At 43.1% G+C, this 72,089-nt stretch overlaps 1 protein-coding gene across 2 annotated transcripts; it reads right to left on the reverse strand.

Annotated features, from left to right (window-relative positions):
• Positions 1 to 1,004: 1,004 nt before the first annotated feature.
• LOC138827292 (toll-like receptor 5) lies at positions 1,005 to 28,768 on the reverse strand. Of its 2 annotated transcripts, none has more exons than XM_070022795.1 (3): positions 28,713 to 28,768; positions 8,527 to 8,696; positions 1,005 to 7,571 (listed from the first exon to the last, which is right to left on the reverse strand). In XM_070022795.1, exons 2-3 carry the CDS (start codon positions 8,550 to 8,552, stop codon positions 4,991 to 4,993), a joined length of 2,607 nt encoding a protein of 868 aa, XP_069878896.1. In that variant the 5' UTR covers positions 8,553 to 8,696; positions 28,713 to 28,768; the 3' UTR covers positions 1,005 to 4,990. The 2 variants fall into 2 exon arrangements, with proteins under 2 accessions (XP_069878896.1, XP_069878897.1); XM_070022796.1 differs by lacking the exon at positions 28,713 to 28,768 and adding an exon at positions 27,958 to 28,030.
• Between the last annotated feature and the right edge of the window lie 43,321 nt (positions 28,769 to 72,089).

Consider the following 72,089-nt stretch of genomic DNA (forward strand, 5'->3'; position numbering starts at 1 on the left):
GCATAATCACAAAGTGTGCATGCCAGGCACCATTGCCCAGGTCAAGAAATACGACAGGGCCAGTGTTCAAGTCCCCTCCACACTCCCCAAAGGTAACCATGATCATTGCTATCACCATGATGAGCTTCACCTTTTGAAAATGTCCAGAAATGGAACTCCTCCATATGATTTGCCTCTTGAACTTCAGGTTTATGTGAGATTCATGCATGTTGTTGGGTGCAGTTGTAATTGGTTCTGATTTCTGTATTCTTTTTTCATTTATAACAGTGCGTCCATTTTATGGCTAATGGACATGTGGGTTGTTTCTAGTGTTGATTACTGCACATAATGCAGCAAAAATATTCTGCAGCATCCTGGAGAGTATGTTAATGGATTTCTGGTGTGGATAAACTTGTGAGTGAAGCTGTAGAATCATGGGGCACATGTAGATTCAATTTTAGGGGATACTGCTTTAAATAAAAGGTATCAATTTACATATTGACCAATGACAAAGCAGAGTTTCAATTGTTCTGTGTCTTTGCTGCTAGCTGACTCTGTCCCTCACCTTAATTTTAGTCGTTCTGGAAGGTGTGCTGTGGTATCACAATGTGGCTCTGGTTTGCATTTCTCTGATGACTAAAGGAGATAGGACATCCTTTCATTTTATTGCTGGGCATTGGATATCTCTCTGGGAGATTCTTCAGTTTCCTCCCAGTTTTACTTGATTGTCTTTTTCTTGTTGAATTATAGACATGCTTTTTTATGAGTCCATTTCAGATGCACCTATTATAAATTCCTTTTTCCACAGTTTTATTTTTCCATTTCTTGATTATCTTTATTGATCTTAATTTCAATGTAATCATCTCTCTTGATTTCTTTTTTTTTTATTGTGAAAATACCATACAGAGGGGTTACAATTACATGGGCAAGGTAATGAGTACGTTTCTTATCAAGCATTGTTGCCTCCTCCTTTGTTTCCCCTTCCCATCCCTTCCCATCTCCCCCCCCCACCCCACTCCCCCTGCCAAAGTTGTAAAGTTCGTTTTTCGACGTAACGTCTTGTACATCTCATTGTTGCAATGGGTCCACCTGTATCCCTATTTAAACATTTTGTTTTTTCCTCTCCCCTCCACAAATTATACCTACATCAAATACAGTGAAAACAAGGGTTATACTGTGGGGGAGTCTTGATTTCTTTCTCTTAGATCATGGCCCTATTAAACTGCTCTGAAGTTTTCCAGTGTCTTTAAGTCCAGTCTAAAAACACTGATTTCAACTGCTTTTCCTATGGAGAAATGAGCAGAATTCTCTTAAGCAATTAGTGTTAATTTGTCAAGTTTTTTTCTTCTTCTGGCATTTCCATACATCTAAATATATATGCAAAATGTTATTTCCCATTTAATATTACCAATAGCTTCTGTTGGTATTTTTTGTTGTGGTAGATGAACATTTAGCTACCATATACCTCTATTCCATAACCTCTTTATCTTCCCAATATAGTTATTATGTGATTTAATTCTTTAAGCCACATTCATTTTAATACGATATCAAGACTACCTAAAATATTATTCATGGCAAATGTGTGTGGCTGGCAAGTAATTTTCAGTCAGTTGTGTTTGGGGTGAAGAGGAGGATTCTTTTTGAAGTTTTCACAGCCCTGATAAATATTCTAAGATTGCCAGATAGTTTCCATTTCAAACACAGCAAGCTCTAGGCATTCTTAGATGGAATTGCAGTGGTTCCTATTTTGGCATGGACCCCAAAGACCATGCTCTATGGATACCATACTTTGGATCTGGGAAGTGTCCCCTCCAGAGGCATTTATATTAAAGGCTGGGTCCCCAGAATGGCACTATTGGGAGATGGAGGGAATTTTGAGAGATGGAGCCTAGTGAGAGGTCTTTAGGTCATTGGGAACATGCCCTCTAAAATGTGGGACACACACACTCTCTCTGAGATGACTGTCTATGCTCTACCAGGTACACTCACCACAGTGACCTTTCTCTTCCTAAAAGAGCATTTGCTATAGTGATGGAATGCTGACTTTCCTCTCTGCTTCTTGAGGTCTGACTTTGAACGGCTGTGAAGTGAGTGCTGGAAAGACTTCTCAGCACACAAGGTCACAGCTGACTGCCCCGTAATTCACTCCTATCACAGCTCTGCTTGCTGTCTTTCTTCTTAGTTATATGTGTAACAACTCGTATAAAGTGATAAGGATTTGGGAAATGGCCTCAAAAAAAATTCCAGCTGTTGGATCTGGTGATGGAAAGATCCATGGGGAAAAAATTAAATAAATTAAGAAGATGTTGGATCTTTACTAGAAAAGAGAATTTGTGGAATAGCTTAGAGTGGTGTGTTGAATTTAATAGTGGTCAGAATGTATGATGTGGTGTGAAGAAGTTTCCTACAAACTCAGCATACAAATCACACAAGGTGTTTTTCAGTGTGGGTCTGATGTTGTGATTTTAAGTGTGGGGCTAGAGAAAAGCTATGAGATGACCTCTTTCACAGGGGAAGGGTACATCCACATTTGCCATTTCAATGTCCCAGGGAGGGATTGGGAAAATGACATGGTCATGGTCTCTAAGGCCTCTGCTGCAGCAGGCTTCCACCCTAGTCCCACACACCTATCCCCAACTGGCGACTCTTGCCCACAGAAGTTCTGTCCTTGTGTTCCGATAGGGAGACCTACTTGGCATCATGCCTGCCCTTGCAGCATGGTAGAGGTGTGGGTAGGTGATTGTCTTCCATAGTCTTCTTGAGCTGTAGTGGTAACTGTCACTGGCAGGAAGCAGTGCTTTGGTCTTGTTCTACTATATCTCCAAGAGGACTGGGCTCCCTGCAGATTCATCAGGACTGATTCCCTGCATCCCTCATCCTTCAACTCTAGTCCAACTCCTGGCTGCTGGTCTAGACTGTGACTGTCCCAGGAGCCTTAATCCATGAAATGCAGCTTGATGGGCTTTTTAGAACTCACGGGATCTTTCCCTTTCATTTGCCACTCAGCGTTTGCACAGCCCGGCCCTCCCTACCTCCACTCCCACCTCCAGAGATCTAAGAGTCACAGGCACTGATATAAGGAAGGCCAAGCCTCATAATGCACTTTGGGTATTTATTAAGCAAGCACCATGGGCCAGGTCCCATTCTGAGCCATAAATACACAGACCAACAGCACAAGGCCCTGCCCTCAGGGAGTTCAGATAGGGTTGTCTTCATCCATACTAAACACAGTGGCACAAGGTCACATCTCAGTAGCAGAGATCTGAAGTCAGTGCGAAGATAGGAAATTCACCAAAAGACCAGGGATAGGGAAAGGGAGAAGAGATTCAGTAGAGGAAGAAGCACAGACAAAATATGCAGGTGTGTGGTCCTGAAACCAAGTGTGACCTGTTATGCCAGCAAGGTTTGGATGTGGCAGATGATGTTTGCTCATGGAATTTATAGCTGAGGAGGGGGCCAGTCAGCCAGACCCACAACCCTCAAGTCAGGCAGGAAGTCTTAAGTGCTAGTTTTAAAAGAGTTGTTACAAAAGGTAGAGAGAGCTTTGGAGGGATCTCCGGGAACTTCATGAGCTGTATTTTGAAGACATGTAGAATAGATGGAAACACATGGGGGAATGTTCTAGAATAAAGCAGTAGAGTGGGGTTCGTTTCTATAAGAATAATTCCATTGCTAAGTCTAGACTCACCAGTCAGAAGTGGCTCCAAGAAACTGGGCTGAGACTACACTCTCTTTCTCTCTCTCTGTGCTAGCAAGGGGCAGGGAATAACATTTTGGAACACTGAGTTCCAGGCCTTTGGAATAATTCCATTGCTAAGTCTAGACTCACCAGTCAGAAGTGGCTCCAAGAAGCTGGACTGAGACTACACTCTCTTTCTCTCTCTCTGTGCTAGCAAGGGGCAGGGAATAACATTTTGGAACACTGAGTTCCAGGCCTTTGGCTACTTCTCAAGCTTCAGTAGCTTGAGTTGTTGTGTTGGTTGTGGACTAAATGTAAAGCAAGGGGTATGTATGACATATTTTGTTTGGTTTAAAATTTTTTTAATGCTTTGACAACAAAACATTTCTATTTCAATAAAAAAGAAGGATTGGGGTACAAGTATGTTTAGACTCTTTTTAGGATTAACAAAAGTACAAAGCCAAAGAAATTGTGATTGTTTCTAGAGGCCCTTTAGTGTGGATACTATGGTGTGGCCATGAAGTCAACCGAGGGGAAGACTCCAGAGGCCCTGACATTCTTGGCCAGTATCATTTCCACAGCAGCTTTGTGAGGTAGAGACTGTTATGCCTACGGGTGAGAAAGCTGGGCCTCAGTAACATCCTTGATGTTACAGAGCTAATCGGCTGCAGAAGCAGAATTCAACCCAGGATCCCTGTGTGTCAGGCCTATATTCTAATATCAAGTGTCAGGCTGAAAGAAAGGTTACACAAAACAGAGCAATCATGACCTGCCTATAAGGAGTCAACCTGAAGGAGCAGAGAGTCAGGACAAGAAATACATCCTGGCCACAGAGATACATCGTCAAGGATATATTGTCATTCTCATTCAGCTTCTTTGAAGCCACCTCTTATCCCTAAGATGGAGTGTGACAAGCACCCAGCCCTGGATTTGTTCCCGTATCCAAAGGAAGAAGTGCATCTCTTCGATTTATTTCCTATGTATCACTGTTTTGCAGGACCCAGACAGCTAAGATTCATAGGATAGCCCATTCTCCCAAGATGCTCCTCCACAGTTCCCTTGCTATGACTAGGAGACATCTGTACTCGCTCCAGCAGGAGAGGACAGTATTGGTGGGTCTGAAAGGAAATCAATACTGAGGACCTCTAGAGACAGTTTCAATTTTCTAGATCTCTTATTTTCTGTTTGACACTCAGTGAGACAAAAACACCGTGTTGACATTAAGATCAAGTGACCGATGTTTCATAGCAGGAAAGGGAGCCCAATATAGAGTAACTTGAGGCACATAGAAAGTGAAGGATTATTCGGGCAACCAATGAAACGGCTCGTTTGCTAGGAGATGGTGGTTATCGTTTGTAATGGAATGTGACCATCTTCTTTCTGTCCTCTTTCTTTCTTTAGGATGTGTTGGGAGAGTTTATCAAGAAACCAGCCAACATCCTGAAGATCCTCTGGCCACCTCAAATACTGCTGCTTCTGGACGAACCCTCTGATACTCTTATGTTTCATCAGTTGGTACTGTGACAGGGACCCGACAACCACCATGATGAGGACACTATTGAGATCAGATAAACACTTGCTCTGGGCATAACTGAAGGCTTCTAGGCACCACCCGTCCCTAAGGAAGTGTCTACTCACAAGGCACACAGTCTTCCTGCTGCTCCAGACCGCCGCCTGGATATTGGTTATGTGGTTTTCTCCAGGGACAAAATCTCTTTCTTCAAAACACAGGTTGAATCTGTTTTGGTCACAGTACTGAGTGTCCAAATGTTTAAGCAAAGCATTCTGTACCCATTCAAAATCTTTGCTACTGAAGCAAAAATAGGCATCATATTTGTACATATCAGACTCTGTTCCCTGGGCCTGGTCTTTGAATACCAGTCTCCAGACTGTATTGTAACAGCTGAAACAAACCCCCCGGAACTTTGTGAGTATGAGGATGGTCATGAGGAACAGAATCAGTGTGACCGTGAACAAGAGGAAAAGAGAAAACCTTAGGTTCTTTAAGACCTCTTCTATATCACAGCCGACTGTGGAAACATTGTACAGAGAAACCCCTACAAATGAGTCTGGGTACATGCAGTATATCTCGGTGGGAGAGCCATGTATGGTGACATTGGTTTGGTTGAGCCAATGTACAAAAGCACTAAGTTCACATTCACAAATGAACTTGTTATGAGTTATGTCCAAGAACCTAAGTGATGTAAATAAACCAGGATCTGGAGATAGAAGCTGGTTCCTGGATATATCCAGGACCTCTAGATTAGCAGGTAAACTGTTAGGTGAAAGAATGGTCAGCCTGTTGGAGTGGAGGCTAAGCCCCCTTAAGGCGATCAGGTCACTAAATACTCCAGGTGGAAGGAAGTTAAGGTAGTTATTATTCAGATATAGAACTTGGAGATTGAAAAGACCCTTAAAAATATCCCAGCAGGATCCAGTTTCCCAGGCAAGTTGCAGCATATTTTCTCCAAGGTAGAGTTGTTGTAGGCTGAGATTTCTTGAAGGAAGATTTTGTGGCTTACAAGAGGAAAGACGATTCTGATTTAAAATGAGAATCTGGAGATCAGGTATCTGGAGGAGGAAATAGAGCTCTGCCAGATTTTCTAGCTTGTTCTCAGCCAACTGGATAAAGTTGGCTGTAAAGCCGATGTTTGCCAAAGTCACCAGTTTATTTCCACCCAGGAAGATAGTAGGTATGCTTGGAATAAAATCAATGCTATTAAGAGCATTGTCCCGGAGATCCAAGGTCTGTAATTTCTCAAGGAATGTGAACGTTTCTCTTTGAATGATCCCAATGTGATTCATTCGAAGGTCAATGTAAACTACTCTTGGTAGCCCATAGAAGTTGGAATTATAAAGTTCCCCTAAAAGGTTATAAGATACATTGAGAATCTGGAGGCTGTCGAGCCCATAAAATGCATTTACTGCAATTGTGTTTATCTTGTTGTAGGACAGATCCAGAACTTTCAAGTTCTTGAGCTTCTGAAAGACTAGGGATTTCAAGGAGAAGATAAAACCATGTGAAAGATCCAAGTGTGCTACGGAACTTTGGGCCAGGCCAGCAAATGTGTTCTCATCAGGATCTTTGATGTTTTGGAATCCAAAGCCAGAACCCATAGTATGGTGGTCCAGAATCAAAGAAGAGACCTTGCTTCCCCAGATGGCATTGCAAAAGTTTTCCGTGATGATGGCTGTCCAGCCATTGCCGGAAACATCAAGCGTGTCCAGCTGCATGCTTCTGAATGGATTCATGCACTTCTCCCAATCCACCAAGACTCTGATGTACAGGTTATTAGCTTTGAGGCTGAACCAAGAGAACACTTTTCCTTGGAGGGGTTTGAGCTCATCCTCACATACAGTGAGTATTTGATTGAAAGAAAAGTCTATAGACTTTAAGGAATTCAATTCCTGAAAGGAAGAATGTAGGGAAAGGCTACTGATCTTGTTCATGGAGAGGTCCAGGCGAGTTAAAGCACTTAAATTTCTGAAATAGCCATCTCGTAAGACAACATCAGAGAGGCCACAGGCAAACAGTCTAAGTTCAAACAGTCGGGATAATCCCTGAAAAGCATCTGGATGCAAGAAGTCCACATGACTTTTGCCCAGGTCCAAGATCCTAAGATTGGGCAGGTTTCTGAAGGCCTCTTTGCCAATTGTCAAGGGAGTGTACTGGGTTCCAAGCTCTAGCAGCTGGAGCTGCTGCAGGAAGGGGAATGATGTGGCAGTGACTGTCCTAATGTAGTTGAAGCTTAGAAGGAGGGTCTCTGTGCTGTTGGGGATCGGGGGAATCTGGGTGAAGTTGCAGAAACGAAATAAGGCTATCACACCATCAAAGGAGCAAGGAGAAGTTCCAAACACAGGACCAGCCACGAGCACCACTCCTAGGAGAAGGTCAAGGTGATCTGCCATGATCCTATGGAGAAGGAATAGGAAAACATATCGTTTAAGCTTGAAGCACTGTTCCTGGGTCTGTTGTGCTTGCTCCTTAAACCCCTTTGCCTAACTCATAGATTGGGAAATATTTTGATAGAGTACATATTACCCACTGTAGAAGAGGTTTTTCTCACTGTCTTTCTATCAAATCCATAATAATGCATTTTCTGCTCCCTAAACATTATTCTATGTTTTTTTCTTTTCTTCTTTTTTGTCAGTTGTGGGACTCAAACTCAGGGCATTGTCCCTGAGCTTTTCTGCTCAAGGCTAGCACTCTAACACTCTGAGCCACAGTTCCACTTATAGTTTCCTAGTGGTTAATTGGAAGCAAGAGTCTCATGGACTTTCCTGCCTGGGCTGGCTTTGAACTGAGATCCTCAGATCTTAACTTCTTGAGTAGCTAGGATTACAGGTGTGACCCACCAGCACCTGTCCCTAAACATGATTCTAGGTTGCTTTAAAATTACTTCACCTGGGCTGAGGATGTAATTCAGCAATAAAGAGCTTACCTAGTAGGCACAAAGTCCTTGGTTAAATACCCAGTACCAAAAACCAAAAAGCAACTACAAAATCCTTTATCTATTCTTTATGATAAGTATCTTGTTTAGGCATTCAGGATTTACTAAGGGAAATTCAAGAAAAGCACCAAAAGAAACACATTTTTGCTTTACTTCAACCAGGGAGCCCATTCCCAACATAGAAGACCCAACTGATGAGTGGTCAATAAACACATTGATTTTTCTACTCCCATCTTTCCAGGCCTCGAGTCTATCTCCACTGACCTGTGTGTCTTGCCATACAGACATTAGGTACTTTATATCTTAAAATACACAAAGAGTCAGAGTTGATCAATTTAATAAAATATATTGAGCACTTGCTTCATGCCTGATATTTATGTGACTGGGTGAGTTTACAATAAACAAAACCACACTTACTTGCTTGAGTCCACTAGGGAGATCATCCATCTATCCAACTTGGCATGTAGCAACAAGAGGTGCCCAAGAGGCCAGGTGCGGTGGACACCCTTGTAATCTCAGCTAATTGGGAGGTGGAGGGAGGAGGATCACTGTCAGAGGTCAGCCAGAGAAAAAGTGTGAGCTCCTACCTGAAACACAAAGGCAAAAAAGGGCTAGGAGCCTGGCTCAAGTGGTAGAGGGCCTGCCTAGCAGGCATAAAGCCTTCAATTCAATTTCCAATACTGCCCTTCCCCTGCCAAAAAAGAAGTCCTCAAGAAATATTCCAAGAATTGTGCTATGTCCGATGAGGAGCAATACAGAGAAAACCCCACGTTTCCTTGACAAAAGCCCTCTTCTGCTCCTCACGTAACTGAATTTTCATAGCACTCATTCCCCAGAGAGCATTCCCTGCGGGCACTCAAATAACTTCACTGTCCCGTTCTACCACTCTCTCACAAGCCACCCTGGTTATTTCTGTCAAAGCAATTCTATCCTTCATTTTTGTGTCTACTTGTTTACTTTTATTTATTGTTGGTCTCCTCTGAGGGGACTTTCCCCATCAATGCAGCAAGTTATATTGAATTGCATTTTTATCAACATAACTTCTGGTAAAGAGGTGGCTCTTGATGGGGACATAGTCATTTCAGGGAGCATATTCATTTTTGCAAATGGATACACGTGGCAGGGTTGTCACGGTGACAGGAAGCGTGCCCACAGGAGGTGGAGATGAGGAGGTCCATGAAGACCTGTACCACGCTGAGTCATGGCATCCACATCAGCATCTCTAGCGACGGAAACTGATTCCAAATGACCTCATCTGTACTGTGGCATTCTAGGAATGCCACTTCCCTGTCCATCTGGGGAAGACTGTACTGCGTTCCATCTGGACTACTGTTGCCCATTTCTGAAGATCACATCACCATGGTCAATGCTGCTGTGTGGAGGTTCAGACTACACAATTCACAGTGCCCTTCTACGTTCACAGGGAAGCACATTTACTTGGCCTTCATTTTAAAATGTCAAGTGCTATAAAAGTTTAAGAAGTGTCACTTCAATATGATCTTACTTCCCTTAAATCCAAATGTATTCTTTAGAATACATGAATGCCCACCCAGATAACTCACTGTTTTCTAGCATAGTTGTGTCCCAGCTTTCACGTAGGGAAAGACTGCACAAAGCATTATAAATTACTTTTCTTTTTAATTTCTTTTTTCCCCAATAACCCAGTGAGGGAAGTAAATTGATTTCTTTCCATTTGTATGTGAAAGAAGATGTTATGATTATGAATTTCATTTCAAAATACTTAAGGGGTTATTATAAAAAGGGGTCTAGATCTGACAGTATTATAGCCCAGGGATATAAAGTTTCCAGTTCTTTCTTTCCACATTCCTCACAGGCACCCTGATGATGATGATGATGATGATGATGATGACTAAAACCAGGATTTTTTTGGTCTCCTACTTATTCTTTCTCTCTATGTATTTTGTAATTGTGTCTTTTGTGGGTGACCAGATTGGGTGATGGAAATGGAATAGCCATTTTCTTTCTTTAATGAATTTCTTATGATCTTGTTTAATGATCTTGTATTTATAGATTATACATACAGGTGGAAGAAAGGCATATTTTGGAAAATGGGACAAAGGTTCAAAGTGATCTCAATAGATAACTGGAGAAATTATTGAGAGGAAATTGAAACAAATCAGAGCAGATGATTACAGTTCAGGAAGCCCTCCCCTCCCCCCCCTCCCCCACATAATACCTCTAGAGCAAACTGCTGCGACAAGTCCTAAAACCAAGGTCTGTGTTTCCTGGTATGCAGTCATGAAGCTATGATTCTAGCAGCTAATTCTAGAGTCCTGGAAGGCACTGTGAGAGGAAGTTTAAGCCCTTCTACAGTAGAACCCACCCAGGGTGAAGATGTGCTTCAGACTAGACATGGCGACACAAGGAGGAAAGGAAGAGTAGTGGAAAGATCACACCTATACTGAGCTTTAATGCATCTTTCTCATATCTTAGAGTGTAAAATGGATTCTAATTTGACCTCCAAGGCATGAAAGAACATTAGCCTTACACCAGCAGATGCCGTGGTGCACACCTGTGCTCACACTTACATACTGCTTGGCAGCAGGCAGCATACCGAAGTACTTCACATGTGCTATGAGGTCATGGGTGTCTTAGAAAATCTGCCAACAGATTCAAGTCCTTGCATATTGTATCACTAACCAAATTTTGCACCTGGGTACAGAAAGATCCCCGGTTTCCAGAAGCTTTCCCACTTCAGTGTGCTATGGAGAGCAATATATACATACAACCATCGTGGTTTATGTTCCAGAACAGGAGTTGGAAAACATTTTCTGTAAAGAGCCAAATGGTAAATATTTTAGGTTTTGCAATCCAAACATAGACTGAACTCTGCTGACCGCTGTCCTAGAAGAAAAGAGAAACTTTGACTTTACAAATGAGGATTTTAAGTGACCATAAGATAAACACGTGCTGATGTTGAACAACCAGTGTTTGCAGAAATAACCAGTGTGACCCCGAATTGCTGACCATTTTTCAGTTACTCTTTTATCCACACATAGGAATGATTGCTCATCTTACAATTGCATCCCCATAGACACAGGACTGAGAATGCCAGCTCAGAATATAGAGTTCAATTTCTTGGCTGAAGTGCTATCTTGTTATGAAAGATTCAGTGTCAGACTCCAACTGTCTACTGACATAGGTGGTGTGACCTTGAATTTGTGGTAACAATGAGTGAAAGACAGACCCAAACAACCCATATCCCAAGGTAACTGAATTTCCAAACCTGCAATAGAGAAGCTAGAATTAAAGTAAGCAAGTGGATAAAAACAGCTGAATAAGTAGGACTTAGAGAATTGTTGGGGCTTATCGTCTTATTATAGAGATACCATGCAGACCTCTTTTATGAGGTCCAAAAGGCAGGAAATAACTGCATTTTTAAACCTCTCAAGAACCTCCTTGAGGGTCAAATGGCAGGACAGGTGAACAGAGGACCAGGTGAGGTAACTGGAGAGCCAACCTGTGCTGACAGCAAGGGAGAAAGGAGTAGAGAGAGAAAAGGGAGAGATAGAAGACTAAACTTCGTGGGGGGGGGGAAGGAATATGTTCCTAAATAAACATTATAAGACTAAGTTTTAAAAAACAATCCAGACAATTATTTCTATAGGTAGTTATATCAGATTACACACACACACACACACACACACACACACACACACACACACACACACACACACACACACACACACCTACACACACACTGCTTTCTATGACCCAGGGCCTTGTACATGTTAGATAAGTGCTAACCCAACCCCCCACCCCCAACCCATATATTCCTTCTTAGAAGCCACCACACTGGAGCAGGATGTGGTGTGCACACCTGTAACCCCAACTTGGGAGCAGAAGCCAGAGGATCTCAAGTTTGAGTTTTACCTGGGCTAGATAGCAAGACTATCTACAAAAACAAAAAAGTCATGGAAGTGGCGCTGTGGTTCAAGTGGTAGAGCGTTAGCCTTGAGCTGAAGAGCTCAGAGACAGTGCCCAGGCCCAGAGTTCAAGACCCATGATTGACACACAAAAAAAGTCACTGCACTATTCAAAAACCAAAAAATAAAAGTATAAGGGTTTATGGAGAAATGAGAGTAAAATACATTAAAAAATTCATCAAGGTAAATTGATGTTAGGTGAAATGAATCCCAAGATAAGTATTCAAATATTTTTGCTTTCATGCAATTGTTTCTAAAATATTTATAAGATTATTTCTTTGTTGCTTTGTATGTCCCTCCCCCACGGTATAACCCCTGCTTCCACTGTATGTAATATTGGTATAATTTGTGGAGGGGAAGGGAAAAAAACAAATCATTTAAATAGGGATCCAGGTGGACCCATTGCAACAATGAGATGTACAAATCGTTATGTCAAAAAACGAACTTTACAACTTTGGCGGGGTGGGGGGGATAGGGGGGCAGAGGGAGGGGGGAGATGGGAATGGATGGGAAGGGGAAACAAAGGAGGAGGCAACAATGCTTGATAAGAAATGTACTCATTATCTTGCCCTTGTAATTGTAACCCCTCTGTGTGGTGTTTTCACAATAAAAAACAAACACACAAACAAAACAAAATAAATTCATCAGGGACACATAAAGGAAAGACTGGGATCCAAATAAAAATGGCAGCACCCTATTAGCCAATCTAAGTGGTTAAAAAATACATCAGTACTAAATAGATATGGCACTTGGCTTTTAAAAAAACCTGAAAAGTTGCAGGTTGTGAACTGTATGAAGTGGTGGAAAGAGGAGGTCATTTGGTATCAGAGGGAAAAATTCAGTGCCAACTGTAGATGCCTGAGGCTCCAAACACACGTACGTAAGGGACACAGATGACAGACACTGGGAGTGTATTTTGTATTTGTAGTGACTTTGCTTGGCTTAATGTAGTTATCTATTATTACATGTAAAAATACACATTAGCAAATATGGTATGCATGTTCTCTTAAGACAGGGTCTTGTTTGTATTTTCATTTTGTCGGTTGTCGCTGGTGATGGAACTCAGGGCCTTGTGCATGCTCTGCAGGCATTCTACCACTTAGCCACATCCCCAGCCCCGTTTCCTAATGTCCTTCTCCAACACAGCAGCATTATTGTCTAATATCCATTACATTAGGAACAAATTCACATTTGCATTATATCAGAACCAATGAACTCTAAAGTCAGATTCTCTAAATGATTCTATGCCCTGCACTTGCATGGTGGAGTCTGCACTAACCATAGGGCTGGCCTTGGAATGACCCCGGGAGTCAGGGCAGACTCAGCACTTCAGCACTCAGAGTCATGAGCAGTACATGTCCTTTGCCTCTGTGTTCTTCACGTAGGAATCAGACCGGGAGTTAGGAACTCCCTGGCTGAGAATGATGGCTTCCATGTTGATAAAGAATCTCCTCCCAGACTGCTGACATTAATGGAATCACTTGGGACATGCTGCAGAGTCTTGCTGGCCTACAACTCCACCAACTGTGGAATGACAGCCCATGCCTGACCATTGAAGGCCAAGAACTCCCCCACCTGACATGTGGGAAGAGTTGATAACTGTACCCCAGTCTCTGTGGGTTAATAACACACACACACTAGCCAAGCTTTCCACGACTGACCATTCCTATGACCACAACAGAAGCTGGCGTTGCTTTGCAGTACTAAATGTTCCACTATTGAAGTTTCCTCTGTGTCCACCCTTGAATTCTTTCTTTGATTAAAAAAAAAAGACCTTTCTGGCCCCTGGACTCAGTAACCCAGTAACTCAGTGATAATTTCATGTTTCGCAGATGATCCGATCTCAGCTGGCCTTGGCTTTCCTAGACCTCTTCAGTAAGACACAAGTGGACTGCTCTGAGGGATCTATTCTTCACAAGTGTATATATACACACTCAGATCTGAGAATCATTGGGGTAATCCAGTGGCTCTTGAAATTGGCCATACCTTGGAATCATCAGTGTGGTGATTTAAAAAAATCTAGCCTGGCTCCCATCTATAAAAGGATGGTTTAGTTGGTTTAGAGTACTAAGTATCTCCAGGTGATTCCAAATGTATGTAGAAAATCTTGCCGCAACCCTGACGGTGTCCTAGAGCCACCCCAGGTACTTACAAACCCTACTCACTCGAAAACTAAGCATAGCAAGATAGGGTGGTGGCATATGCCTGTACTCCCAGCACCAAGGAAGCTGGAACAGGAGAAACTCAAGTTCAAGGCTAGCTTGTGCTACACAGTGAGAAACTGTCTCAAAAAAAATAAACGTAGGATTCCAGCAACTTCACATCTGGATTTACACCCAAAAGAACGGAAAGCAAAAACCCAAACATGATTCACAGCAGTATTACTCATAGTAGCCCAAAGGTAGAAACAATCCAACAAGGGCTGTCAAGGACAAAATTTGATGGCATATAACTGAATATGATTCCCACTTAAATACCAAGCTTTTAATTCATGAGGCGAAATTATAGCCATTCAGGCTTTAATTCCAAGACATGCTACACCATGGATGAACTCTGAAGACATTATCCTCTGAGTAAACACCCAGACACAGACACAGACACAGACAGACAGACAGACAGACAGACAGACAGACAGACAGACAGACAGACAGACAGACAGACAGACAGACACACACACACACACACACACACACACACACACACAAGTATGGTCTGATTCTGTTTGTATGAAGACTAGACATACAAGCTAGAGACTGAGCCCTCATGCATGCTAAGCAAGCACTACACTGCTTAGCTATAACCCCATTCTAAATGAGGAATTTAGAGCAGATGGTAGAACAGAGGTTATCAGAGGTTAGGAGAAGGGGAAAGAGGAGGCTACTGCTTAATTGGATACAAAGGTTTAGTTTGGGACTATGACAAAGTTCTGAAGATTGATGGTGGTGAATGTACTTAATACCCTAAAACTGTACACTTAAAAAAAATGAACACAAGAAAACGTATATTACACAAATCTTCTCACAATTTAAAAAATAACCCCGAAATATCACTACTGAAGCCCAAACCTGACAACTGTGTTTTCATAGTCCCTGGGCCTGGTGGGGCTTGGAAATTGCATTTTATAGCTGTGTCCCAGCTACTTTGATGAAAGCAATTTTCAAAGAATCTCTGCCAACTCTGAAACCTCGCGATACTCTTAGAGAAAGAAGGGCTGGTGAGAACAGTTGGAGGGCTGGTGAGGATTGGGTTTTGATGATTAAGGCTGGGTTAACTTATACCGAGGGCTTGGAAGGGAGAAACAGGACCAGCACAATCAATGCAGGCCTCAATACTGTTGCCAAGAACTGTTAATTAAGATAATAAGGCCAGAGGGAGAAGGGTCAGTATCCCTTTCATTTGAACTGAATTCATTTCACTTTAATCTCAGCCATTAGTGGAGCAGGTTCTCTTTCCTGACTTAATTGCTTGGACCGCAGACCAGCTTGCTTTAGTTGCATGAGTTAGAGTGGTGATTTGTCTGCAGCAAACACATAAGCCTGAATTCAGGGATAGGAGCCTGTGCTCCCCAGATGCCACAGTTAGCCTTGAGAATGCTTCTGGCCAAGCCAGCCTGCTCTAATGTTAACTCACTGTTTGATCCCTAACAAATAGCACCATTAATGGATGCTTGGCCCTGGGTTCTGAGCTGGTTGCAGGCTGGCAGCAGAGGCAAACTGAGGAGGGTGAGTATCTCCTGGCAGGTGCTTGCTCCAAACGCAGGGCTACAGAGGAATACCAAGCTGGGGGGGGGGGAAGGGTGGGGAGGGGGGGGGAAGGAATGCACCATCTGAGAAAAATAGTTTGCTCCTTTCCATGGGTACCTGGAGTTCACATGGTAAAACAAATCATAAACTAATTCCAAAGGTGGGTATAAAATGCAGGTTTGGCCTTGAAAAGCCTCAGGGGGCAAGAATATTCTTCAGCTGCAGAATATACTGAAACTGCAGAATTCATTGGAACATGCCAATGAATGGGCATCTCACAGCCCACACCCTGCCAAGGTAATGGAAAGGCCCTCCTGTCCAGCATTCTGCCACTGACAGGTTAATTCAGAGGGTGCCAGGTGCTGTGGCTCACGCCTGTAATCTCGGCTACTCAAGAGGCTGAGATCTGAGGATCGTGGTTCAAAGTCAGCCCTGGCAGGAAAATTTGTGAGACTCTTTTCTCCAATTAACCACCAAAAAGCTGAAAGTGGTGTGGCTCAAGTGGTGCTAGCACACGAGCTTTGAGAGGCAAAGCTCAAGGACAGTGCCCAGGCCTTGAGTTCAAGTCCTGTGACACACACACACACACACACACACACACACACACACACACACACACACACACACACACACACAAAACCAGACAACTACATTGACATCAACCTCAGACTTTGCTCTCTGGAATGTTCCCTCACAAACCACCATGTGAGGTATACCGCGATGACCTCTTTTTTATTTAACGCCACCTATTTGTCCCCCTGGGACTCTTCCTAGGCTGAGTTCTGTGCAAATCACTGTGTTAGGTACGAGGAATCGCTTCTCACCAGGAGCTCTGGTCTCTTCACATTACATAATGATTCTCAGGACCCTCTGGGGAGCAAGGTATATTCATGGGTCCTACTCCAGACCTGCTGAATCAAAGCTGTGGGCCTGGGGTCTGGCAATGTCTTCATCAAGCCCTCTGGGTGATTCTGATGCACACTCTCATCTGAGAATCACTGGGCCCGTCAGGAAGGGAGCCCAGCAATGTACCACTGCTCTTAGCATCCTCCAGGTCCATATCTCAGTTCAACCAGCCACAGATCAGAAATAGTCAGTAAAACAAAACCAAACCAAAGCCCCATATCTGTATTGAACATGCACAGGGGTTGTTTTTCCTTCCCTCCTCATTATACTCTCAAAGATACAGCATCACAACTATGCACTAGCACCCACAAGTTAATAGGTGTGGTTTGATTGAAATCGGAAACGACTTAAATCCAGGGGAGGATGTGTGAAGGTTGTGTGCAAATACGACACCATTTTATAGAAAGGACTTAAGCAGGTGAGGATTTTGGTATCTGCCGAGGAATCACTATACTCCCATATGGTGGAATACCCACACATTTGGGAGGGCCTTCCCTTCTCTCGCTCTCTCCCCAGTCTTTTTATTTTGTGTGGGTTGTGGGGCTTGAACTCTGGGCCTGGACGCTGGCTCTGAGCTCTTCAGCTCAAGGTGAGTGCTCTACCACTTGAGCCAAAGCACCACTTCTGGTGGTTTATTGGGGATAAGAGTCTTACAGACTTTCCTGCCTGGGCTGACTTTGAACCACGATCCTCAGATCTCAGCCTCCTGAATAGCTGGAATTATAGGTGTGAGCCACCAGAACCTGGCTCTCCCTAGTCTTTTGTAGCTACTAAGCACCATTACTGCAGAGACCATTTTACAGATGAGAAAACTGAGGCTGAGAAACGCAGTCACCTGCTGAAGAGCACACAGTTCTAATCTACACCTCTCATCTTTGGATGTGGCTGTACACGTTATTTGGGGAGGGGTTCATCTCTCAGTTACCACTTGTAACCACTTCCCTTCAAGTCACTTCAACGCTGGCTTCCCCCAGGAGCTCCCTGCCCTCTTCACAGTCAGTCTGAAGGTCCACTTCATACTCTGGTCATTTATTCCTGGGATGACCAGTCTCTTAGTATGTTGAGTTCTTCTCTCACCACAACACGTCCCACTACCTAATTCTCCCATGCCCATACGTACACAGAACCACCTCTCTGACTTGGAACCTTCCTATCCTTCCAAGAGCATCAGAGTCTTGACGCCTGTTCTTTCTGCTAGATTCACTGATTTTCTCAAACCACCCCTCAGCATCTTCAGCCCTCAGATTGTCCTGCTTTTGTAGCCTGCACCAGCTGCCAGCCTTCTCCTCTTCTACATGTCTGCTCTCCTAAAACCACGCCCAGTGTGACAAGTTTGCACTAGTTAAGTGTGTCCTCATCACAAGACCTCTAAGTGTCCTGTCCCCCCTTATTCCACCAGGAGTGGCTCCCCACCATCTCCAGATCTCCTTTACCACCCCCAACCTGTCCCCACTTGCTTTGCCCTGATTTCTAGAAAGCCTGGCTTCCCATCAGGATGTGTTGCTGCCCTCTGCTGGCCAGCAGGAGGACTGCATGGTCCTGGGGCAGCACCCCGCAGTGCCCTTGGGAGGGGGACATCAGTATCTCACAGTCAAGCTCAGGTGGTCAGAGGGAGCAGTTCACTCCTGTGTCACATGCAGACACAGGTAGGCGCAAAGACCCACGATTCGTGCTAGCCAAACGCTGGAGAGGGTCCCCGCACTCTCCAGACCTACCGCAGTGGCTGCCATCTCCCAGAGCATCAAGAATATTCACAGGGACTGAGGATCGTTCAGTAAACAGGGCTCCCAGATCAGCACATTAGGTTTCCAGTCTGGTGTGAGCTCAGAGCATGGCTGATTTATTTACTGATGCTTGCTGGTCTCATTAGGGTCTGTTTGCCTCTTAAAGTGTTTATGATTCCATAACACAGAGAATTTCTTCTGTCTAGCCCAGAGAGAAATTGGCCTTTTATGTGCAGATTTTGTTCTATAAGCAGGGTAGAGCTTGCAGGTGTGTGTGTGTGTGGGGGGGGTGTTCAGTGAGAAATCATCCACACCTTGCCGAATTCCCAAAGTTGGGAGAAACTGGAAGTCCTGTCAGGATAGAAATGAGCTGGCTGTGTGAACGTGTGCCCCTGGGGATCCCCTTCCACTCAGAGCTATAAACCATCTACTAAAGCTCTCCTGGAAATCTGTCCACAAATGCTGTCAAGCTCCCTGGTTTGTAGTTAAAAGCCCATCTGCAGCTCCTTTATTTGTAAATGAGAACTTCATTCTCCAGGCCAGGCATTGCATTGCTCTCTTCGACTTCCTGCAGCAGCACCAGGAACTACAAAGTCATGGGCTGTCAAATAACCACTGGATGCACGAATGCTCTCACATCTGGCCCTAGGGCCTCCCTTCTTCCTCCTGGCCCCGAGAGGTTTGCTGCCCAGGTGTAGAAAGTTGTCTGCTGGGTCTCTGAGTCCTTCAGATAGAATGGTCTTGGCCCTATCAGAACACTCCATGTCACTTAATCTCTCCTAGCTGGGCTAGCACCCCCTTCCTATCAGCAACTCGTTAGTTATGTGATGCCACTGGCTTCTGAGTGAGATTCTTCCTCCTCAGAACACGCCACGCAGCATCCTTTTGCACCTATGTAGAGTTTTCTCCCAAATGCATAGCATTCAGAGCTGTGACCTGCCTGTGTCCCTTCTAACTGGCTCAACACTGCCTTACAACCATCTTTGGGCATAGATCCTTATTTCTGTCTTCAGTGCATATATCCTTCTACTGTGACACAGTAGGTAAGGTCATACTGGTTTCCTTTAACCCCCACCGGAAGAAGCCTCAATAACAATATCAACACAATTAGTGGCCAAGTCTGTGCATGTCACCTCAGGAAATCTCCAGATTTATTTCCCTACCTTGCAATCCTGCTGCCTCTGCTTAGCTTCATGTGATCTCCCACCATGTATTATAGTGTGTTATAGCATAGACTCGAAATACCTTCCAAAGGTTTATATGCTTTCAGCTTGGTCACTAGCCTATGGCATTATTGGGAAGTGGCATTATTGTGGAAGCGTTAGGAGGCGGGGCTTAGTGGGAAGAAGTTGTGTCATTGGAGGAGTGAATCAATGGCTTCGATTTCTTTTGACACAAGATGAGCAGCCTCCTTCATCACCTGCTTTTACCACAATAAATTTTGCTGAAAAGCCCAAAGGAAACAGTCCAAGTAACTACAGACCAAAGCCTCTGAAACCATGAGCCAAGACAAACCTTTTCCTTTATTATTATTAACTATTATTTATCTCAGGTATTTTGTCGCAATGATGGAAAGCTGCTATAATGTTGATGACCCTATCACACTTATTCTACTAGCCAAGGCTGTGAAGCCTTGTAGTATACTCCTAACCAGGAAACTCTTCAGTGGTTTGGCCTGTGAGGTCAGAACTCTTCAAGATGACATCAGGGACCTCTGCTTGGGACAACAACCCAAATTCTAGAATGGTTCGCTCTTAGGATGTGGACTGTCATCTGACAGAGGGGAAACTCAAATTCAGTTTACCTTTCCAGTTGACCCCTGGTCTGCCATTGAGCAATGTTGCATATCTAACGTGGCATTCTCAGAACTCGGCCTTCACCCTGTTTTCTATGCTTGGTCTGGCCACCGGGGCTTGAATGCACATGCGTATCTCACTGGCTCATCCATTCCAACTCGCTCCAGAGGTCAGCTCTTCTACAGAACAGTGTTCACATGTCTCCAGGCATGCGTGCTCTCTCTCCCTTGATATTCTGAGTGCATCTCCATGGCAGCATTTCTATTACATTATGCTTTCTCCACTATCTGGAAATCTCAGGGCAGGGACTCAGTTTTATTCATGCAAGATCCCTGCCCTTCTTAGCACTACTACTCAAGTATCCCAGCAAGATTTGTCCTGTTAACATTTTGGAGAAGGTTATGTTTTCATCAGAAGCATGTTTTGTGCCTTCTCGTCCTAACACAAGGGGCAGAGGGTCCTATGATTGTTCAAAGATGTCAGTTCTGGAGATACAGGATTCTTATCCCAGTGATTGTAGTTTTCTTTTATTTTGGGGAATCAGGAGAAAGTGGTAAATAAGGAAGTCTGCTAAGAGGAATAAACAGAGAACATTACGTAGATGTTTTTCTGTGCTACATGGCATTTTTCTTTCAGGTGTGTTGCTATTAAACGGAATTTGAATTGGAAAAGATTGAGACCATGTTATAAATTAGACAGTAGGACATTGGACCTTCACTAACCTCTGCTTTGACAAGGTAGATGTCTAAATCATCCAATTGGAAAGAATCTTTCTTCCTTGTGACTCTAGAGAGGGCCAAATCATCATGGTGGTGAGGAAATTTTCTCCTGAGTACTAGAAGTCTTTCTTGTGTCATTTTTGTGGTCATTTGATTTCTGAGGGCTGTAGCACAAGGACAAGACAATTCCCCTGTCCACTCTTGAGTGAGCAGACAACTTGCTGGCTCAGGAGTCTTGTGGGTTTCTGGGGTGAAATAGAGCTAAGGTCACCATCCGACTTTGACATTTCTAAGCAGTAGGATTAGGTAATTGTGGCCATGTTAGGAGGCACTGTGGAATTGCTGGGTCTCTGATTTAGGCTGACAGTGTCCTGACCATTGAAGAGTTGACTTGCAGGGCTTTCTGTCATTTTACAGAAGATTAAATGGTTCCTCAATGAAGTTATGTCCTAGCCTGTGGTGCTAAACTTTGAATGCAGCTGCAAACTTCATTGTCATGGTGCTACTTAAGCAAAATCTTAACTGGAAACTCTGTTTAACATATACAGAGCCCCAAAGGGTGTTCTGGACACCAGTCCCCTGGAGATCTTGTTGAATGGTGATGTGGATCCCACACCCTTGGATGGGATCTGAGGTCAGGCATTTCTAACAAGGGTGGGATCTGAGATCAGGCATTTCTAACAAGGGTGGGATCTGAGATCAGACATTTTTAACGGGCTCCTGGGGGATGGTGGGGGGGGGAGGGTGGAGAGCTGCTGCTGTTGCTGCATTGATCCTATTTTGGAAAGGATGGACAGGCTGTAAAAGAACTGCTTTAGTCCTTCCTGCCCTTCTGTCTCCCTAAGCAGCCTGACTCTCCTGGGAATTACCTATGAACAAGATATTGCATGATCAGTTTTGAGAAGAGTTACATTAATACATTCACGCTGAATTCTTCTCAGCCCTAAAAAAAGTGAAGCATCAGCCAGGCGCCAATGGCTAAAACCCCATAATCCTAGCTACTTAGGAGGATGAGATCTGAACACCATGGCTGGAAGCTAGTCCAGGCAAAAGAGTCCTTGAAATTCATATCGCCAATTAACCACCAAAAAGCCAGAAATGGATCTGTGACTCAAGTGGTAAGGCTACCAGCTTTGAGCAACAAATCTAAGGGACAGCACCCAGGTCCTGAATTCAAGCTCCAGTAAACCCACCTTCTCCTCCCTCCCTACCCCCCCCCCCCCCCCCCCCGCCTGCGCTGCCAACACACACACACACACACACACACACACACACAGAGTAAAGCATTCGACGATACCCCCCAAGGAAGTGCTTGCTTAGTTAAGGGCTCATTTAAGGCTACTGAAGAGGGTTTCTGGAAAGACCTCACTGCTGTATTCAAAGCTAAGGCAACAGGAGAGCTCCAGGTCAATTTCTCTGGTCCATAAGAGCGACTCCTCCTGGAGACCAGCAGGGGGCGCACGCCTGGCAGAGTCAGGGCCGTGTGGGGAGGGTCTGGAACCCAGCGAGACAAGCAGAGCTGAGCTCTGCTGGGAATCAACTCCTGCTTGCCTAAATGGAGTGCAGAGAGAAAGGAAAATGACAACTAAAGTGGTGGCTGGATTCAAACAGTGGCTTCACAATTTAACAGACGTGTAAGCTTGGGCAAGTGCTAATGCTCTCTGAGCTTCCGTTTAATCATCCATAAAATAACAACCATAATTGTTTCTACTTCCCCCAGCATCAGACACAAGCCAGTACCCAAGGACCCTCCAGTGTCCAAACCAGAGAATCCAGTTACTTCTTGCTTGCTTAAATAGACAACCATCATGTATGCAATTACACCTCTACAATTCCCTTTAGAAACCACTGAAGAGGAACAGGGAGAAGAGGAAGTGGATTTCTCAACATACCATGGCCATTTGGTACTTCTTTGAATGCTCACAGCTCATTGCATAACTCTGTGTCCTCTTTCCTTTAATATCTTTAGGTAATGGTTCTCAGCACGGTAAAACAACCAAAACAGCAGCAACGAAAAGTACTGCTATTCTGATAACTATATGTCTGAGAACTCACCCCCCCCCCCCGACACACACACACTGTTTAGGTACACAACATCCTTTTGTCCAATTATTATAAACTGTCCAATTATTATAAACTCATCAGTACAACTTTAAGGGATTTTATTGAGATAAATACTTGCATCTAACTGGCTGTGAAAAGTTAACTAACTAGCCTCACACATTTAAAATCCTGAGGAAGGAGAGCTCACCCGGGAATTGAACATCTCTACCTGCATGGGTCTAGGTCAAGGCTGAGCCAGTATTCTCAATTAGAAAATTACCATCCCAGGCTTTGCCTCCTTGAGTGCAAGTCAGCTAAACCTGACGTATTGATGACAGAGTAAATTGCCAGGAAAGCTGGGCAACTGCAAGGTCAGAGAGCTGGAGCAGATGAGAGCTGGGAAGTCCAATATAGCAGCCCCTGGAAGTCATGCCACAGACAAGCTGCTAAGAGCAGCAAAAATCATTTGGACTGTGATGGAAATTGGAAGCCCTTGGGAGGAAGGAGGGGAGGGTGAGCAGGGAATAGAAATCCTATTAAACTGCAATTAGTTATCTGCGGAAAATGAAAGCAGGGAGAGGTTTTTATAAAACCTCTTTCCATCCTGGGAAGGACCTGTAGTAGTCTGTATCTCCAGAGAAAGTTCCACAAAGTCATGTCAACACTACAGCTGACGTAGACACCCCAGGTACAATGTGAGCCCCCAAAAGGAGAAGAAGGGAGAGGAAGGCCACGAGACTCCAGGCCGGGGATGATGATTTCCTGGGGAGTGCCTGAGGAAGTGTGACACCCCCCACCCCCAGACTCGTGTCCCACTGCAGTCCCCTGGCGGCCTGTGCCCCCTCAGGAGGTGGAATCTGGCCCAGCAGGCAGCCTGGAGTGAGTGGTTCTGCTCAATTTGGAGGCAGGGCAGGGAATCAGAGGGCGATTGTGTTCCCACCCATTGGTGGGAGCTTCTTCTAGCATGCTTGAGCTCAGGACAGAAATGCGGGGCTGGAAAATGGGAAATGGGGTGGTCCTAAGGCTCCCTTAGCCACCATTTGGGCATCCGGAACGGGTTTGTTTTCCTTGTCCTCAGTTTCTGCATCTGTCTAATGGCAAATCTGAACCAGAAACGTTTACAACCTGCAAATTCTAAAATTACCTCAGGAACGCTGACTGACAGTAATCACAGAGCAGAGCCGCTCATCCCTGGAACAGAACATGCATCTCCATGATGGCTAACCTGCAAACATATTCCTATGGATCTTGAAAATATTCAGTGGAATAGAAGATTATCAACATACTAATAAAAATGGACACAGATTGATTATGGCCTTAAATAGAAACTTCTTTTTTCTCTTAAGAACTTACTGTTAGTAGCCGGGTGTTGGTGGCTCACGCCTGTAATCCTAGCTACTCAGGAGGCTGAGATCTGAGGATCTCAGTTCAAAGCCAGCCCCAGCTGGAAAGCCTGTAAGACTCTTATCTCCAAAAAACTACTCAGGAAAGCTGGGAAGTAGTGCTGTGGCTTAAGTGGTAGACTGCTAGCCTTGAGTATAAAAAGAGGCTCAGGGATAGCACCAGGACAGGCAAAAAAATAATAATAATTCATTGTTAGTAAAGACTGCGTTTGTGGTTAATGCTATTTTGAAATTAGAACATTTGTTTTCCTCCTTCTTGATTTCCACCAAGCCCAGCTACCTCCACCTCTCCAGCCGACTCCGGGTCACTGCCCCAGGGCAGGCATGTGACAGGACTGTACCCAGGAGTGGCTCTCAGGTTCTTCTGGTTTTGGCTTCCTGAACAGGGCCTTTAGGTGAAGACACAGAGGCCTGGCTGGGAGATACCTTCAGAAACACAGGCAAGACAGAAAGAGAAGGCAAAGGAGAGGGGGGGAAGGGGCAGGGAGACAGGACTCAGGCTAGATGCCAGATAATTAGGATCTTGAGACAATAGAGACACACTGAATGGGGCTGCCAGGGAGACTAGAACAAGAGTGCTCTCATGGGAAACCCCATACGAACCAGAACCCTTGGTAGGAAGTACTGTCTGCCCTTGTCTCTGCCTTGGCAGTGCATAAGATCTGGATACTGTGACACAGTCTGGGGTGTTTCCTATAGGTTCTAGCCCAGTGAGACTAAAGCTCTAAACTCATATTAACTTGATATCTAGAAGGTGTGGTAGAGTTCTTGCATACCTGAGTGTGTTCATGTGGGACATGCATATTCATTCCTTGTTTTGCTTTAAGATACTGAGGGAAAAATAAAAAGAGGTCCTGACATTCACTAGACCCAGTTATATTTCTGAACAAAGTCAGGGAGGAATCTCAGGACACAGATAGGGCTGAAAGTGGCTTTGAGGATGCCTTCATTTCAGCTGTCTGGGTTTCAATCTGGGCAGTTTTTCTGTCTCCAGACTGGAGTGGTCATGAAGAGTAAAGGGGGAGACATACGGCTCAGAATTGTAGGTCCCTTGTGATATCTCTCAAATGGTAGATTATTTGTTGGCTATTATCGACTATATAAAAGCTGGTCCGAGCCACCATAAAATTGGGTGTAGATAGATAACTTGTTTCATGACATTGGACAAGCCATCTGTCAGAAATGGCAGACTTATGAATCTAATAGATGAGGGAGGAAGAGAAACTTGACTCAAGTAAACACCAACTTACTTATCTTGAATTTGGCACACGGGTTTAAGTACATGGCCATGTTTAGTCTAAATCCTGGTTGTCTGTGGATCCTTCTTAGGTATTTGGAAGAGTTCCTGGCTCAAAGTAAATGCTATTTATGTGTGTGTGTGTGTGTGTGTGTGTGACTATGACGGTATTATTAATTTGTATAAAGGAGAAATAGCTAGCCATCACCATTTGAGGGGGAAAAAGTCAAGGGGAGGGGCTCTGAGAGATTTATTATGGCCTAGGGAGGTAAAAGCCAATCATGTCAGCCCTGCAATATCCTCAGGCTGGACTGAGAATTCTCCAGAAAGAAAGTTTTATGGGTTCCTTGCAGGAGAGACAAAAGGAGGGGAGCAGGACATTCCTCTAATATCCCTTTAGCATAAATAGGCCTCTTCCCTCCAACTCGTATCACAGAACAAACAGAAAATCTTCTTTGAAACTGCTGACTCCTCCCTTCTTTCTGAGAAATGATCTGTCCTTTCATTTATGACCCAGTTCTTAAGATATGAAGTCTGAAGGCTCAACCCAGGGCTTCCAACTGCCCATTAACCAGCTTCTTTTAAACCCCTTGTTGTCTGGATCCATTTTTAATTAAAACAAAAACATTTAAATTTTGCTTTTGAGACAGCGCCTGGATATGAAAGTCATGTTATCCTTGAACACTCAATCCTCTTGCCAGAGCCTCCCAGTTGCTGGGATTACAGATATGCTTCTACTGTGCCTGGTTTGGAGAATCCTCTTGAAGTCTATCTCCTCCAGTATTTTACTTATTCGTTAGCAGTGGGCAGCTTTGGTTGCCTACTTCCTGAATCTCTTCTGTCTTGGTTTCCTTTATTTCCCTCCTTTCTTCCACTCAACTTGTCACCAGTTCCTTTCTCTTCTCCTGCCTCTTATGACTTATATGTTTTGCCCAAGACCGTGTTCTCTTGGTCCCTTGGTGACCATGTTATCTTTCACATTCTTATTATCTCCCCATCATTTCTCTCCTCCTTACCTTGACCTCTCCTGCTCTCAAGGGGTGTGTTTTGGTTAATTAAAGGACATCCCCATTTAGTATCAAATGCAATAATGCAATATGTCCCACAATAATATAATATTTTGAATTTTCTAAGTTCTTTAGGAAATAAAAACTTTTTTTTTTTTTGTTGGTCATGGGGCTTGAACTCTGGGCGCTGTCTCTGCACTCTTCAGCTCAAGGCAGGTGCTCTACCGCTTGAGCCATAGCACCACTTCCAGTTTCCTAGTAGTTTATTGGAGGTAAGAGTCTTTCCTGCCTGGGATGGCTTTGAACCTTGATCCTCAGATCTCGGCCTTGTGAGTAGCTAGGTTTACAGGTGTGAGCCACCAGCATCCAGTGTAAATAAAAATATTTTTGCTCAACACTTAGAAATATATTGGTGGAATTCTCTCCAGTCCACCCATCTCTCAGGTTATAAGCCAACCTTATCTTTATAGAACTGATCTCCAAGTCCTAGTTTTTCCTCTTTTACGATGTCTCTTGATTTGTCTTTCTGAATTGTCTGGTTTTTATCTTCCCACCTAAGCTGGATGCTTCAGAACAGCAGGCTCCAGGCCTCAAACTTGTCTCTCTTCCATGGAGCTGAGTACATTGTGCGTTGTGGCTCACATATTAGAAAACTGTGAAACCAGGGCTGGAATCTGCCCAGGCTCCAGAGATCTGACTAAAGATTTGGATCTGCCCTGGACATTATTGTTCACATAAAGTTTAGTACGAAACACATCTGAATGCAGTAACTGGGAATTCCAGGATTTCCTTGCTAGTTGAGTCTGTGATCCCAGATTGATTGTTAAAATAGGGGTGATTTTTGTACTGCTTATTAATTCACCCTTCTCTAGGACTCTCCCGCACCCCCTTACAATTTGGCAAATGAAGGATTAGCATCTAGCCCCAGTGAACTTCCCCCAGAGCTGTGCTTGGCATACTGGAAATTTGGAGCTATTGTTTTCTGCTCCAGAAAATAGGGTGAAAGTAATCAAGAAGTTCAAGAGAGCTTCAGACAGGCTATTCAGAGCTCAGATCTTCTCAGTCAATCCAGAGAAAAATGATCAGACCACTCAGAGTCCAACTAGGAGCTACACACAGCATCTGCAGGTGATCATCATCGGCCTTCCAAGTCAGTAGGCAGGAGACAGCATGATAGATGCCCATGATGTCCAAACAGGGCCCCACATTGATTGGGTTATTGCTCAGCAACAGTATCTGAAGGGCAGTGGGGTTAAGCTGCTTGTCTGTGGTTCATGGTACTGGATAGATGTGTTCTCAACACTAGATAACTACAGTGCTTACCTATAGCTGGGAAAACGTGATCACCATGACCCGTTCCACACAGCCTCAGCAGCCTTCCTGGAAGGACAGACACCCTCATCCCCAAGACAAACAACCAACCAAACACACCTTCACCCCTCAAGAAAAGGTCTTTGCAATTGTGGTTTTACAGGAACAGGTTACAAGTTAACATCTCCCCTTTTCTCTCTTTTTTTTTCTCTCTCTCTCTCTTTCTCTAACATAGAGACCATGGATATCTACCATGGAGTCCCTCCGGGCTGTAGCTACCTCAGGGTAAAGTGTTCCAGGCCCTTGCTTGAATGGGTTTCCAGGGCCTGCTGCTTGTGGCTGCTGGCTTCCCAGGGAAGACTGAGAGAGCTGACTGGGGACAAGCCACCTGTTCAGTGAGTGGGGACCAAGGTGAATGTTTGAAAGCATGACAGGAAGGAACAGCCCTGGTTGAAAGTGACTGTGGATGACAGGCAAGTGACTGTCAGCGCTGGAGTTTCCTGGTGTCCAGCCCCCTGGGTATAAGGTACCCACTTGTCACCTTCCCCTCGGGGACACCCCTCCCCCTCCCCCCTCACAGCACCACATGACAAAGGGCGCCTTCCAGGCCCGGGATCAGGCACCAGGGAAAGAGTTGGAAACAGCCCCAGGAGGAGAGCCAGACGGGCAGAGGAGCTGACTGCGGTAGGCAGGCAGCCCATTCCCGCCCTGCCCAGGACTTGGGGGGACCCACAGGTTTGCCCTGCAGCTGCAGGGCCCTCGCTCACCTGGAGGGGGATCGGGATGAATTCTCTGGAGCTGCAGGCGGCCCTGTTCGTCCCAGCCGCCAAAGCTGCTGCCCCAGCCCGGCTCCGGAAGGCCCCGCCTAGCCCAGGCCCCGCCCACCGCAAGGCCCCGCCCCGCGGCCGGGACCACGCCCCCGGCCCAGGGGCACGCCCCTGTGGCTCTCGGCTCACAGCAAGTGGGGAAATAGCCTGTTTGCGCCGCAGTGACCTCCCGTCTGTCTGCAGGGACCAGGCAACCTGTGCATTTGCCAAAGATCGTGCAAAGGGCTTGAGGTTGGAGGACGGGAAACTGAGTGCTGTGGGCATGCTGGATTCGAGCCTGGGGAGGGTTACTGTGTCAGTCTCGGAGGATGTCACGAAAGTTCAGGCCGGCATTGCCCCTGCTCTCATCAGACGGAGAAGCAGACCCAGACTCAAGTCCTGACGTGTGCTCGAAAAACAGAAGCTGGGCGCCAGGGGCTCCTGCCTTCCTCAATCCTAGCTACTCACTAGTGCTCTACCCGCCACCCTGCGCTGTGCATTCGCGATCTGAAAGGCAGATTCCTGGCAGCAGATGCTACTGCAGAATGTTTAGGAACGGGGGTGATTTGAGGAAGGAAGCTCAGAGTTTGCTCGGAGAACACAAGAGATGCTTTCTGTCCTGGGAGCCCACAGATCCTTCGGCCATAACTTCCCTTTTCTTTCCCATCCTCCCTCCGCTGCTGGGGCTTGCTGCACTTTCTAGAAAAGAGACCTGTCAAAAGAAAGGACGGACTCCCCAAAGGCTGGTGCAACAATAGTATTAAAGAAAGGTCCTTTTATCAGAGAGCGGTAGAGTGACTTTCTGGGGATGAGACCCAGTTCAAGGACAGAAATGACACTGTCTTGAGTAAGACTGCAGGCGGGCTGAGCATGGAGGAGCATCGCCCCCACGCACCTGCCTCTGGAAGCTGGGGTGTAACTTCCCCTCACTTCCTACCCCAATGGCTCACACTTCCCACTCCCTGCCTGGTGGGTCCTGGTAATGCCATCAGGCAAGTGGGTAAGGGGTGTAAAACAAAGCCTAGCACTTAATTACACTCATTATAGAATCGTCTCAGCTGCCCTCCTTGGCTGGCAGCTTGAAGCCTGAGTGACAAATTACCTCCAGTAACTTTCAAAGCGTTTCAGGCAGAGGAATGAAATTGCCTCCTTGCCCACCCTCAGCCCCGCGGCATGTGTGTGGGGAGGAGGTGGGGGTTTGTTCACACTTGGGTGCTAACCAAGGCAGAGGGGTTTGTCTCTCAGGGTATAGTGGCCACAGGAACCTGATTCTGACCTAAATGAGCTTTGTTGAGGTAAGCCCAGCTTCCGTTTGTTGCCAGTGGGGTGAGGGAAAGTGAAGGAAGAGTTCATGCATGGCATCTTTTATCCTCCCTTGGTAAGTAGATACTGCTAAACAAGCATGGTGGGACTGTGATTATATGAGTCAGACACACAAGTGACTTCCAGCGGCCCCTCCCTAGCAAGACAGGAGGCTTTGGATACTCATTCCAGCTACTGGGTTCCAGGGACATAAGTCAGACTTGGAAAGTTCTTTCCCTGTGTCTACCTGACATACCTTTTGACAGATTTCATTGAAAGAGATGACAATTCCACCTGAGCAGTTATAACATCTTAGGGACTTCTCACTGGTGGCCCTGGAGGTGATCTTTCATTATGTTTTTCTCTAATAGATACAGGGAAGGGAGGATGGTGGTGGTGATCAAAGCCTTTGCTGATTGGAGCCACAAAGGCAGAGACTTGGTTTGTTCACCACTAAAATCTAGAGGAGCACACACATCTCTCTGCAAGGCACTACAATGAGGTCCTCACCTCAGCAGAGCTCTCCCAGAACTTCCTGTCACTACCTTTTTTGTTCATTGAACACTGGGGCCTTTGGCTTACTCATGGCTGGTACTTTACTACTTGAGCCTGACTTTATGCTGGTTATTTTGGAGATGGAATCTTGTACACTTTTCTCTCCCCGCTGGCTTCAATTTTCCATCCTCCAGATCTCAGCCTCTTGAGTAGCTAGGATTTCATGCATGAGCCTCTGGTGCCCAGCTCATGTCACTTTTTTATGTTTTTTTTTTAATTGCAAAAATAGTGTACAGAGGGGCTACAGTTACATGAGTAATGTAATGAGTACATTTCCTATCAAGCATTGTTACTTCCTCCTTTGCTTTTCCCTCACCGTCCCTTCCCTCCCCACCTCTCCAACTCCCCCCCCCCCACCAAGTTGTAAAGTTCATTCTCTACATAGTGTTTTATACATCTCATTGTTACAATGGGTCAACTTGTATCCTTGTTTCAGCATTTTGTTATTTCCCGTCCCCTCCCCAAATTAGAAAAATGTTTATACAAGATACAGGGCACTGATACCAAATACAGTGAAAACAGGGGTGATAATGTGGGGGGAAAATATACAAAAGAAACCAAAAAAATCACATAGTTCATTCTAGATACATTAAAAACACTATCAAGAAAGAGAAAACAAGTTGTGTCCCTACTTGGAGTTCATTTCACTTAACATCATCTTATCTGGTCATAGGTACATAGCTTTTGACCTTTTCTGTTTGTCCTAAACTTTTACTAGTTATTGCAAATAAGGGAAACCATGGGACCTATGTGTCTTTGGGCCTGGCTTACTTCACTTAATATAATTTTTTCCCAGTCTTTCCATTTCCTAATAACTGGGGCAACATCATTCTTTCCGATGGAGGCATAGAATTCCATTGTGTATATCACATTTTCTAGATCCATTCATCTATTGAGGGGCATCTGGGTACCACAGCTAAGATACGGAACCAACCCAGATGCCCCTCATGTCATCTTTGTATTTCAGACCTTCAGTGGCTTAGTAGGCCCTGAGTATAATTTAGAGTCTAGTGCAAAGCCCTTTGGTCTAAGTCTTCCAGGCTCCTATCTTCCCACCTCCTACCCCTGGGCCCCGGCCTCACTAGGTGCCTTTCATTTGCTTAGGTTCTTCACTCCTGCTGCTCCCGCAAGCGGGTGTGCCCTTCCCCCATGATTCATTTCACAGCTGATTCCCATCCATCTTTCTGTGCTCCTTTGATTTCTTATCTTCAATGAGAAATTCCCTAACATTTTTACAGATAGTTTCCATTTTATGGTGGATCTACTTGTGTTTTTCTGACTTTTAATAGAGAAAAGATCATTTGCATTCAGTAGAAACCCTGCTTTGCATCTTGAATTTGGATCTTTTCCTGGGTTAACCATATTTGGTACCATCCTCTTTCAGGAGACTAGAAGGCAGAGGTAGCCAAAGCTCCAGGTCAACCATATTATAACAAGGGTAAACAACCCATACCCTATGGAATTCTGTGTTCCTATACTATAACATTCAATAAGGTTGGTACATTAATTATATTTTCCATTTATGTTATATTCCATTTATGATGGATTTATTAGGCTATTGTCCCATTGTAAGTTGAGGAACATCTGTATCTAAGTTAGATCCCTCCTGTTTTTCTCTCCTTGTAGTCTGTTCTTTTCTCCTTCTCAACTCTCTTCAATTTGTAATTTTGTAAATTTGTTAATAGTTCAAATGTTTAGACTTAACAGATGGTAAGTTTTATAAAGAGAGGAGTCATATCTGATTTGGTCACTTCAAATTTAGTATCTGATAAGTGTATCCCAATAAATATTTGTTAGGGTAGGAAGGATAGAAAGAAGGAAGGAAGGAAGGAAGAGAGGGAGGGAGAAAGAGAGGAAGGAAAGAAGGAGGGAAGGATATTAGCAGACTTTATTTTAAAGAACAAAATTAAAATTCAGTACGCTTGTGACATCGCATAAGTGATTATTTCTATTTAAAAAGTAACAACCAAAACAAGATTCAGAGAAATATGCCAAGGTTTATTAAGTACTTTGTAAAACTAACCATCCATTCAGCTACCATATATTGAGCTTTCACCATAGAGCCAGCATTATTTGCCAGGAATACTGATCTGGATGTGATCTGGCTTTCAGCATCAAGGAGTACGCAGCCTAGTCGGGGAGTTGAACATGTAAACAAACAGAATGCAATTTGATGGATGCTACAGTAGCATGTGGCTTCTGTCTGGAAGTCCTTACATCTGGGATTGGATGATGTAGTAGCTGCTGCAGGCAAAACATAATGACAATTTCTTCAGCTGGGCGGGACAGGAGAACATTCTCATCAGGGGAACAGTGAAGGAAAGTAGTTTATTTGGGAAACTGCTAGTGGTTTGGCAAATGGACTCGGGGTATGTGAAGGATCAGAATGAGTGATGATGGGGTAGGCAGTCATCAGCACACAGGTCAGTGTACAGAGGCTCACCTGAGTTGTTTGGAGTTTGTCCTGGTACCTGTGGAGCTCCAAGAATCCCTTGGACCCCTCTGTACAGTATGTTCACAAAAAATTAAAATTAAAATAAAAAAAACAAAACACACACACACACACACACACACACACACACAAAAGAATCCCTTGGATAATATTGAGCAATGGAATGTATCTTAAAAGTGTAACCTAAAGGGCAGTGTGTAGAATGAAGTATGAAATGGGTGGTCAGTAGGAGATCAACCCAGTTAGTAGACTGTTTTAATTGTGTACACAAAGATAATGAATCTGAGACAGATGCATTGCATTCATTAATTTCTGTCAGTCCATATTTTAATGCTTTGATGAATCAAGCACCGTGCTAGCTGATAGGATTTAACAGCCAGCAGTAACTGAGTACTTATCATATACCCAATTATTTTCTGAAACACCGAAGTATATTTGCTTATTTAATCCTGCAACTCTATGAATCACTATTATTATCATTCCCATTTTACAAATGAGGATGTTGAAGATCAGAATAATAACGAGCACACACACACACACACACACACACACACACACACACACACACACACACACAGCTAGTAAATGTCAAAGCCAGGATTTGAACTCACATACTTATGTTTAAGAATCCATGGTCTTAACCATTATCCTATATTGATATCATAGTAGTGAACAATCTAAACAAGGTCTTCAGTTTTTATGTTCTGGCACTGGAGATGTAGAGGATAGATTTAGATTGAGGCACCGCTTAGGCTATAGAATCAGAAAAGCTTGCTATTTATGAAAGCCAGAAATGTGAGGCTTATTGCATAAGATATTGGCTTTGTGATTATGCCAGTCACAGAATTAGGAAATGGAAATTTGGGGAGGACTTGTCGGGCAGTGTTCTGGATGGGGTAAATTGTAGTTAGGCTGCTGTAGGAAAAGCCATCAGTAGGCATTTGAAGTCATATGTCCTGAGCATAGCAAAGATGACACGAGATAAAATTGGAAAGCACCCAGGTAGACTTGGTAGTTGAAGTGGAAAAACAGTGAAGATCTTCTCCCAGTCCGTGGGCTTTCTATTGATCTTGCTAGTTATGTCCTTTGCCATGCAGAAGCTCTGCAATTTCATGCAATCCCATTTGTCCAACCTTTCTTTGATTTGTTGTGTTTCTGAGTCTCTTTTAAGAAAATTTCGGCCTGTGCCAAGGAGACGTAGGGTTTCTCCTATTCCATCCTGTAATGTTTTCAGGGTTTCTGCTTTGACTCCGAGGTCTTTGATCCATTTGGAATTGATTCTGGTGCAGGGTGATATATAAGGATCTAGCTTTAGTTTTCTACAAGTGATTAACCAATTTTGCCAGCACCATTTACTGAAGAGGCTGTCTTTCTTCCATTCTATTTTTTTAGCTCCCTTATGGAAGATTAGCTGGCTATAGATCTGTGGGTTCATTTCTGGGTTTTCAATTCTATTCCATTGGTTATGAGATCTGTTCTTGTGCCAGTACCAAGCTGTTTTGATTACTATGGTTTTATAGTAGAGTTTGAAATTTGGTATTGATATTCCTCCAGCAGTGTTCTTTCTGTTAAGGATAATTTGTTGCTTTGTATGTCCCTCCCCCATGGTATAACCTCTGTTTTCACTGTATAATTTGGGGAGGGGAAGGGAAAAAACAAATTGTTTAAATAGGGATACAGGTGGACCCATTGCAACAATGAGATATACAAGACGTTATGTTGAAAAACGAACTTTACAACTTTGGCCAGGCTGGGGGGAGGGAAGAAGGGAGCAGAGGGGGGGAGAAGATGGGAAGGGATGGGAAGGGGAAATGAAGGAGACAACAATGCTTGATAAAAAATGTACTCATTACCTTGCCCACGTAATTGTAACAATAAAAAAGAAGTGAAAAAACAATATGAGGAGGACAGATAAAATAAAGGACCAGAAAAATAATCAATAGTTCATAAAGGAAAAGATGGCTGAATTTAACTGCATCATAATTAAGACCTCTGTCTATCAAAAGACATCATCAAAAGAATGAAAAGATACAAAACAAAATTGGAAATGTTTGCAACACATAAAATTGTCCCAATACAAGAATCTAGGTTATGTAAAGAACTCACCCAAATCAGTAAATGGATAAAATGGATAAAAGACACAAGCAGATATTCCATAAAAGAAGAAAAATAATTAATAAATGAAAAAGTACTAGACTTCATTAGGAATCTGAGAAGCACAAATTAAAACTATAACACATTGCATATTACACATCCATCATATCAACTCAAAATAGGATTCTCTTTCCTGACCTGAGTCATGGTTACCTACAGGTTTATACTATGCTTATCTGTTTTCATCTATAATTATATTTATACCCAGTAGATATATCTAATATATTCCACACTAAAAATTACAAAAGAAGAAATGGAAGAAACAAAGTAGAAAGAAACAGAAGAAAAATCAGAAAGAATGCACTTAGGAAGGTCCTCAGGGACCTTAAGTAGGAGTGGCCATCAGTGCCTAATCTAGAAATCAGAGTGATTGATGTTTTTTCATTGGACATGACCACTTACAGGCGTTTAGACAAAAGTAACAGCCCCAAACTCACTCACCCTGGTACACCTACCATGCTGTACAATGCTCTTCCCTCAGCTATGATGGATTGTTACTTTCTTGATTAAGCAATGTTATATAAGACACCCTCTTTCCCCCCCATCCCCAGCTGAACAGCCTGCTGTCTATGGAGGTGGGTAGGTGACTGGTCACTAATCAGCAAGAAAACCAGGACATCAGTCCTACAATGACAAGGAGCTAAAATTCTGTCAACAACAACCTTAAACAGAAACAGTGCTTCAGCCTGAGGACACTCTAGCAAAGAACCCAGCTACTCTGCAGCTGGACTTCTTACTCTTGGAAACTAAGAGATAATACATGGTTAGTGCTTTAAAATCTATCTATCTATCTATCTATCTATCTATCTATCTATCTATCTATCTATCTATCTATCTATCTATCTATCTTTCTAGTCAAGGGGCTTGAACTCAGGGTCTCACTCTCATTTGGCTTTTTTTTTTTGGCACTCTACCACTTGATCCACTCATCCAGTTTTGGGGTTTTGCTAGTTAATTGAAAATAAGAATCCCTCAGCTTTCTTTGCCACAGCTGGCTTTGAACCAGGATCTCAGATCTAAACCTACAGAGTAGCTAGGATTGTAGGTGTGGGACACTTGTGCCTGGGTTGTTTTAGGTCCTATATTTCTGGTATTTTATTATGCAACAGTAGAAAACAAATCAAGCCAGCTGGTCAATGACCTAAGGCTAAAATGGTCAGTGAGAAGCAGGTAATCTTTGAAATTGAATTAGGACCTAATTTCCATGTCCCTGTGGGCCTTGGTCTGGGTTCAGTCAAGCCTCCTTCACTTTGTTACTTGACAAATTTGGCTCAAATTGATCATTATGTGCTGAGAAGATTTTAGTCTCTTCCTTGCATCTCTGACAGCATGCTTAAGGATGTGAAGACTGGATTTTTTTTCTATGCCATCTTTGGGCTAGTAGAGTTCTATAGCATCCCTAAACTGGCAGGTAATTAGAAAGTGACTACAATTGTCTCTTTTGTGGGGACAGATGGCCACACACTCTCAAAAGGAGCCCAAGGAGACAGCTGCTAAGATAGCCAGCTCTGGTGACAAGCCTCAGAGATCTGAGGAGTCAAATGTTGCTAGTAGCCTCTGGTCATGGGATTTTATAGCTCTTCAGAACTGTCAATTATCTGAAGGCACAAGAGTTGAAGGACTCAAGGATATGACAAAAATCCACGTAATCCCAGTTTTATAACTGAACTTTAGAGAGAGTTCACCTTTGACCAGTTCAGTAGGTTAGGAAAGAAAAGAGTGGCTTGTTTACACTCTATTCAGGTAAACGGACACTGTTCATTTCATTGAGAGCTGAGTTTCTTTTAGTCCTTTTGGAAATATTTTTTTTTAGATCTTAATTGTTTCCTTGTTATCCTTCTGCCCACCTCTGCCCCCCCCCGCCCCTCCTTTCTCCATATCCTTCCTCTCTCCACCAAAGACTGACAGGAGCCCACTTGCATGACTACAGGCTTTCTTGGATTTGACTCCTCTCTTTGATTCTAAGAAGAATCTAGGGCTGGGAAGGTGGCTCAGTGGTAAGTGCTTGCCTAGCATGCATGAAGTCCTGGGTTCAATTCCTCAGCACCACATAAGCAGAAAAGCTGGAAAGAGCATTATGGCTCAAGTGGTAGAGCGCCAGCCTTGAGCTGAAGAGCTGAGGGACAGCACCCAGGCCCAGAGTTCAAGCCCCACAACCAACAACAACAACAACAAAAAAACCAAAAAACAAAAAAAAAACAAAGAATCTAGCTGCTTCTTCTTGAGTCTCCTGTTCATGCTCCTAAGTCCTCATCAAGATGATACCTCCTAAGGGTCTTGAGTTCTTTTTTTTCCTCCACCAAATAAAGACTGATGAAACAGGAAAGGTGGGAGCTGTGTATTTGAAAGAGAGTAGGGCACCAAAGAAAATGTGAATATCCTTTAATTACTAGTGAGTTGGTATAAGACCCAGCTGGTATAAGACTCATGGCTGGCTGGGAGGACCTCCTTAGGTTATGTGAAGGGCCACCTTGTATCTGTTGTATGAGGTCCTGTCCACCTGCATCCCAGATAAGAGGAAAGTACAGATTTCTTAAGGAAAGAGAGTGAGAAGGAGACCCAGAAATTGGCAGTTCCATTGTAGCGCTCCGTGTGTGTGTGTGTGGGGGAGGAGGGGAGTCTGTCAGAAGACCTGGTATCTGGTTGGATGCTCTCTGTGCCCACACTCCTCCCCACAAGTGAGGCAGGTCTGCCCTAGGGCCTTCAAGATAAAGGTCATTGTCTCTGCCAGGACCACTTTCTTTTCCTATCTGTCACTTTTGGATTGTTCCTCAAGGTGGTTTGCCTTTTACCTTCTTAGTGAATGTGCAGAAGTTGGAGCAATGTCACTTCACCCCAACAATTGGCATTATTCAAAGCGCCAGTTCCAAGCACAAGTGTAGGGCTGCAAAGATAACAGCACAGGTTTGTGCATTCCTCAGACATCTCCTGTTGGCCATGGAGAATGTTCCAGAAGAAGATGCGGACTGGTGTGTGGTATGTGTGAAGGGGAGAGTTTGGGGTGGGGAGGTCAGGTATTGCTTCTAGCAATGTTTCACACCTGCCTGGCAACACCAATAAGAATCCTTTCTCCTGTTTATGCCACCAGCATGGGTTATTGTTTTTCACTGTCTACCTTGAACTTCTGCAAACTTCCTGCACTTGGATCAGAGAACATGCCTCTGAAAATGGCGGGGAGGTCCCCAAGAGAAGCAAGCATTTTCTTCCAGCTTTGTGCTGACCTTGAAGAGTGGTCATAGGTTAAAATATGGCCATGCAGGCCCAAGGCAAAGCCTGGAAAACCTTGAGGTAGAGTGCAGTTGTGTCCTAGCAACATGTTGGGTAGAGCTTCTCAGAGGAGCTATCCTTATCCTATCCGATGATCATGGCTATACTCTGAGTCTCTTTGCTGTGACTGTCAGGGTCCTGGGTTGCGGGGATTTGGGTGGCAGGGGATGGGTGGACTAGAAATGGACCTGATAACCCGAAGTTCCCTCAGACTTGACTCTCTTCCCAATAATTAAGTTGCAAAATAACCTTAGGAAATGCTGCATCTTTGGTTTCACAAAAACACACTGTGAAAATTGGTTTTGTTTTTAATCTGCTTAACCTAAAACCGTTTGATCCTGTTATTGGCTATTTCCTCCAAGCTTCCTTCTCTCTGTTTCTGGGATTTAACAATCACTCCTGACCCTTCATCCTTGTGCAGTACAGAAATCTCAGCTTCTCTCTTTAGTTACCTTCCCTCCCCTTCTCCATGACCAGGGTTTTCTCTAAATACTTCCAGACTTGTGGGCCGTGTTGAGATAACTGCTTTACCACTCAGCTAACCCACTGTTAGTAGAAGCTGAGGGTTTTGTTTTGGTTAGCTTTGTTTTATTAGTTTAGGGTTTTTGTTTTGTTTTTGTTTTTAAGTCTAGATTTTGCTAATTGGCTCAGGCTGGCCTGCCATTTGCTATCCAGCCCAGGCATGTTCTGATCCTCCTGGCTTATTCTTCCTATTGATGGGATTACAGGGGTGCCCAACAGAGAGAGAGAGACAGCGAGACAGAAAGACAGAGAGAGACAGAGACAGAGACAGAGAAACCGAGCGACAGAGACAGAGACAGAGAGACAGAGACAGACAGAGAGAGACACAGAGAGAGGTAGAGAGAGACAGAGACAGAGACAGAGACAGACAGATACAGAGAGACAGAGACAGAGAGAGACAGACAAAGACAGAGAAACAGAGACAGGACAGAGACAGAGAGAGACAGAGACAAAGACAGAGAGAGACAGACAGAGACACAGAGACAGAAACAGAGAGACAGAGACAGGGATATAGATAGAGAGAGACAAGAGAGGAGAAGAAGAAGGAGGAGGAAGAGGAAGAGGAGAAGGAGAAGGTGAGAAAAAGAAGGGAGGCAGAGAGGAAAGGAAGAGAGAGAGAGAGAGAAAAGGAATTTGCCTTTGTATATTTGCTCTATTTGGGTCTTCAGTCATTTGGAAGGGGCCTCAGCAACACTGAAAGGTGAGAGTAGATGTTCTCTATTTGGTCCATAGACAGCTATGCCCAGAAGAAATGCTTTACCAGCTATCTGGACATCCCTTAGTCTGGTTAAGTTGGCATATTAATTCAACCATCTCGGTAGGCAACTTACTTATTAGAAATTGGGATGGAAGGCATTCTGTATTTTATTACTGCTATTACCAGAAACAAGCTGTTGTATAAGGCACAAATTAAGAGTAAAAGAAAGCTGAGGAGTGGTGTGCATGTCTGTAATCCCAAATACTCAAGAGGAGGATCAAGAATTCCTGGTCACCTGAGCAAATGAAGCAGCACTAGCCTTGTCTCATAAACAAAATAAAAACAAAAGAACTGGGTGTGTAGTACTAGCAAGCATAATGCCCTGGATTCAATCCTTAGAAGCGTAAAGAGAGTGAATGGAGATGATGAGTTATAGGAATGAGATGGACACATATACCAGTAAGTGCAAGAAAAGTTACAGCTGCATCAAGAGCCACAGAAAGACACGTGGAGCTCCCAAGCCCACCTGAGAAGAGTTAGAAGAAGACAGTGATTGTCCCGATTCTTGAGAGATGGCAAGCTGAATCCCATTTTCCCAACTCTACTAGAATTAAGCCCATATCTCTTATCAGTGATGGCTCTGACCTCCTCACTGATCTCTACATATTTCTCCTGTTCCTCTTCAACTCACTCTTCTGAGCACTTAGAGTGACCTTTTATAGCAGCATGATTCAGCTCCTGTCATACCACAATTTAAAGTCTTGCCATGGCTTGCACTTGCATTTTAAGTGCAATATTTTTCCCCCCTAGACTCAAGGCCCTATGGGGCTGGCCTCTACTTTCTCCTAGCTCAGCTCCTGAACATCTCCCTGTCCTACCCCACTCCCCACACCAATCTTCTCTCCAGCTTTTGTTTCTGCGGTATCCACTGCCTGAGATACCTTCTCCAAGGTTAACTCTTTCTCCCTCTCTGACCTCAGCTCCAACCTTACTTAGCTCCTTTTGGGGGTCCTGCCTTGCTCATCTAAAGCAGAGCCTGGTCTTTATCTGCCCTTCACTCCATTTTCTAATTATTTCTCTTCCTAGCTTTTATCATTAGCTGAACTTTTCTGGATATTTCTAGGTTTACTTGTTCCGCACCTAACCCCCTACTTGGGCTTATTTAATTATTTATTTTAGTGGTACTGGGATTTGAATTCAGGCACTAGGTTCCTCCCAATCTCCACCTCCCACGTAGCTTGGAACAACAGATGTGTGTCGCTGCACCTAGCTGTGGGTTGAGAAGAGGGATCACACATTTTTCTACTCTGGCTGGCCTCAATCCTCACAATGAGTTAGGATTACAGACGTGAGCCATCAGTTCTGGGTACACCCCTCCCACCCCCCACCTCCAGCAATCTTTAAACTTCATGCTCATCATGGTCTTTAGTTAATGTTGAATGCATTAATAATCCAGAAATATCTTATTGTGACTGAAGAGCAGAGGAAGTCAGCTGGGTGACACCTTTCCTGTCTGGGTCATTGACCTGTCACTTTGCTCTGGTCAACTGCAGTAGAGTCAACCCAGCTTTCCTAAAACTCCTGTTTTCACATCACTTCCTTTTGGTATCACCTCACTGCTGATTGCATCTAAAAGTGTCATTTTGATTTGACTTACTTTTTCTACATTTCAGAGTTGACATCATTGTAGGAAAATTTGAAAGTTTCAAGAAGGAAGGAAGTAGGGAAGGAAGGAGAAGAGAAGGGGAGGAAGGGAAAGGAGGGAAGAGAAAGGAAAAGGAAGGAAGGAAAAAAGGAAGGAATAAAGGTAGGTAGGAAAAGAAGTCACCCATGGTTCTTCTATCTAGTAACACTCATTTTTAACATCTCTAAGTCTTCCCAGGAATATTTGCAATTATTTGTGAATATTATATTGTTAAGAAACATTTTCTTCTGACTAGAAAAGTGTCTGCTCAACTGTAGAACACTTATAGTTTTGCATTTTACAGACAAGGAAAATGCAAAAAGGAAATAAACACACCCAAGTTTTTCCTCCATTCTCATATTGTTTGTTCTGACATACAGCCATGGCCCATACAATGAAATGTCTTCCCACAAAACAACTCAGCATTTCAGCACACTAAAGGTACCTGAGTACTTTATGGTTTGGGGTTTTTTGAAAGACAAGGGAAGAGAGTCCACATGTTACCTACCAGAAACTTGCCACAATCCTCATTCCCTGTTCTCGCTCTCCTTTCTGGGAAGTGGGGTGCATTGATGGCTGGAAGGCAGGATCTGGTGTGAGAATTGCTTGGTTTGACCCAGTGATGCAGCTTATTAAGTGCGGGGCTTAGGGAGAGTTATTTACCTTCTCTCTGTCTCAGTCTCCCCCGCTGTAAAGTTGGGATGATATACTAGTCTTGCAGAATTGTGAATACTTGAAAAGATGGTTAGATGTGTCTAGCACATAGAGTGTAGGCTGTTATTTTTCTCCTATTTAGCCTCTCCCAATTTCTCCTATGCTTTGGAGCAATTCCATTACCGTCTCATTTCACATCCCCTACTCAACAAACAAAAGCCTCAAGGTTGAAAAAAGCACAAATGTAATGTCACCATCCACTCAGGCTCATCTAGGTTAATGTCTGTAATCCTCTCTCTCTCTCTTTTTTTTTTGTCAGTCATGGGGCCTGAACTCTGGGCCTGGGCACTGTCCCTCAGCTCTTCAGCTCAAGGCTAGCGCTCTACCAGTTGAGCCACAGTGCCACTTCCGGCCTTTTCTGTTTATGTGGTGCTGAGGAATTGAACCCAGGGCCTCATGCATACAAGGTAAGCACTCTATCACTGAACCCACTAACAAAATATTTCTTTAGAGAATATATTGTTGAAAAGTAAGACTCCTTTTTATCTCAGGTTTTTATTCACACTCTCTCAAGTTCTCTTTATATGATATAGATAGATAGATAGGTAGATAGATAAATAGATAAATTCATCTCCATACATATGTGTAAAGTTACACAATCACAAGCATACTATGTACATTATATTTAAAAAGAATAACTGACCTAAGAACATAGAAGATGATATGAATAGAGGCTCATGATATATTTGATTCTTGGTGTTTAATTACTATATAAAAATTTTAAAAAGGGCTGGGGATGTGGCTTAGTGGTAGAGGGTATGTTTTTCATGCACAAGGGTGTGGTTTCAATTTCTACCACCCTCTCCCCTCTGAGAATAAAAAGTATAAATTTAATACCACAGAAGATGTAGAAAAGTCACTACTCAAGTTCATTATTATTATATTACCTTATATAGTGTTTTTTAAATTAAAAAAATGAATGGAAGGCAATGAAAGAAAGATTCTTACCTTAGTAATTCCCCTGGTATAGCCTTCTCCTTTGTCCATGTAAATCATTTGCCATTGTTTGTGGTTGCTAGAACAGCACAGCAGCAGTTATTGTTTTCCTTGTCTATCAAGCATGGTGAGAGATAAACACAGCAATTATAGCATGATACATCTGGCTCAAACTCACAACCCCAGTGCTGGAAAGGTGCATTAGCAGCAGAAAGCGGGAAATGACTTCCTAGCCAAGCCTTGCTTTGGGTACACATAATTAGACTCAATTACTAGATTTGAATCTAGTAATCCAGCAAGAATGGAGCCACCAAGACTTCTGGTTGTAATTTCATCGGTCTGTTTTAAATTTATATCTTGGTTGAATGGAACATGTGTTCATGTGAGATTTTTTTTTTTTTAGCAACAGTCATTTGTCTTTCATGCCCATGTTCATATATAAAGATATCTTTAAGATGTCTCTATATGATGCAAACAATTTGGATGGAAATAAAATTATGGAAACCCTGCTTTCTTCACTCAAAATTCTCCTGATGTGACCTTTTTATTAATGGCTAGCATGACTGAGATGTCAGTGACATAAAATCTGTTCCTTCATTTATAGCAAAATAAAAAAACTCTCTTGCATATGTGTTTAGAGGACTTTATTGTAGCTCCTTATAATTAATAACTATTGAAAGGTTTCTAAAAGCAAAATCATTGATTTTTTCCTTAAAATTTGAACTGAGGCTTTATTCCTCTTACTCAAGTTTATTGTCAATTATGAAGTATGTTCTTTTTTTTTTTTTGGGGTCCGGTTGTGGGGCCTGAACTCTGGTCCTGGGCACTGTCCCTCAGCTCTTCAGCTCAAGGCTAGCGCTCTACCACTTGAGCCACAGCACCACTTCCAGCTTTTTTCTTTTTGCTATGTGGTGCTGAGGAATCCAACCCAGGGCCTCATGCATGCAAGGCAAGTGCTCTACCACTGAGCCACCTTCCCAGCCTCTGAAATATGTTCTTTAATTGTATCTTTATTTCCTGAATTTATTTGAATGATGTTTTCTTCTTCTCCTCCTTCATGTTCTTCTCTACTACCTTCCTTTGGGACACCCGTGATTTCTATGTTGTACCACACAGGAGCGTCCTACCATTCTACTTCTTTATGTTACTTGGGAAATAAAATTCATTTTCATCTTGCTCTTTCATGCTGTCTCAGGCTTTCCCCTCCCTTAGTCCCTTTAAAGCTATTTACATCGGTTGTAGAAGGGGGGAATTTCACTATGACAATTTCACACATATATGCAACGTGTTCAAATAAATCATGCTCACCCCTCCATCACTTTTTCTTCTCCCCCTCCCTGCTTAATAAAGCAATTTCAACAGGTTTCATTTTTCTATTTTCATACATGTCAACACACTACTTCATCCAACTATTGTTAGTCCCTTATTAGTCCAGTCCTCTTCCACCACCCCCCACAGAGCCGGTTTCCTGTCATTCATTTTTTACTTTGTCTTAAATTGCGTCACGGGGTTTCCCCATGGCATTTCAGATGTGCATATTGTATGTTTTGATCAAAGTAATTGTGTTGCTTTCTCTTTCGTCTCCTCTCAAATCCCTATTGATGGACAGATTTTATTAAGACTCTGTCTTCATACTTATTCAATGTAAAAATTATCCACTTTCTTTTTTCCACTCCCTTTCCTCACCCCCTTCCAAATAGTCTCATAGTTAGAATCATGTTATATGTATATGTATATCCATATCCATGCATATATATTCTTTAGGTCTAGTTTCCATATATGACCAAAACACGATATTTGGCTTATCTTGCTCAATATGATGTTCTTAAATTCCATCCATTTTCCTGAAAAAAATGACACAATACTATTTTTCTTTATGGCTGTGTGATATTCCATGGTATATGTTTATGTATGCACATACAGACATGAATATATTCATAGTTATGTAGATGTATATGTATGTAAATATATATGTGTGTAAAATTTTGCATTTTTGTGTATACACAGTCTATCTACCTACCAAGGAATCGAACCCAGGGTTTCATGCATGTTAGGCAAGCACTCTACCACTAAGCCACATTCCTAGCCCAATTTTTATATTTTATTGTTGCAAAGGTGATGTACAGCAGCATTACAGTTATATAAGTCAGGTAATGAGTACATTTCTTGTTGAACAATGTCCCTGCTTCCCCCACTCTCTCCCACTGTTTGCCCTCCCATCTTCACCCTCATATTGTGTAACTCATTTTCAACATAGTATCTACTGAGTGCCACTGCTGCACTTGTTCCCTCTTAGTTATTTGTTTTTTTGAGGAATGTCCTTCTGACTACAGTAAGAGAGAATCTTGGGGTAGTGTTAGTTTGCATTTCCTTTATGGGTAAGGATATTGGACATAAGTTCATGTATCTATTGGCCATTTCATTTGTATTTCTTCTTTTGAGAACTTCCTGTTCAATTAATTGGCTTAGTTATTAATTGGATTATTCTTTTGTTGTTCATTTTTTTTCCTGTCCATTGTTTTGAGCTCTTTGTATATTCTGGACATTAATTCTTTATCTGTTGTGTAGCTGGTAAAGACTTTCTTCCATTCCAAAGGTTATCTCTTGTTTTTGGTCATTGTTTCTTTTGCAGTGCGGAAACTTTTAATTTAATGTAGTCTCATTTGTCAATTCTTGTTCTTATTTTCTGGGCAATTGGACTCCTATTCAGAAAATAGTAGAACCTATCACTCCCAGGGTTTTCTCTGTTTTCATACAGTATATTTAAAGTTTTAGGTCTTTCTTTGAGTTCTTTGATCCATTTGGAGTTTTGTACTCAGCTTTTTAATACCATAGGTTGAAGACAAAATACACTATTTTTTTCCAGTGTATTTATTGGCTCCTTTGTCACAAATTAAATAGCTATAGCTGTATAATTTTCTCAGGTTCTCTTGAGATCTGCTTACATATGTGTCACGGTCTTTCCCATAGCTATCAGGCTTTTGTCCTTTTCTTTTACTTTCCACAAGTATGTCTCAAAATTGCCATTTCTTTGTGTGTATATGTGTGTGTGTGGGAGGTTGTGGGGCCTGAACTCTGGGCCTGGGCCTTGAGCTCTTCAGCTCAAGGCGAGCACTCTACCACTTAAGCCACAGCACCACTTCTGGCTTTTTCTGCTTATGTGGTGCTGAAGAATCGAATCCAGGACCTCATGCACGCAAGGCAAGCACTCTACCACTAAGCCACCTTCCCAGGTCTCAAAATTGCCATTTCCATTACTGAGTTAGTACAACACAGTTAGTTCTGACTTTTTAAATGATGGTGCAGTCTTCTCCAGCCTATAACTATAAAACACAACTAAGTGAAAAAGTTAAAAGAATACTGTAATGATCATCACATGGCTTTATTATCCATCAATATTTTTGTACTTTTTATATATCTAGAAATACACAACATGAGCTGGGCACCAGTGGCTCACGCCTATAATCCTAGCTACTCAGGAGGCTGAGATCTGAGGATCGTGCTTCAAAGCCAGCTCAGGCAGGAAAGTCCGTGAGACACTTATGTCCAATAAGAAGTGGTGCTGTGGCTCAATCTGAAGAGCTGAAGAGCTGAGGAACAGCACCTAGACCCAGAGTTCAAGCCCCAGGACTGACAAAAAGAAAAAGAAAAAAAAAAGAAATACACAACATAATTGTATGTACAAATATATGCAAGCATATTTTTCTTTATAACCAAAATCATGATTATACCTAAACATAATAATTTCTTAATATCTAAATCTAGACTATATTAAAGATTACTAAACTCTCTAAAACATCTTTTCTCCTCCAAATCAGTACACAATCTGTTGCTTTTTTGTTTCTTTGCCCTTAGGTCTCTTGGTATAAAGCTGTCTGTCTGCATCAGCACCAGTACAGTCAATGATGTTAATTCCAGGCTCTCCCACACTGGATTTATCTAATTCTTTCCTCTGTAGTACTTAGTTTTGTTCTTTCATCTCTGCATTTACCACAAAGTGAGGTTTGAAATAGGATTAGATTCTGCTTAAACATTTTTGGTAAGAATACTTCACAGTGTATTCTTTGCATTGTCCCTTGTTGTGTTATTAATGATGGCGTTTGATTGGGTGGTTAAGGCAGTAATGAGTGGGCCCTATTGGCAAGTTGTCTTTTTTCTTCTTGAGATTAGCAGGTGATCTTTCTATTTGACACTAGAATGAATTTCAAATCTATTGCATGATGTATTTCTTCTTCCTTACATGAGAATATCTGTTGACTTTTTGCCATGGATTATTTCCCACTTTGGTAGGTAAGCCCTCTCTTCCCATATTACTTAAGAGAATGCTAAGTCCTGCTTTTTTCCCCCTCTAGCTTTGGTACAAAATTACTTCCAGATATCTGGGTGTGCTCTAAGATGTCCTTTCCTGGTATCTGACAGCAAATTTTTACAGGGCTTGTCCCGAGTTGTGATTTTCTTTTCCTCAAAGCAGTAGGGACCCATCTGAACCTGATGTGGATTCACAGATGGGTGTGTGGCTTGTGGTGACAACATTCTCTTTGTTCATTTAGCCACTTGTCAAATCCCCTTTCCAGATCCATGTCTGGTAAGCAAGGTAGGGAGGAAGCAAAGCCTTCAGCCTGGTTCACACAGATAGCTTCTGCCCAGTTCTCCATTCCTCCGCACCAGAAATGGCCTCTTCTCTGACAATATCCCAAAGTTCAGTCTCTGGGGCTTGTCAGAACCAGGGCTCTTTCCACACAGTGACTCATCTTCCCTCATCTTTCACTGTCTGCAGCACTAGTTTTGGAAGTAGCTGTATAAAGAGACAGTTGCAATTGAGAGACAAAGGGTTATGGGTTGGGGGAAGAAATACAGTCCATTTCTTTATGAGCATCAGCTTTGCTATCCAAATATCCAGTTTTCTGGCTAATTTCTATGTGATTTGGAATCAAAGTTAGGCAGATGGGGAAGGGATGAGAATCTCTCACTTCTGTGGAAGCAGCCTCACACCTGTCTCTGATTGCCTTGTCAATCTGGTCTGTAAACTTGGTTTTAGTGAGTGCCTATCCCCTCCATCTTCATCAACGGTGGGAAGTTGGACACATTGCATCAGCAGTTGGCATTCATCCACACCATGCTGGACTGCTTCTGTCTCACTGTGGTGTCCTTGAGAGTCCATTCTTCTTTCCTCCTTCCTTCCTTGCTTGCTTGCTTCCTTCCTTCCTTGCTTCCTTCCTTCCTTGCTTGCTTCCTTACTTCCTTGCTTTCTTCCCTCCTCCCCTCCCACTGTCCCTCTCTCCCTTCTTCCTTCCTTGCTTCCTTTTTATGCTAGTCTTGGGGCTTGAACTCAGGGCCTGGTCACTGTCCCTGAGCTTTCTCACTCAAGGCTAGTGCTGTACCACTTGAGCCACAACTTCACTTCTGGATTTTTGGTGGGTAATTGGAGTCTCATGGACTTTCTTGTCCAGGTTGCCTTTGAATCATGATCATCATATCTCAGCCTCCTGAGTAGCTAGGATTACAGGCATGAGCCACTGGTACCCTGTTCAGTTCTATTTCTTATCCATTTTCTTCCCATTGCAATTGGTTTTTATTTCCAGAATAACCTATATGCTATATTGCAAACACTCGGCTCATTCCTACTTTTATTAAGTTGGGTGCTCTTCTCTGGCCTCTTTTTTTCTCCACTATCCTAAACTCTTGAGAACATTCTTGTGAGCACTTTGTTCTTCACAGGCCCTTCTTTCTTTTGGATTTCTGTAGTTTGTAGTGTTTGAGACACAATCTTCGGACTCTGCTCTGTATCCACTTGGAATCTTTACTTCATGGTATCAGCTTTGCCTGCGGAGCTAGGCCGATTCTCCTGGAAGCAAGGATGAGGCTCTTCACAGTCTGCCTGTACCTCTGGAGTGCACTTGAGAGTTCAGCAAGGATGGATTATTCATGCCTGTGGCTTCCATAAGCATCCCCTGCACTGGAAGTAGTGAACAACTCACTGAACTTCAGATCAAATGTATTCCTGCAGTCTAATGCTGCTCCCTCTGTGATTGGCCTGCTGTGTCCCTTACAAACTCCACTGTAGTTCCTCCCCCACACACCTGCTCATGTGTCCCCCACACCCTCCTCAGGCACATGGCTGTGGGGTCAAGCAAGTTGTGATTTCTTAAAGCTTTGATTTAGTGAGCTATAAGGTTAAAGGAATAATTACAACACTTTGCTCCCAAGGAGGGCATAAAGCACCAAGTGAGTTAATGCATGTGGAAATGTGTTCCACCCAGTGCCTGATAGATACTGGCACTTGGAAATACTTAAATTTAAACCTACATTAACACTTATTCATGTGTATCCTGGAATTAGCTACAGAAAGTGCTCTTCTTCTCCTCCCCACCAAACCTAGTTTCTATGTTCTCCACTCTTTCCCACCTTTATGCACCTGGCCTTAAAAAAATTCTCCCTTTTCTCTTTCTTTTTTTAAAATATTGTTTCTTTTTTAAAATAAATTTTTTATTGTGAGAATACTGTGCAGAGGAGGGGTTACAGTTACATGAGCAAGGTAATAAGTACATTTCTTATCAAGCATTGTTGTCTCCTCCTTTGTTTTTCCCTTACTATCCCTTCCCTCCCATTTCCACAACTACACTCTCCTCCATCCCTCCACCTCCCACCCCTCACACCTGCCTCAATTGTAAAGTTCGTTTTTCGACATAGTGTCTTGTACATCTCATTGTTGCAGTGGGTCAATCTGTATCCCTGTTTAAACAATTTGTTTTTCCCCTTCCCCTCCCCAAATTATACCAACATCAAATACAGTGAAAACAGGGGTTATATCATGGGGGAAGAACATAAAAAAGAAACAAGAGAATTACATAGTGCATTATAAGTACGTTAGAAACAATAGCAAGAAAGAAAAAGGCACTTGTGTCCTTATCTTGGGGTTCATTTTGCTTAACATCATCTTATCTGAACTTTTCTGCTGACACTCGGAACCACTAAACTAAAACAGCTTATTTGGGGGGGGGGAATCCACAAACTGTTTTCTTGACATTCTGAACAGTTAAGGTATTGTAAAAGAAATATTAATGTTTTATAGTATTTTCTGCTACAATCTTCTTGTCTACAGAACTCTCTTCTTTCCTATTCATCCAATCACACATTCATTTATTTATCCATTTGTTATGCATTTGGTCAAATGCATAACCTATTCATTTATCCAACCACTCATTCTTTTTTTTTTTTTTTTTTTGGATCCGGTCGTGGGGCCTGAACTCTGGGCCTGAGCGCTGTCCCTCAGCTCTTCAGCTCAAGGCTAGCGCTCTACCACTGGAGCCACAGCACCATTTCTGGCTTTTTTTTTCTTTTTGCTTATGTGGTGCTGAGGAATCGAACCCAGGGCCTCAGGCATGCAAGGCAAGCGCTCTACCACTGAGCCACCTTCCCAGCCCCAACCACTCATTCTTTTACTTTGGTAACTTTGTAAATGAAGACAGATAGTTCAGAGAGAGAGAGAGAGAGAGAAAGAGAGAGAGAGAGAGAGAGAGAGAGAGAGAGAGAGAGGGAATGTGTGTGAGACTGAGAGAGCATGCTTATAATTATAGACACCTACTCTAAAACCACAGTGAAGTTGGGAGTGAGGAGATCAGGAAGGGAGAGCAGGGCCTCTGTAGCACTCATGTGTAGAAATATCAGACACAATTATACCATGTGTCTGGTTCCTCTTAGTATAATGTTGGGGGAAGCTCCCATTTAAATCTCATAGCCTTTGTAAATCTCCCATTGTTTGTAGACCATTCATTTCCCCTGACATATCTTGATTCAACAGGGTTCACTGAAATGAACACAAATGCCTAGCCAGGTTGGAGGGCTGCCCCTGGGAGCAGGTAAGATGTGAGACTGTTGGCTCTCTGGAATATAATTACACCCATGATCTATACTCACTTTCCCTATCACCACTACCCCTATTATCAAACAGCTTTTAGTGAGTTTTGTTTTTCTATCTTTATTCACAGATAATGTATTTCAGTACTGTTCATCCTCTAACATTATCTTTTACATTGTCTTTTCTTCCTCCATTCTCTCAGTTTGACAATTATAAACACTCTATATGATATTCATATAAATATTATATGTACTTATACTTACCTTTGTATTTGTGTATAAAGATGTACGTATATGCATGAATATATATCCTTGTGTGTTTACATATGTGTTTATCTTTTAAATCTAGGATCCACATATTATAGAACCCATTTGACCTTTGTCCTTCTGAGCCAGGAAGAAAGCCCTTTTTGGTAAGTAAAGGTGGTGTTTGATCTGCCACTTGCCAAGGTGGGGGTGTCTTACTTCCCAGTTGACTCAGGGCTTGGACAAGAAGAAATGGCCATCTTGATTGAGCTCCTCCTAGGCCTACTTATCAACTGGCAACAATGGGAGAAAGAATCAAATGATGCCAAGTGTTCTCAAGGAAAGGCCTCTTTATGTGCTGCTGGTGAGAGAGTATAAATTGATTTCTCTCTAGTGGAGAGTAACTGAGCACAATTAAGCTTGAAAATGTGGGTTCCCCAGGGCGCAGTAAACCGTATTTTAGAAAGATACTCTCACCCACATGAACTTGTATGTTCATTCGTCATGGTGAGTAAAAACGAAAAATTAGAAACATCCTAGATGTCCATCAATGGACAAACAGAATAAAGAACTCAGGATGTTTTCATACAATAGAGTGCTACCCAGCTACATTCATCAATAGGAATAATAAAAACAGAGACAGTACGTATACATTATTTACAAGGCTCTGTGGCAAGCACTGTATGTACACTATCACTATGTGACATCAGCCTTGTAGTACTGTGAGTTCATTATTATGGATGGAAAGTGGATACACACAGCTGCAAAAGCACAGAAACAATACAGCTCAGGCTTTCTATCAACTTCATAAGGCAGCTAGTGGGGATGAGAAGCTGGCTCAAGCAAGAAGTCTAGGTCTTTGCTCTTGCCTCCAGTTGGATGGGTGCTTTCTTCTTCTCAGTACTCAGAGCACTTTCCCATTTTCAGGATCCTGAGCCTGGATCTCCCTAGGAAAGGAGGTAAGAAGGTACCAGAAAGCTCTGAGACTCCTTCATAGAAGGTAAAATATGAAAAGGAAGAATGTTCATAAAGGACTGAGAAAACTGACATTTTCCTCAACACTGGATACTATCTGGACAGAGAACTGCAAAACAGTGTATCTGATCAAGCCATTGATCAAGATGCGTTGTGTTCATAAACTGATTTGTTAGATGACAGCTCCTTTGTACAGCTACTTAAAGATAATAAAAATAAATATAATATAAAACTTTGTCTCTTACAAAAATTTTTGAGCTAGCCATATGAGGGTACAGTTCAAAGATTTGAGGATGCCAAGGCCAAGTCTCAGCTAGCTCTTGGCCCTGCCCCAGAAGCAGATGCTAAAACCATGACTGTATATAGGCAGAAGTAAGGACAGGGTCAGGGCCAAAAGGAGGCTCCCAGCCAATCCCAATCCACCTGCTCTTAAGAGATCTCTTTGAAGTTGACTCAGCCATTTCTCCTGAGGTCTCATTGAACTACTAGTAGTTGTTGATTTTTGTTTGGGTCTTCCAATGGAATCGAGCTTTTGTCAGTGAAGAGGAAAGGGAGTATCCCTATTGGATGGCAAAAAGTATTGAAATACCCCCCTGAAGGAAAGGAAAAATAATATTTACATTTGAAGATCTAGAGTATATTCTCAGTTCACAAAAATGGACTTTAAACTTTAAAAATTCATTTGAATTTTACATAGAATTCCAGATATGTTTGTTGCAAAATAAGGCACCATTTTAAACAACTGATTAGTTAAAGTACTTAATTCTTTATCTCAGAAACTTTTAAGTAAAGTCCATATTCCACAAAGATACCTCATATTTATCCTCTTATTTCTTTGGCCCCCAATATGCTCCCACACATCCCAGGGGTGGTGGTGGAGAATACCCAGGAAACATCAACATAGCAAGGATCTGAGACAGAAGATGGGGTGGGTATTTCAATGTATTCCCTTCCATTTCCAGAACATCTTGTGCAACTCTTGACATCAGTTCATGCAACTGGAGCCATTTCTCTCCTCTGATTGTGAAAAAGTTCTTTAAGCTTTTTAGTTTTGGGAGACTGATGACAGACAGAACCCCAGACCTTGCTCATGCTGTGCAGGTACTTTACCTCTCAAGTCATGCCTCTAGCCTCTTAGTATTTTTTTAAATTCATCTTTTGCAAAATCAGTGATCTAGGTAAGCTCATGTAGGTGTAGATGCAGAAATGGAGACATATGTGTTAGTGATTTATTGACTAAATGCTTTCTGGAGAAAAGAAGCAGGAGTGGAGAAACACTGCCTGAAATGATAAAATGTCAAACAAGAACAACTTTAGACAGAGCCCTAAGCTGAGATGTGACATCTGAGCAATTGCCTAGGCTGGAAAATTCCACATAAGAACTGTTAGAAACTAAGGCACAATGCTAAGAAGGATAGAGGTTGGGGAAAGAATTCCTATGGGATCCATGGGAATCTTACTAAGTTTTCACAGCACAGGATGGGCTTAAGATCTCACATCCATTCACCAGACGAAGCCCTGTCAACCATGGGCAATAAGGAGAAAGGGTTTTATCTTTCAGATTGTGGCTGGGATCCTTTGGTATAGTTCACCCTACTGTCTAGGTTAAATCCATATCCTTCCTCACTAAAGAGAACTTGAAACTCCATTTATTTATTCCTTTCATTGTTACATAAGCAATATTATAAAAAAAAAGATGCCTGAAGGAAAGAGAAAATAGAACACTGAAATTTGATGACACCCCAATGTCTCTTTGCAGCAGTAAATTCAGCAAATTCTTTCTTGAACCAGCCTCTCAGTGAGAGGTCAGTCTGTCCCGGAGACCACAAATGAGTCACTGCAGAATGTCAAGATGCAAAATACCAACTTGGTCCTTGACTTGGTGCTGACATCACAATGCCCCCTCATCCGCAACTGTGTGTTCAGCATGCGGCCTCTCTGTGTGTGTCAGCATTCCAGCACTATAACAAATGCCCAAGAGAATCAATTTAAAAAGAGAAAAGGTTTACTTTGGCTCATGGCTTCAGAGGATTCAGTCTGTGATCAGTGGACACATTGTGTTGGACCTGTGGTAGACCAAAACTACTCATTCCATTGCTGGGAAGCGAAAGAGAATGAGGAAAGGCCAGAGTCCCACTAACTTTTCAAAGGCAACCCTCCAGTGATGTAAAGACTTCTCATTAGGGTCCTTTTCTTCAAGGCTCCACTATCTCTCAATAATACCAAGCTTGAGATCAGGCTTAACACGTGGGCCTCCAGGGCACTTAAGATCATAAGGTCTATTCTTTTTTTTTAAATTTACTTTATTGTTGTTTCAGAGGTGATATACTGTGGGGCTTACCTTTATATACATCAGGTAATAAGTACATTTCCTTTCGCATAGTGTCATCTGTTCCCTCATACTCTCCCATCCCCTCCATCCCATCTCCACCCATGAGTTGCATAGTTTGCTTTCATCAAAGTCCAGTGCACTTCCCTACACTCCACTGCTGCACATTTTCACCCTTTTTCCTCTGATATTGTGTGCTCCCCCACCCTCCCACAGAAGAGCACATGAATATGTCGTATATAAGGTAAAGAAAAGGAAAAAGAAAAAAAAACAAATTAAGAAAAAAGTCCTTTGTTTCCATATCTTTGGAGTTTATTTCAGTATGTATATAATTTTACATATGAAGAGGTGTCTGGATATTGTACCTTTGTGGTTCTCTCCTATGACTATCTGCTTTTGGTCTCACCATAGGTGAGAATCTAGAATTCTGTGTAATTTGTCATATCCCAGTGCATTTTAGATTTAACTTCCACGTATCAGGGAGAACATGTACCAGTTGTCTCTCTGATCTTGGCTTACCTAAGTTAACATGATTTATTCCAGCTCCACTAAAATCTATTCTTAAGAAAGCCACTAACCTAAACCAAGACTACTTTTCCAAAACTTCCACCCTTGAATTTTTAAGTTCTCATCTTTTCCTAAGACATTTCACATTATTCCTAATCTAGTACTTAAAAGTAGATCATCTTATTTATTTCTGAATGGGTTTATTGCAGCATTATTTATAATTCTGGAAGAATAGGTGAAAGGAAGTGAGTTACCTAACAATGAGGATGTGGCTATCTCAATTATGATATGTCTATATCATGGAATAATGTAGCAATTAAAAATTATGTTATTGAGGAATACACGACATGCATATACACATATATGCAAAAACTTTGTATTTTACCTTGTATGATTTCCTTAAGGGTATATAACTATTCTAAAAGCAGAGCCACGTATATTTAACCAAAACATTGTTCTGTCAGTTATTGTTCTTGTTTGATGTCGCTATTTGGTGGCACAGGCATCTTACATGACGGTGAGAGGATCCCTTGCAGGCATGACGCTAGGATTATCTTCTGTAATGAAACAGCATGTCACTGGTACTCTAGAAAACTTTAAAACTTCAATGCTTTTCTTGCTCTGAAACATCAACCAGCTAGAAACTCAATGAGTGCCAAAAGTTGATGAAATATTAACTCACAAAACATTACTATAAGCAAGAAATCTGTTACAAACATTTTGTATAGTAAACTCCCAATTTCATTTTAGAAAACAATAGCCTCGTATATGAAAATATATACACATTGACACAGTCTGAATAGGTAGTGGTTATCTATCTATCATCTATCATCATTATCTATCTATGCCTGGGGAGGGATGGAGAGAGGATGGTTACTGTTGGATGCAGTTGGAGAGGAAGAACAAACCTTTAATATTCCACTGCACCGGAGACTAACACTGGCTGACAACAATCAATTGGATATTTCAAAATAACTAATGGAGAGGAATGAATGGACTGAACACAAATGGCAAATCTCTTAGTGTATATTCCCAGCACAAAGAAATGATAGATATCTGAGCTAACAGATAGGCCAGTTACCCTGGTGTGATCATTACACATTGTGCACAAGTATTGAAATGCCACACCACACACCATAAAATGCGCAATTTACTATGTGTCCATTTACAATATATCCTGATTTTAACATGTTGAAAATGCATTACATGTTACACATACTGTATCCCTCCTCTCACAGCTAATGTCCCCTTTGAACTGCAATCCTCAGATCTCAGCCTCTGGAGTAGCTAGGTTTATAGGCATGACCTATTGGTGCCTTGCAAGAGATCAGTTTTATTGAGGTCTAGGCTTTGCTTTTGGCTACTAGGAGGTAATCCCTACTTTCCTGAAATGTCCTCCAAGAGGAATCATTGCTTCTCAATTGTAACATATAATGGGATTTGGGGAAACCATACCAGCTCATCCTTCTGGGAGGGGCTAGAGACTAAAGGTGAACTATGTAGGCAGTATGTGCACCCAGTTCCACAACTCTGGACCCCAAAGCTCAGGTGAATGTCCTGAGTTGGAGTACCCCATGCACATGGCTACATGTTGATGCTGTGAAGGTGCCATGTCCCTAAAGACAAGGAAGCTTCATAGTCAACATTCTCCTAGATTTGACCCTCCAGGTTGAAACCTTCATCTGGTTCCAGTTTGTCCTTTTCATTGTAATAAAACTATAATTGTATGTAGCATGCTTTCCTGAGTTCCTTGCATCGTCCTACGGATTTTTTCCAGCCTGAAAGGGATTACAAAGACCTTTGACTCTGCAGGCCGCTGATGTGAAGTGAAGCTGGCTTTCAGGGCTGCCCAAGTTGTGTCTGGCATGTGAATTGAGGGCAGTCTCATGGGTCCCGTTCTCGCCAGACTTTTCATTGCAAATCGATGAACAAACATTGGTATACACAGTGGAATATTACTCAGATTAAAACAAACAAACAAATAAAACAAGCTACTGGTGCATGTGACACAGAGATGAATCTCAAAAAGCACTGTGCTGAGCAAGAGTGGTTTTTAATACAGCAGTTCAGGAACATGTGACCACAGAAGCGCATGCCCTTATTGCATAAGAACTGATGTGTTCTGGCAGGAAAGGCATCATCATGGCTTGCAAATGAGGAGAACACCTAGAGAGTAGAGACATAGGGAAGGAAAGGTTTTTCTTAGACAGACAGGAAGTACCCTGGAAAGGCAGGAGCAGAGCCCCAGAGGAGCTGGAGAAGACATAGCTGGATGTTCAGAGCCAGTGGGAAGCTGTATTTCCAGGTTTTCTGAGTTGGAGGGGTTTGCTGCACAGTGGTGTCTGGTTTGGATAGATCTGTTTTTATTTCAATATACCAGACTAAAGAAGTGGAAGACAAAAATCTCCTGACTCACCAATGTAGAATAATTGGAGTGGTCTGGGAAAAGTTTATTTTCTCTGACTATAGCAGTCTGCATTAATGTCAACATCCAATGAAGTGTTTTCAAAAACAGTTTGACAGTAAGCTGATAAAAAACAGATTTTGTATCAAGTACACATACACCTACATAAACAAATACACCGAAATGAAACAAAACTTATGAAATCATATTTTTTTCTTTCTATATGCACTACACTTGGAGATGTGTGTGTGTGTGTGTGTGTGTGTGTGTGTGTGTGTGTGTGTGTGTGTGTGTGTGTGTGTGTGTGTGTGTGTGTGTGTGTGTGTGAGTCCTGGGGCTTGAAGTCATGGCCTTGGCACTGTCCCTGAGCTTCTTTGTTCAAGGATTATGCTTTACTACTTAAGCCACAGCTTTACTTTGGCTTTTTCTGGGAGCTAATTGGAGATGAGTCTCGTGGTGTTTCCTGCCCAGGCTGGCTGTGAACAATGATCCTCAGATCTCAGCCTCCTGAGTAGCTAGACTATAGGCATGAGCCACCAGTATCTGGCTTGTATTTTTATTTTAAACTATGTTGGTGGTGAGCCATTACATTTAGCCCCTGGCTTAGTATGACTTTTTCCTGCCTCCTGTGAGGTGACCATCCTTTCTAACAGACACAAGGGTACTTGTGTCTTCGAGCCCCACGAGGGACAGCAGGTGTAGGTGTGGCATACAACCCAGGTTTGGGGTAGAACAGCAGGTATGGGACTTGGCTGTATCTTTCAGAGTACAAGGAGATGTAGCCTTTGGCAGGTGAGTAGATCACAAAATTAGTCACGTAATTAGTTCTCTTAGAGAAGAGACTCAGAAGCCAGTCACTGGTAGTTCACACCTGTATCCCTAGCAACTTAAGAGGCTGAGATCTGAGAATTGAGGTTCAAAGCCAGCCAGTTCAGAAAAGTCTGTAAGACTCTTATTTCCAATTAACCACCTAAAAACTGGAAGTGGAACTGTGGCTCAAAGTGGTAGAGGACTAGCAAAAAAAAGCTCAGGGACAGTGCCAGACCCTGAGTTCAAGCCCCTTGACCGACTAAAAACAAAACCAAACCAGAAAAGAGAGAGAGAGAGAGAGAGAGAGAGAGAGAGAGAGAGAGAGAGAGAGAGAGAGAGAGAGAGAGAGAGAGAGAGAGAGAGAGAGAGCTCCTTTTCCCCTTTGCCATGTGAACTTAGAGTGACAAGATGCTTCTATGAGAAGAGAGCCTTTACCAGACACTGGATCTGCGGGTGCCTCAATCTGGGGTTATTAACCCCTGGAACTGTGAAAAGTGGTTATCTATGGAACATAATCCCTGTTGTTGGGATTATTTTGTTATAGTAGTCTGGAATGGATTAAGTCAACCCCTACTACTCCTCAGAGGGTCAGATAATCCTGTCCAGATTCAAGATGGCTTGGAGCCTTTCTGTGGTGACATTCATGCATTGGAAAGTACACTGGGAATTGCTGATTGCTTTATTGGGAAAAGTAATAGCCTGCCCCTCTCACACAGCGGTTTAGCTCCCACCACAAATGATGCGATGCTTATCACAAACGAGGCATCGAACAGACAACTTAGAGTTCTGAACACTCATTCCAAGCTGGGCTTCTCTACAGATTTAGGATTCATGTTCTCTACATCTGACCAAAGTGTTCTTAGCTGGGAATTATTGTTCTTATCTTCTGAATGAGAAGGCAAAGGCTTGCAGGGCAGCCTGCTCCTAGTTATTGGAGTGCTTAAAGATTTCATAGCCTGGTCTGTCTGCTCCCAGCTCTACTCTTCTATCCAGACTGTCCTCAGAGACTTAGTCTCCAAACAACCAAGCACAGGACATGTAAGGGTCAGTTTCAGCCATGATATTTCTGTGATACACATCCAGGGTCCTAGAGTGTTTCACAGAGAGTTTATTCTTGCATGCAGGTCTCTTTCTGCTTTGAGGCGCGTCCTTTCCAAACTTATAATGATGGCAGTTTAGACTAGTGGAGTGCTTAGGGCACTCAACAAGGCTTTATGTATGCATCACCTCAGCCTCTTGGGGCAAGGAGCACTGTAAAGTAAGGAAGAGAAAAGTAGTATAACTTGTCCAACCAGGAGCAGAGCTGGCACTTGGTCCTAGAATGGTGAACAATGCTGTTTTCCTGTTGTTCTGGATATATGAGGAACAAGACATGGCATATGGGAGAGAGGAGACAGATGTTGTGGTCTGGGGGCATTGCTGAATGCCCTCAGGGAGCCTATGAGCAGAAGGGAAACATAGGCAATCAACATGGAATAGATTGACAGTCAAGCCCATGTGTACCACAAAACAAAGACGCTTCCAAGGAAATGTGTCATTTTGTTCAAAATGGCCCTCTATAAAAATGATTCCTCCTCCAAACCAGCTGCAGCTGGCTCAGGTCTGTAATCCTAGCTACTCAGGAAGCGGAGACCTGAGGAGCATAGCTGGAAGCCAGCCCAGGCACAAAAGTCTGTGAGACTGTCACTTCCAATCACACACACACACACACACACACACACACACACACACACACACACACACACACACACACACACACACACACACACACACACACACACACACACACAGCCAGAAGCAGAACTGTGGCTCGAGTGGCAAAGTACTAGCCTTGAACCAAAAAACCTCAGGGAGAGTGCCCAGACACTGAGGTCAAGCCTGAGGACTGATACCAAAAGGGGTGGTGGGCTTTTCCAAATAAAGGCCAAAAGGCTCCTCTTTCTGAGGGAGCCCAACTCACAGTGTCAAGCCAAACCCAGAGAGACCAGCTTTTGCTATGTTTCTTACTTACTCTGTGCAGGTGGTGTTTTCATAAAGATATATATGTGTGTGTGTGTGTGTGTGTGTGTGTGTGTGTGTGTGTGTGTGTGTGTGTGTGTGTGTGTGTGTGTGTGTGTGTGTGTGTGTGTAAAATCTAGAGAAGAATATATGCTTTTTCTTAGGGGCTCTGACAAGCTCAATGGACTAGGAAAGAATCTCCATCCACCCTGCCTTGGAATGAATGGCGGGGTCTCAGGATCTGTAAGGCAGGGGAGGAGACTGGAGAAAAGGGCAGGTGACTGGAGAGATGAGAGATCGGAAAGGCTTTATAAATAACTCTGTCCTCTCTTGGCTGCCATGAATCACAGCACCGTGACAGGCTGTGAAATTAAATGAAGAGCAGGCAGGGCCCTAGAGAAGCTAAAGCATCAGGAGGGACAGGCAGTGCCCGCAGGTGTTAAGCTGGATACTCAGGTTAATGATAATACAGGTAAACAGACAGCCTCTGGGAGATGACGTGAACCTCCAGTGTGTGTGTGTGTGTGTGTGTGTGTGTGTGTGTGTGTGTGTGTGTGTGTGTGTGTGTGTGTGTGTGTGTGTGTGTGTGTGTGTGTGTGTGTGTGTGTGTGTGTGTGTGTGTGTGTGTGTGTGTGTGAGAGAGAGAGAGAGAGAGAGAGAGAGAGAGAGAGAGAGAGAGAGAGAGAGAGAGAGAGAGAGAGAGAGAGAGAGAGAAACAGAGACAAGACATCATTTGTATTTCAGCTCTTCTTCTTTCCTAATCTAATCAAGTTGGATCACTCCTGAAGAGTTTTTAGCAGGCCTCCTGCTTAAAACTTGCCCTGCTGATCCATCCCTCCCCTCATCCTCAGATGTTACTACAGATTATTTTTGCAGGAAGGACTACTTCACCTTTAACACTTTGCATCCCATTGGCCATGAGTGGGAAGCCAGGTACTAAAGAAGGGGGTCTAGCTAAAGAAGGGACTACCCCAAATCTTCTGATAGAGGAGCACCCCTTTCACAGAGCCCAGCATCATACATGGATCTGACTCTGAAAATCAAGATGGCATGCAAATCCACTCCTCCTTAATTGTGCCTAGGAGTTGGGAAAATGCCCCTTAGCATTGTCTGGACTAGAGAGTCTGGTTTGAGTGGCCCCTCTTTCTTTCCATGAGGTTAAGGATTTTCTTCTCAAGCTTTACTATGTCTGTTTCTTTGATTCAACTTCCTCTGAAGTTTCCATCCTCACCAGGTATCTGATTTCCTGGTTCCTCGGCCTCCAGCTTCTCCACTGCACAGTTCCTTTGGCCACAGAAATTGCTTTTGTCAAGTCTGTGCATTTATGAAGCCCAGTGTGAGGGAGGGACCAGGAAAGATTGAACTCTTGAGGCACTATCCATGTTTTCAAGAGGCTTCCAGTCTGGTTGGTGATAGAAAAAGGACCATGAGACAAAGAACAGTACATGTATAAGGTCTTTGGCTAGGAACAAAGCTGAATAGATTGGTGTATTCTAAGCACATTTGCTTCAAGGACATCATTACCAAATATACACATCATTTCTCCTCCCCCCTTCACCCCCCCAACACACACATATTCTTGGAGGTTAAGTTGTGTATGGCAGGTTGAAGTAAGGACCTTCAGAAGCCTGGGTGGGTTTCTCTGATCGCTCTCAATGTGAGCTTCACAAATGGGATCATGTGAATTAAGCTCACAAAATAAACCAGTGTCTTTTGCCTAATGGTCTCTGTGAGCCACATGGGGAAAACATACCTGGGTTCTAGGACCTCTCTATCATTTGACTCAAATTGAGTCCAGCCTATTTTTTTCCAGATGATTTGCAAAGTAGATGTATTTCTCAACTCTTTATCATTTTAACACATAACTGAGATAATCAGCTTATGAAAAGCTTATTTGGGCTTAAGAGTTTCAATTCATGGCCAGTTTACTGCCTGCCTCCTCCCCTCCCTGTCCCTTGAGCCCCCATTTGCTTTTGGGCCAGTAACAAAGTAGAACATCATAATGGGCAGCACACAAGTTAAAGTTGTTCACCTCATGGCTGGAAAGTGTAAGAGAAGAATTGCACTGGACTCCACTATTCTTCACCAATGACACAAAGATGTCTTACTAGGCCCCAGCTCTTTGAGATCCCAATACTTCTCAATAGTGCCAAGTAGTTGATGCATGGCCCTTTAGGGAATATTCAATATCCAAACGAAAGCGGCAGAATTGGTTTTTGTGTTTTTGCTCACAATCTCCCTTTACTTAAATATTTACCCTGTATTTTCCCCTACTCTGACTGAGGGAAGAGTTTTGCTCACTTAAGGATGATCCTGGAGCAACCTCATCCTCTACCAGTCTCTCTTCTAGAGGTAAGAAGGGCTTTCAAATCCTTGAGACTGAAGTTTGAACCCTCTCTTCTGGAATTCTCTTGCAGGGAAAGGCATGGCGTTGGGCTAAGCTTTTTCTTCCTACCAGGAGTGCCTTGTTAAAAGAATTATGGTAAGCTGTTCCAGAAAACATGCTGCCCAGTTTTAGAAATCTGCCTGAGGTACACGGATTCATCCAGAGTCCATTTATATAATGCTAAATGAGAGTTCCCCACAAACAGAGAACTTTAACATCCCCAGATAAATAGCTCTGCAAGGAGAAAATGCAAATTATGACTTAAAGTCAGCCTCTACCTCTGTGCCATGCATACCAATGTGGCTTTACCCTTTAGCTAGGGCAATGGAGCTGTTACCTCTTTTATGCAGATATATGCCCTGCATGAATTTGTTCCGAGACTGTTGAAAAAAAAATAGTCCATTAGCTATGTGGTTTCCTCTTTGGAAATTCTGTAGAAACTACAGAAATAAATATTGAGTCTTTAAGAACTAGGTCTGTGGAATGACCATGCCTAAGATTATGACCCAAAACAAGATAAACAAGTTCAAAGGAAGGATGTAGGCCAACAGAAAGGTTAGAAAGTCACAATCTTTTGCTGGACACTTTTATCCTCAAGCCTTTTATAATTAAAATCCTGTGGCAAGGAAATAATCCACACAGGTATGTAAGAAACCAAGCAGAACTTCAGAGACAGAAACACGGAAGGCATAATATAGCAGCTACAAAAGGGACTAATCTTGTTCTATCTCTGTCACGTGGCCCTCTGGCCTCTTCTTTCAGTTCTACTTACCCTGTCTGGGATGCAGGCCTTCCTTATCCATGTTCTCCCTTTGCTATATTCTACCTCTGCCAGCCTGGCTTTGGGGCTCCTTCCTTGAAGAAGAAAGGTTGGGTATCTTCAAAATGACCCAAATTTTCTATTGTTTTAGGTCTTCTGATTACAAAAATACTGTGAGCTTCTCACTGTGTCCAAATAAGTAGAAAAATGATTCATGCTTCACATTTTATATAGCCAGTTTTACAGATATTTGGTAGTTCTATCATGTGTCTGACAGGTATACTTACATTTTACCTCTAAGAGATTGTTTGGTGTGAGTAGATAGAAACTATTGAAATGCAATATGGACTATTTACTAAAAACTAAGAGTAAATATTTTACTAAATGGGAAAAATGCTGAAGTTACTTCTATTAATTCAAAAACCTGATAGTGTAGTTGTCAACACTCTTGATTAACATAGTTTTAGGGGATTTAACTAATACAACAGAACAGGAGAATGAATTGATCAGAATAAACATTGGAAAAGAAAATACAAAATATCTTTCTAGTGATTGAGAGTATGCCCAGAGAAATATTTTAATACAATGTTATTAAAATTAGAAAGAGAATTTAGTGAGGTACATAGATGAATAAATTTAGAAATACAGAGCTTTGATCTATGATAGCAATAAACCTTTGGGAAGGGAAATGGAAAAAATAGGCCATTCATAACAGCAACAAACACTATAAAATTTCTAAGGATGTATTTAACAATAAAAGGTATGCTATTTATACAAATAAAATGATTAAGATGTATTGAAGGACATAAAAATATCCCTCAACAAATGGAGATGCACAGTCATATTTCTCTGTGGCAAAACTTAATATCATAAAATGTCAGTCTTGATAAACACAAATTTAAGATAGTAGGATATAAATTTAATGTCCCTCTACATACAATCCCACGTTTAAGGGTGGAATAAAGTAAGTTTAAGTTTTCTATGGAAAATATAATTTAAAATTTCAAGTTTTCAGAGAATAATAATGAGAAAATACAGGTAAACAAGGACTAGCTCTAATAAATAATAAAACTTAGACTTAGGCTGCCAATATCAAACAGCAGGGGACTGGCACAAGATTCAACTGGTGAGCTAATAAAACATGTTGGACAGCCCAGAAAAAGATGGATACAGAAATCTGAAACACTAAGGTATCCTTTTCAGCAAGAGAGAAAAGATAGATTGTTTAATCAATCTTATTGAGATACCTAGCTATTCAGCTTTAAAGGGGAAAAAAGGAAAATATGTGGTTAATTTCATAGACATTTGGCTGTTCTATCTTTTATCCAACATATCTGTGAAATGGCTGACAGTTTGTGTACTAAGGTGTCTGAAGGCTCTTGTAAAGAGACTCATGCCCAGCTTACCTGACTGTATCCTGGTGTCGTGCCCTGTTTGGATAGACACAAAGGTGTTGTATGGGCTGAAAGGACCTTGTCATTGACCTTCTCTGTTGTGTAGGAAGCGCTGGGCCTTATCAAGCCCATACCTGTGGCCCTGTGACATTCAGTGGCCATACCCCTGCTATGTGGTCCAATGCACTGTTTCCAAGAAGCATGTGTCCAGGAGAGGATTGGTGGATCATGGTGTTTTAAGATGTCTTCAGTGCTGTCTTGTGGATTTTTGCCCTTCCTGGAGCCTGAACGATGTGACGGTCTCCTTTTGACAAACCTTACATCTGGTGCTGTAAACCCGGGAGGGGGTAGTGTTGGGAGTCTCTGGATTCCCTCTGCTTCCCTGTCTGAGGGTCAATTTGCTTCCTGACCCAACTGACAAAAGCCAGAGGAACCCCACCTTGGACTTGTGGCCTTTACCATTGCACATTTAGGACATTGTCTCCTCTCTACGTCTGGTGAGTGACCCCCATCTGTGGGCTGCCTGTTTGTCTGCTGTCTTTTTCGACGTGGTCTCACACCAGAGGGATCCCCCATGCCTTTGGGCCAGTCTTCTCATTTCTGGGATGCCAGAATCGAGAATTGGACTCTACATCCTTATAGAACCACCCCCCCCACGTCCTTGCGGACCCCTCTCCCCCACGTCTTTGTGGACCCCCTTCTATGTCCTCACTGGACTACTCCATAAAGCCAAATGCCTATAGGCTAGACAATGGTCTCAGTGGCACAACTGTTTGGTTTCTGCCCTTGAGAGTTGGGTTGCAGGCTGGGTTCTGGGATCCCACTTTAGGGTCCCTCTCAAAGGCTAGCCCTTCTGAGCTTGAAACCAGATCTAAACGCAAAAGAAACTTGTCTGCTTAGAAATTTGGCATCAGGATCAACTGGACAGTCACAAAATTAAAAGCAATCAAACAAACATACAAATGTAACCACTGAGAAATTTAGTCTCAGTAACGATTGGATAATGGCAATCACTGACCTGAATACAGCACTTTTGACCCTACAATATTCCAAGATTTGGACAAGTTCTGCTAAGATAATGGTAAGTGGTCAGAGATTCCGCATACATTCAGGTTTTCTTTGTTCTCCTTGCTTATCCTTCTTTCTGTCTCTCTTAGCAAACTCCCTCTGTCAGCCTTCACCTCTGCCTCCCAGCCATCTTCTCTACAAAGGTAACTTTCCTTATCTTGTAGTTCAATCTGACAGTCTGTCTCTGTCATGACTTCCAGACTGGAGATCATTTGCCACTGGATTGCCTAACAGCTCAGACTTCCTGATTGCTCTGTGCCCCTTTGCTACCACTCAGCTCTCTTATTTACACAGTCAACCCCACAGAGGCCTTTTCCCGTCCCAGGCCCAGCAGCACTTCTTCCTCATGTCCAGGTTTCTTGCCCTTTTCTGGCTGGTGACAGGGGCCTTGGTCTCTCTAGTGAGGACTCAGCTCTCAGAACACACCTTCTGAGACAGCCACTGCACAACCTCCCAACCCACAACTATTTCCATCACTCGGATTCTACCACTGGCATCTTATTATGTGCTCTTTGTAATTTAATCTATCCATCTATTCATTCATCCTTCAATCTATCCTCTAATACACTTAAGTTTTTTGGTGCATTTCAGAGTAAATTACAAACATCAGTATACTTCCCCCTAAACTGAGCATGTAATCATTAGAGTTCAATATTTGAAGCCATCTTTCTTTCCTTTTATTTTTTTCTTCCTTTCTTCCTTCCTCCCCTCTCCTTCCCTCCCTCCCCTCTCCTTCTCTCCCTTCTTCTCTCCCTCCTTTCTTCCTTCCCTCCTTCTCTCCTTTTTTCCTTCCCTCCTTCTCTTCTTTCTTTCTTTCTTTCTTCTCTTTTTCTCTTTCTTTCCCTCCCTCCCTCCCTCCCTCCCTCCCTCCCTCCCTCCCTCCCTTCCTTCCTTCCTTCCTTCTTTTTGTCATTAGTGGGGCTTAAACTCAGAGCCTAGGTGGTGTCCCTGAGCTCATTTGCTCAAGGCTAGAACTCTACCACTTTGAACCACAGCTCCACTTTCCATTTTCAGGTGGTTAATTGGAGATAAGAGACTCATTGACTTTCCTGCCCCAGCTGATTTTGAACTGTGATCCTCAGATCTCAGCCCCCTGAGTAGCCAGGATTCCAGGTGTGAGCCACCAGGACCTGGCTTAGAAGTGATTATTCGTTTGAGATGAAATGTAACTAATGTAATGTAAAATAATGCTCAGATGGTCAATATCTATTGACTGAGTTTTGAAAAAGAAACCAGTTGTGTAATCCAAACCCTGGAAACTTTCCTCATGTCCTTTCTCAGTCAATTTCAGTTCTTGCTGGTGATCACGTCAGACACAGCCTTCCACCTGGGCCATAGGAGAAAACACTGTGGGCACTGTGTGTGTGTGTGTGTGTGTGTGTGTGTGTGTGTGTGTGTGTGTGTGTGTGTGTGTGTGTGTGTGTGTGTGTGTATGCTTGGCTGCACTCCTGTTCCACACCTCTTCCCACACCTCCCCTCCTGGGTAAGCCAGGGTTGGGTGGGGGAGTTACTGTGTTGCTGTATGACAGTTCTCAGCTTTCAGATTACAACATTGACTATAGCTTTAAACTTACACCTACCTCAGCCTGCTCTCAGGAACACAGAGGCCTCCAAAGCTTGGAAATCATACTTTGCCTCCCTCAGGCCCTATTATGCTCCTTGTTCTACCAGGGACTGGATTGGTCCCTGTAGAGACATTGGATGAAGGGAATGCCAGAATATCTGAACCAATAGGGGGGATCCAGAAGCCCCCCTGTTCACTCCTTGTGCCATATATGGGGAAACTGAGACCCAGAGAGCTCAGCCAGGGTGGGAGGCATCTTTCTGACTCCCTGTTTCATTTTGTTCTTTGTTTAAATTATATGTTTTATCTTCTTGTTTGGATACTGGTGATTAAACCTAGGAGGTTGCACTTGCTAGGCAAGCACTTTGCCACTGAGCTACATCCCAGCCCTGTTTTATGCTCTTCTTGTGGTTCCTCAGTTCCTTTCAGAAGCATCTCGCTGCCCTGGCTGTGTGGTCCAGGAGAAGGGAAATCAGCAGAGGCCCAGACCAGTGGTGAGTGTACACAAGCGGTCTGAACTTGCTCCAGCGCCCGTCAGCCTTCAGAGAGGCTGCCCTGGACTGCCTTGATAAGGCGAGGAGAGGGTGACATGTTTGGCAGGGACCCATCCTCCCTGCCCAGCCAGTGCATGCGTCATACAGTAAAGTGCTGCTTTGGAGATTAGATGGGAGCCAGAATGCAGAACGGGTGCACACATACCTCAGTAGGCGCAGGAGGCTTGAGCTGGTGCACACGTCTACAATGGGACAGGCCAGCCTGGGCAGAGGGAGGAGGGCTCCCTATTCCTGTCCACTCCACCCTCGTCCTCATGTGACTTGCTACCCCCCCCCCCCCACTTTCTTCTTTCAGGCCTCTCCTTCTCCGGCTTTCCTTTTTCATCCCATTCCTCCTCCCCTTTCTTTCCCCAAGCTGGACCATCCAGGTAGCAATGAATTGGGATTCCCAAGCTGGTCTCTGTACATTTGTGAATGCTGCTCTTCAGAAAGGTTTTGGGGGTGCTGGATGGGTTCATGGCTTCTGCTTCTTCCTTTGCCTGCCTGAGAAGGGACACTGCAAACCGTGCCCACTTTGGGGCAGTCTTTGAGTGCTTGGGCAAAGGGGCCATGGGGGCAACAGGAACTCTTTGAAAGTTTGAAGCTAATGGAAGGAAGAAGCCCAGTCATGCGGGTATCTGGATGGGAAGAGTGAGGGCTGTGAGGGCTGTGAGCGCTGTGCTTGTTGAGTGAATCTTGAGAGATGGCATGGAAGGCAAGCTGCCACTGATTGTCACAGCCTAGGCTCCTGGCTCAGGGACTGTGTGCACTCCCATCAGCTCTGGTTCTCTAGTTTTCATGACTGCATATAGATCAGCAGTTCAAGGGCAGTGTGGACTACATGGCAAAACCCTATCTCGAACAACAAAACAAAAACCCAAACAGGACTGGAGGCACGGCTCAAGCAGTAGAGCACTTGCTAGCAAGCATGAAGTCCTCATGAAACCTCAATACAGTCAAAAAGTCACATTAATTTTATTACGTTAACTATGATTAGTTAGTTTGGAACTTATGATTCAGGCCCATGGAATATTTGCCTACAACGCCATGGTTGTTGAAAGACTTGAGCGAGAAACATGAACTTGGCAGGCTCTGCAAACATTGGTCTTTATCACTGTTGTCCCAGCTTGTGTTCTTAATGCTTGACTATCTGGAGACTGATAAAAATGACAGGCCTACAAGGGATCCAGTGAGAGCATCTGCTTTCTCTCAGGATGGTTTAGGTGAGGCAGGATGAGCCCAGAGTCTTAGGAGGGATGTGTGTGTGTCTTTTTTAAAGAAAAAGTATATAAAATTACAAGTACAAAGTCAATACAAAGATGGATATATACACAGGATAAGAAAACACCACAAATTACATATTACAAGAAAGTTGACAACCACACAGACATCCTAAAATCCCAGGAAAACAAAGAATTTTAGAAGTAATTATGAATCATCTGCTACCGTGGATCTAGAATATTTTCATCCTTCATCTGTGGGCTGTATATTCTTTGATAGTTTCATAGAATGATAATTTTGAGTTTGCCTTTTACTAATAGAGAGAATAAAAGGTAACTCTACTTTTCTGGCAAACATGGTGATCTCAATTTGTGTGTGTGTTTTTTTTTTGGGGGGGGGTCTGGTCGTGGGGCCTGAACTCTGGGCCTGGGCGCTGCCCCTCAGCTCTTCAGCTCAAGGCTAGCACTCTGCCACTTGAGCCAGAATGCCACTTCCGGCTTTTTTCTTTTTACTTATGTGGTGCTGAGGAATGGAACCCAGGGCCTCAGGCATGCAAGGCAAGCGCTCTACCACTGAGCCAACTTCCCAGCCCCTCAATTCGTGTTTTTATCCTTGTCACTTTGAGAGCATGCATCTTTCATCTTTGTTAGGTGTGGACAATGCTGTGTCTGAGCTCCTGTACGAGCAGGATAAAACAACCCCATTGTGTGCTGGGAGCTTGTTTTTGGGTGATTAGGACCAAGAGTTGAGGACAAGAACATGGTTTGGAGTTTATAAAACTGGAGATAGCCTCAGAAGTCACTAACAAAAAGCCAAACTGCTCTAAAACAGGGAAGTTATATGACTTCAGGCTTATTTTTGGGTTGGGGCATGCACTTGTGGCTGAGTCGCATTGTCTTATAGAGAAGGTGTGCAGGTATGGAAGATACATACTTATAGCTTTGGAGGCAAAGACCTCAAAGCATTTAAATGTGGCTAACAGAAGAGCAGGGTAGGATTGGTGTATCATCTATGACAAGCCACTTGAACAGATGGAAGAATTGGGTGATGTGACAGATAACTATCAACTGCCATATGTCATTGTGATATCAACTCCTTAGAATCTTGCTCAAACTATTATTCAACTCTGACTATCCTTAAGCATAATGACAACTGCCACTTTTGAACACTTATTCATGGGGTTAACATTGCATTGGGCACCTGATAGTTGCTGTCTTATTGAATCTCACAGCAAGCCTGTGAAGCAGGTAATACTCTCCCCAATTTGTGAATGAAGAGACTGAGGTTCAGAGAGGTTAATTAACAAATGCAAGCTCATACAGCCAGTGGGTGGTGGGGCTGGAATATGAACGCAGGTTATCTCTTTCCAAAGTCTGTGTTCTTTCCCTTTGACTACCAATTAAATGACAGGGGACATTTGAAGGATAAGGACAGTTTATATGACCCTGTGATATCTACTCTACAAGGATGCCAATTTAAGCCTTAGGAGCCCAGGCTCTAGAATCAAGGTTTTTAACCTGGATGAGCAGATGTAATTCTTGTGCTCCATGGACTTAGATAAGAAACTATGTTAGTTTCTCATTACAGTATTACTAAGTTCTAGCTGAATTTAGCATTTCCATCACTTGCCATGTAGGCAATAAACCACAATCATAACTAAATAAATGACAGCACATCACAATGTTTACAGAGACAGAGGCCAGTGGCTCACACCAGTAATCCTAGCTACTCAGGAGACTGAGATCTGAGGATGCCAGTTGGAAGCCAGCCTAGGCAGGAAAGTCCATGAGACTCTTACCTCTACTTACGCACCAAAAAAGCTGGAAGTGGAGCTGTGGGTCACATGGTAGAGTGCTGGCTTTGAGCAAAAAAGCTTAGGGAGAGCATCCAGGCCTTGAGTTCAAGCTCTAGTACCAGCATGCACACACAAAAAGAACAGTGTTTACAGAATCTCCAAATACCACTTCTGTAACTTATGTGTTGGACCCACGGTAGATTTTGTTATTTAATGCCACACATTAAAAATAGCACAATTATGCTATGCATTTGTTTTTAGAAGTGTAATAATTGTGGTTCAATGTAATTAAATTGGTTTTACTTAATTTAACTTAATTATTTGGAGCAAGGCTCCATAGGCTTCACCTGACTGCCAAACGGTTCCGGATACAAAATGGTCCAGATGCTCAGCTCTGAGCACGAGTTCTGGAGCCAGATCCAGCCAGTATTATTTGCAAGTTAAAGCACATTAAGCAGGTTCCATAGCCTTATGAATGGACCTAAACCCAGGCTTCTCACTTCCCACCTTTAACAGGTGGCTGCATAGTTCATTGTTGGGATGTCAGGGTACAGTGGGCACTTTCCTGGCACTGTAGGATATACCACCATGGACTTCTGTTCTCTAGATAGCAACCTACTTCCAGTTGTGACAACCCAAACTTCTCCTCCAGACATTGTCACCAAGGAGCTGGGAGGGGCAGGGTGGCCTCAGTAGTGAAGTGTACAGGGCAACACTAGAAGATTCCTTGGGGTTAACTGAGATAATAATGTGAGGGTGCTGTAGCACTCAATCAGTGTTTGGTTTTTAAAAATCCATTCCTGTTAGATTAAGTTCTGAGTCATGGGGTCCAGGTATAGATCCACAAGAAAGGTCCTCTTGAACCATTGGTTCCCGTTATTATAGTAACTCGATGGGGAGTCCTGGAGTACCGGTCTGTGGTGAGCTCATACTGGGATGCAGAAGAGAGGACCTGCTTCATGACCTGAACAATGAGGGCAGAGAGCTAAGCTTCAGATGGGCAGGAAAGATGGAAAGCAGCTAACCCAATCTCAGTTTCTTTAAGGCAAGAAGATCAGGGACCGCAGGGAGCAAGTTCTTGGCTGCAAATATTTGTCATGGCTTCTCCTTTTATTCTAAGGCAAATACTTACCTCCCTCATGTGAGACCCCTGGGCCTTTATGGGCTGGCACTTGCTGACCTTGTAGCCCCCAGCTCTCCCTACCCCA

This window comes from Dipodomys merriami, unplaced genomic scaffold, assembly GCF_024711535.1.
Source record: "Dipodomys merriami isolate MVZ:Mamm:240054 unplaced genomic scaffold, mDipMer1.0.p SCAF_153, whole genome shotgun sequence".
Classification (NCBI taxonomy): Eukaryota; Metazoa; Chordata; class Mammalia; order Rodentia; family Heteromyidae; genus Dipodomys; species Dipodomys merriami.

Bases quoted from the DNA above. Each gene is read 5' to 3' on its own strand.
- LOC138827292 (XM_070022795.1), bottom strand. From the start codon at position 8,552: ATGATCTCCCTAGTGGACTCAAGCAA. The intron at 7,572-8,526 runs GTAAGTGTGGTT...CCTTCTCCATAG, and splicing joins TCCCTAGTGGACTCAAGCAA to GATCATGGCAGATCACCTTG.